The sequence below is a fragment of the Lycium barbarum genome, chromosome 1 (genome assembly GCF_019175385.1).
Source record: "Lycium barbarum isolate Lr01 chromosome 1, ASM1917538v2, whole genome shotgun sequence".
In the NCBI taxonomy this organism is placed as follows: domain Eukaryota; kingdom Viridiplantae; phylum Streptophyta; class Magnoliopsida; order Solanales; family Solanaceae; genus Lycium; species Lycium barbarum.
Genome location: NC_083337.1, coordinates 17,233,378 through 17,305,466, shown reverse-complemented (window position 1 = coordinate 17,305,466; position 72,089 = coordinate 17,233,378). Strand labels below are relative to the sequence as shown.

Here is a 72,089-nt window from a genome sequence, read left to right as displayed (position 1 = left end):
AAACTTTGGTGATTCTTTATTAGGAGTTGAACAAACTTTAAAAAACCCGGTGCCAGAACAAAAAATAGCAAGTTTTCAAGAAAAACTTGAACAGGAAGTTTGTAGATTAGGAATAATGATTTCTTGCTTAGATTATTAGAGTACATGTTAGAATTGATTTGGAAGGGCTTGGATCGACTTACCTTGATGTTTTGGATTGTTGCTAGGGCTTGGAATTGTGAATAATGAATCAAAATAACTGAAGGCCTGAATTTATACCGAATTGAGTCGGAAAATTATATGGTCATTTATACAGTCCGTATAATATGACCATATCTAATCATGGCACAAAACAGAATGTCATTCATGAAATACGGCCATTTTATATGGTCCATATAAAATTATATGGACCGTATAATTCGTCCGTATAATATGACCAGTGAGCGGACTACTCTGTAATCCTTCAGTAAAATGGCCATAACTTTTTGTATATATGTCTGCTTGACCTCCATAATATACCGTTGAAAAGGTATTTCAAAGGGTTACAACGTTTATCAAGGAAGTTTTCCAAAATTCCTAATTAATAAAGGGGTTATAGTCGCTGGAAGTTAGACCTTTGACAAACTCACTTGAAAACATGTCCCATAGAGTGGCTTCCAACTTGGTTTTGCCCAAAGATGCTTCTTATGACTTGATTAGTTTTCAACTTACTTCCTATAATCCTCATATTGGTTCAATTATATTATCATCTTATTAGTCAAACCTTAGCCAGAAGCTACGATGTGTTACAATATCTCCCCTTTGGGATCATTCGTTCTCGAATGATGGGTCATCGTTAATAATATAGCTGGACATGGCTTGACTACATGAACATGAAGGAAACATGACATGAAACATGGAGACTGAACTAACATGACATGGTTACATGGAAACATGAACACTGCGACATGGAACATAGGCACTAGATACATGATATGAGTGTGAAACATGAGACATGACATGACATGGGCTATGGAAAGTTACCTTAAGAGTTCTCTGCTTGCTCTTCAAACAAAAATGGGTACTTGGATTTCATATCCTCCTCGGCTTCCCATGTAGCTTCCTCAACTTTCTGACTTCTCCATAACACTTATACTGAGGCTACTTCTTTAGTTCTCAACTTGCGAACTTGATAATCAAGAATGGCTACAGGGATCTCCTCATAGGTCAAACCATCCTTAACTATTATAGTATCAGCAGGAACAACCAACGACGGGTCTCCTATACACTTCTTCAACATGGACACATCAAACACGGGATATACAGCAGCCAAATCATGTGGCAACTCAAGTTCATAAGCTACTAGACTGACCTTTCGCAGAATTCTATAAAGTCCAATATATCTGGGACTGAGCTTCTCTTTTTTTGCCAAATCTCGTAACACCTTTCATAGGTGAGACTTTAAGGAACACCCAATCATCAATTGAAAATTCTAAGTCTCTTCACCTCACATCTGTGTAAGACTTCTGGCGACTCTGAGCTATTTTCAAACATTCTTGAATCAACGTGACCTTCTCCATAGCCTGATAGACCAAATCTGGGCCTAAAAACTCTGCTTCACTAACTTCAAACCAACTAGTTAGTGACCTACACATTCGACCATACAGAGCTTCAAACGGTGCCATCCCAATGTTGGTATGATAACTGTTATTATATGAAAAATCAATGAGAAGTAAGTGATCATGCCAGTTACCCTAGAAATCTAGTACATATTCTCTCAACATGTCCTCAAGAGTCTGAATAGTACGCTCTGCCTGGCCATCTATCCGCGGATGAAAAGTCGTGCTGAGGTTCACCTTGGTACCCAATCCTTTCTGAAAAGATTTCTAGAATTTCGCTATGAACTGAGCACCACGATCTGAAATAATAGACACTGGGGTTCCATTCAATCTGACAATTTCATTTACATACAACTTAGCGTAATCTTCTGCTGAATCTATGGTCTTTACTGGCAAAAAGTACCCCGACTTAGTAAGCCAGTCAACGATCACCCAAATAGAGTCATGTCTCCTAACTGAACGAGGTAGACCTGATACAAAGTCCATATTGATCATTTCCCATTTCGAGACAGGAATATCAATATTCTAAGCCAAGCCACCAGGCCTCTGGTGTACGGTTTTCACTTGCGAACAATTCAGACACTTAGCTACAAAATCTGCCACATTCTTCTTCATATCGTTCCACCAATAAATCTCCTTAAGATCATGATACATCTTAGTGGAACCTGGGTGAATGAAATACCTGGAGTTGTGAGCTTCTGACATGATTCGCTCTCTGAGCCCATCTACATCTGGAACACACAATCTGCCTCAGTATCTCAAGGTACCATCATCTCCCCCTTGTTCGAAAGTCGTCGCCTTATGCTTGTGAATCCCCTCTCTCACTTGCAACAAGTAGGGATCACTAAACTGTTTCTCTTTGACTTTAACCACTAAGGAGGAAAGAGCTCTATTCTGAACAACCACGCCGCCATCCTCGGAGTCCAAAAGTCAAAATCCAAGACTAGACAAACGGTGAACTTCCTTGGTCATAGCTCCCTTATCTACATCAACATGGGCTAAACTCCCCATGGAACGCCGACTAAGAGCATCGGCTACAACATTCGCTTTCCCCGGATGATAGAGAATATCCACATCATAATCCTTAAGCAATTTGAGCCCTCTCCTCTGCCTGAGATTCAGCTCCCTTTGCTTGAAGATATACTGCAGGATTTTATGATCTATGAAAATATCAACATGTACTCCATAATGATGCCATATCTTAAGTGCAAAAACCACGACTGCCAACTCTAAATCATGAGTTGGATAGTTATTTTCGTGAACCTTGAGCTGGCGAGATGCATAAGCTATAACCTTACCATGCTGCATTACGATACCTATGAGACCAATACCTGAAGCATCACAATAAACCACGAACCCCTCAGTTCCCTCTGATAGAGTCAAAATTGGCGCAGAAGTCAATCTCATTTTCAGTTCCTCGAAACTGGGCTCACAGGCATCCGACCACTAAAATTTAACTTCTTTTTTCATCAACTTGGTCAATGGTTCTGAAATAGATGAAAACCCCGCTACGAAATGTCGGTAATAGCCTGCTAGACCTAAGAAACTGCGGATATCTGAAACTGATGTGGGTCTGAGCTAATTCTTAACAGCCTCAATCTTCTGAGAGTCAATCTGAACACCCTCACCAGAAATCACATGACCTAAGAAGGCTACTGAATTGACCCAGAACTCACACTTAGAGAATTTTGCATTTAAGTTACGGTCTTTGAGAATCTGAAAAACTATACGAAGGTGTTTTGCGTGCTCGGCCTCACTACAAGAGTAAATGAGGATATCATCTATGAAAATAATAATAAAAAGGTCGAGATATGGCTTGAAGACTCTATTCATAAGGTCCATAAAAGTTGTTGGGGCATTGGTCAAACCAAGGACATGACACAGAATTTGAAATGACCATATCTGGTTCTAAAGGCTGTCTTAGGAATATCTTGTCCCTTAACCTTAAGTTGATGGTAACCTGATCGAAGATCTATCTTGGAGTAGCATTGGGCATCCTAAAGCTCATCAAATAAGTCATTTATTCGTGAAAGAGGGTATTTGTTCCTGACCGTAACTTTATTGAGCTAGCGATAGTCAATGCACATACGCAAAGAACCATCTTTCTTGCGAACGAAAAGGACTGGGGCACCCCATGGAGATACACTGGGTCAAATAAAACCCTTGTCTAAAAGATCTTTGAGTTGAGCCTTAAGACCTCGTAATTCAGCTGGAGCCATCCTATAAGGTGGAATAGATATAGGTTTAGTACCTGAGAGTAGGTCAATTGAGAAATCAATTTCCCTATCAGGAGGAATTCCGGGAAGGTCCTCGGGAAAGACTTCTGGAAACTCGTTAACAACAGAGACTGACTGAAGAGTTAGGGTCTAGGAAGCTGAATCCCTAACCCGTACGAGATGATAGACATAACCCTTAGATATCATTTTTCTTTCTTTGAGGAACGAAATAAACCTACCCTTAGGACTTACTGAATCACCCTTCCACTCTAAGACTGGCTCACTAGAAGACTTGAAATTTACAGCTTTGGTTCTACAATCAACTGATGCATAACATGAATATAACCAGCCCATGATTACATCAAAATCTATCATTTCTAACTCACATAGGTTAGTTGGAACAACATGGTGATAGACTTTGATTGGACATCCTTTAGAGACATGTCGGGCTATGACTGACTCACTAACTGGAGTAGACACTTTAAAAGGTTCTTTTAGCTTTTCGGGTTCAATATCAAATTTCTTAGCAAAATAAGTGGTGACATATGATAAGGTGGATCCAGGGTCCATGAGAGCATAAACATCAAAACTGAAAACGGTGAGCATACCTGTGATAACACTAGTACGGACATCGATATCCTGATGCCCGGTAAAAGCATACGAACGATTTGGGCCACCGCTTATGTTGGCGGATCTAGCTGGTGCACGTCCTGTCTGAGTCTAGTTATTAAGAGGAACTGATGAATTTACTGACTGAGTCCGGTTACCCCCTATGGCCTGTATAACTGAAGGGCAATCTTGCTAAATATGGCCCGGATGGCCACACCCATAGCAAGCATTTAATCCAGAGTGGCACTCCCCAGGGTGCCTCTTCCCACACTTAGCACAAATTGGATTGGTGAAGTTACTCTGAGCCACACTAGCCTGAGACTGGGAGCCTGACGACCTAAAATTCTGCTAGCGGTTATCTTTCCTGAACTTGGAAACTCGAGCACTTGCTGTGGACGGAGCAGGTCCGGCTGACCTGTTCTTAAAGAACTTTCTATTTTCATTACCGCTAAAATGTCCGGTAGACTTGGCCCTCTTGTTGAACTCCTTGTCTTTCTCTTTCTGTAAGGCTTCCTCCTCCTTCAGTCTTGTCTCATTCCCTTGTACGAAAGCAACCACCTTAGAGACAGTCATCCCCCATTCATTGCGGCAATATTGGCCCCATCATATAAATGGGAATCAAGACCCCCAACAAACCTCCTCACTCTTGCCCTCATGTCCGGTACCAAATTTAGAGCATGCTTCGCCAAACTGAAAAATTCTAAATAGTAGTCCTGAACTGACCTGCCATTCTGCTTAAGCTTTAAGAATTGCTCAGCCTTAGCTTCCCTAACCTCTATTGGCATGAAGTGGTCCAGGAATGCACTTGCAAACTCATCCCATATAGCATCAGGTACATCCTCACCTCGGGACAATTCCTAAGATTCATACCAAGTGTTAGCAATGCCCTACAGCTGATGAGCTCCAAAAGTAGCTACTTCGATTTCTGTAACTGTCATAATCTTGAAGATTTTCTGAAGAACATCAATGTAGTCCTGAGGGTCCTCATATTTCTTTGTCCCCGTGAAGACTGGGGGATTCATCCTGAGAAAGTCCTTAGTCTTAGAAGACTCTCCATTACTTCCTGAACTTGACCCAGATTCTTGATGTTGGGCCTGAGCTGCTATCAGTTGTGTGAGCATGTTGATAGCATTCCTAACATCCCCATCCGAATCACTAGGAGGTGTAACTTTAGGAGCGGTTGGGGCTGCTGTCTGAGTCGAAACGGTCTTTTCGCAAGCTGTTTTCGCGGTAGCCCCCTGGCTGGTGGTTGTGGCCTTTCTAGTGTATTTTGTTTTGGCAGGCATTTCTCTGAAAATACGTACACACAAGAATTAGAAAGGCATCCTGAAAGTACTGCTCTAACTCCACGATCTAGAATATGAAAGAAGTGAGACAATCCTAAATGTCTTGGTGGTGAACTATTTATATGTATGGGGTCGTCACACATATAAAAGTGACCCCACTAGACACGGTTTCGTAGATTTTATAAAGATACCTGAACCTAGGCTCTGATACCAAGCTTTGTCACACACCGAACCATGGTCTGGGCGTAACACGGCACTCGGGACTTGCTTGCACGTGTCCAAGCTAACCTTATGGCTTGCTTGTCAACATGGGCATCAGAACAACATAACCTATATGATGCAATTTAAATAAATCATGAAAACATAATTGTGGAATAAAGTCTTGAAGTAATCTCATAGCATGAAGAATCATGAAAACGTAATACTCTGCAAACATAAAAGCACAACTGAACTCCGTGAACTAACATCTGTCTATGAAACCTCTAAAACGTGTCTGAATACTAACTACCAGGACATAGCCCTAGACTACCATAAGATGAATACTAGTGTAGACTCCATGCCAAACCCATAAGAGAAGTGGGGCTCACCAATAAGCTGATAACTGAGGTGATCCTACTATGTAGGTATATGCTCCTAAAAACTGGTATCTGCACCATGAAGTGCAGGCCCCAGGGAAAAAGGGATATTAGTACATAATGAATAGTACTAGTATGTAAAACATGCTGAAATGAAGAACATGGCACAATAGAGGTATAGGACATGAACTGAAACTGAATATAACCTGAAAATGAGCATGAAGTGTGAGCAAAGTCTGAAAATAGTAGTTCAATGAAAATACATGTATATATAATTTCTTGTAACGTGAGGAGTGCTATAGTATAACCGACATCATGATCTGGTACTTGCGTCCTACCAGCAGAACACTCACACCTTGCCAGGGATATGAGAGTTAAATAATAATAAGCATGTAAGGATCCAAACTTGCATAATGAAGGTGTTGCCTCCTTGCTGACAACCCTTATCCTACAGTAGCTATGCAGTTTCAGGCTTTACTGAGCCTTCTCGGTTAACTAAGAAAATCCCAAAACATGTGAATTATCATGATAGCTTGTGAGATCATGGTTTCATGAGATACTTGTCATAATCTTGCAAACATGTTTTTGATTCATGAATAATAATAATAATAATAATAATAATAATAATAATAATAATAATAATAATAATAATAATAAATACATATAGTCATCTTAAAACATGCTTGTGTCTTGCCAATAAAACCATAAAGTTTAATAAAAACATAATGGGAATGCACGAGGATAAATTCATGATTCACGGATTAAGCTTGGGTTCCTAATAACCGTAATGGAAAATTAGGAATACAATAATGGATATAGATACACAATTCATGATCATAATTACACAACTATGGGCTACCAATATATTGGATTTAATGCCCTAGGATTTGAACTTCATAGAATAGAAGAAAATAAAAATAAAGAAAATGAGGCATAGGGAAGAACGTAGAGATTCCCACATATAGATAGAAGTTCTACATACCTTGGTAAAGTTCCAAACTTGAGACAATTCCCTAGGGTTTAGACCTTGAGCCTTGAGTTTGGGCTTTTCTTGGAAACCCTAGATTAGGAACAATGATTTCTTGCTTAGATTATTAGAGTACATGTTAGAATTGATTTGGAAGGGCTTGGATTGATTAACTTGATGTTTTGGATTGTTGCTAAGGCTTGGAATTGTGAATAATGAAATAAAAGAACTGCAGGCCTGAATTTATACCGAATTGAGTCGAAAAATTATATGGTCATTTATACGGTCCGTATAATATGACCATATTTAATCGTGGTGCAAAACAGAATGTCGAGCCAAAGTTTAATGAAATACGGCCATTTTATACGGTCCGTATAAAATTATATGGACTATATAATTCATCCGTATAATATGACCAGTGAGCGGACTGCTCTGCAATCCTTAAGTAAAATGGACATAACTTTTTATACAGATGTCAGCTTGACCTCCACAATATACCGTTGGAAAGGTATTTCAAAGGGGCTACAATTTTTATCAAGGGAGTTTTCCAAAATTCCTAATTAATAAAGGGGTTATGATCGCTAGAAGTAAGACCTTCTACAAACTCACTGGAAAACATGTCCCATCGAGTGGCTTCCAACTTGGTTTTTCCCAAAGACGCTTCTTATGACTTGATTAGTTTTCAATATACTCCCTATAATCCTCATACTGGTTCTATTATATTATCATCTTACGAGTCAAACCATAGCCCGAAGCTACGAGGTGTTACAATATCTCCCCTTGGGATCATTCATCCTCAGCAATGGTGTTGGCAAAGTCCTCCAAAGTGGTTTCTATTGGTCTACTATTCACTAAGACGCCTACGACTTTATGAAAGTATGTGATTAATGTCAACGGCATGGAGGTATCTCTAGAAGGCATGAATTGCCTGTGACACCAATTCTTGAGGTGGAGTTGCTTGATGTATGGGGCATTGACTTCATGAGGCCGTTTGTGAGTTCCTACAACAACAAATATATCCTTGTGGCGGTGGACTATATGTCCAAATGGGTGGAGGCCATTGCGCTTCCCAATAATGAAGGTAAGAGTGTCACCGCATTCTTGAAAAAGCACATGTTCTCAAGGTTTAGAACTCCGAGGGCCATTATTAGTGATGGGGGTACTCACTTTTGCAACCGCTTATTGAAAGCGCTACTTGAGAAATATGGAGTCAAGCATAAAGTGGCCACCCCTTATCATCCCCAAACAAGTGGCCAAGTTGAGGTGTCGAATCGGGAAATCAAGAGCATCCTCTCCAAGACAGTTAATGCAAATAGGACCGATTGGTCGAAGAAGTTGGATGATGCTCTATGGGCATACCGAACTACATACAAAACACCCATTGGCATGTCTCCCTATCAATTGGTATTGGTGCAACTTGAACACAAGGCACTTTGGGCATTGAAAAAGTTGAATCTTGATTGGGGAGATGCTTCGCAACTAAGGATGGATCAACTAAATGAGCTGGATGAATTTCGATTTAGAGCCTATGTGAGCCATTCCATCTACAAAGACTGCATGAAGCATTTCCACGATAAAAAATCGTGCAAAGAGAGTTCAGTTCCGGGGACCGGATGTTATTGTTCAATTCAAGACTCCAGTTGTTTCCCGAAAAGTTGAAATCCAAATGGTCCAGCCTGTTTGAAATCACCCAAGTGTTCCCACATTGAGCTATTGAACTTGTGTGCCCAAGTGGCACTAAAATTAAGGTGAACGGGCAAAGGGTGAAACATTATTTGGGTTCCCCGAATGAAACAAATATCCTCAAGGTATTCTTCCTCAATAATCCATGAAAAGGTACCAACGTCATGCTGCAACGTAAAATCAAGCGCTTTTTGGGAGATAACCCAAGTTTTCATTTTCATGTGTATTTTGTTTTTACTTTCGTGATGTTTTTAATGTGTGTTTAAGTGTGTAGGAGTAAGTTGGGTTGCACAAATAAAGAAGAGTTGGGAAAATATCAACAGGCACGACATGTTTCAGCACATGCCACTCGTATGTCATGCCTGCTGCAGCATCTGCGTCTCCCAGGTGGTGCAAAGTAACAAGCCAAGAAGATCATTTTCTCTGTCAACAGGTGCGATGGATGTGCACCTCATGCGAATAACATGCGCAACATGCTACTCCACATGCAAGATGCATGTGGTGCAAGTAAGTGGATAACACGCGGGTCAGCTGACCCGACCGGACCCGACGAACTTTTAAATTCAAAAATAAAAGGGTGTGTAACTGATGTTTACATCAGTTACCACCTTTCCCTCTTCCTCTTCTTAATCGTTGCCCTTCCCTCCTATATAATTCCTTCACTCAATTTAATCAAATTCACACTACAATTCTTAACTAAGGTTCCTACAAAATCCAAAACATTTTGGCAAAGTTCTTTCCATTGTGCAAATCGTCATCAACTCTCAAGGTATGAATAATCTATTCCTCTTTTCACTAAGTGATGCCCAGGTAGTGTTTCAAACCATTAAGTTTCCATTCATCTTCATGTAATGTAATTAGTTAGTTTTTATGAAGAACTATCTTTTGAATAATGTGGGTTGTTTGAAATTGATGAAAAATGGGGAATTCTTGAGTACCCATGCTTGTGTGGTCACACTAGGTTGATGAAAAGTGATAGTTCATAAATAATGATGAGAAATCTGGGGAATTCTTGAGTACCCATAGTTGTGATAGTTGATTGTTGATGAATGCTCACAACGTGTTTAATGAAATGCCTGAATGACCATATGTGCTTAGATTTTGTGGAAATTAGAGAGTTTACTAAACTTAGGGAAATCTTGAGTACCCAAAGCATATTGGTCGTAGATTAGAATCCATGGTGCCCTCGGAATCTTGTAAATTTGATGTTTAATTATGAGGGGTATTCATTTAACATTGTCCTAAACGATTAAATAGCTTTTCCCAATGATGAACGGGTTGACAACCTTCTTAAGGGAAATAGTTACATGAGGATGTTCTTGTGTATGTGAACATGACTACCTGTGAATATGTGTGTGTATATCACTGTGCTTGTGTAAACAAAAACAAAAAAAAAGTTCTTCAGTGCTTCCCCTGCATGCAGCACTTGAAGTGGCATGTTGTACATGCGACTCGCACTTCCTGCAGCATGTGCTACCAGCAAAACATAAAGAAATGAAAGTTCGTGTGGTAGCACCTACGACACTACATGCGAGTGGCATGTCATGTGATGCCACCAGGCACTGTTGTATTTTCTGCTTTTTTTCTTTCGGGTTCCATTAGCTTTGCTTACTTCTTCTTACTTAACAGCACCATAAATAGTGGGTATTTTTTATGTGATTCGCAGGATGGCTCGAACAAACAAAGCAAAAGGTGGAGGTAAAAAGGCAACACGACAAGCCTTCGCCTCTAGGAGAAAAGAAAAAGCACCTGCGGATCCTGTCCTCCAGTTTGAAGAGGGAACACATGAGGCTTCCTCATTCGAGCCCGAGGATGCCATCACAAGAGGTGAAAAAAGGGAAGCTGTGGAGCAGAGGTTCACAGTGCCTGGGTCCAAGGAATTGTACAAGGCTTGAGGGCTATTAAACCCGATGGAAATCCATTCTTGGGTTCCATTGCAGAAAAAAAGGTCACCTTGAATGGTCTACAGGACCAATTCCCGGGCATCATCCATAAGCTTGAAGCATTGAGATGGACTTATTTCATGCAGCCGGCCGAATATTGCCCGGCCCTTGTTATGGAGTTCCATGCGGCCAAGTTGAATGCGAAAATATCGCGCCGCAAGCCTAAGAAGAATGTGAAAAACTTCTGTTGGATCTCGGTTCGAGAGAAGGATATTGATTGTACTGCCAATACCATAACTTCCATCATATATGAGCAGTGAAGAGAGACTGACCCTATTAAAGGTTGGCCTCCGGTGAACTCCGAATATAAACTAAAGATGGATAACCCAGAGGAGCAGCGTGAGTGGGTTGCTTCAGTGATTGCCTCAGCGACTCCGGCATGGCTGGATCCATCAGTTTCCATTGAGAATAACTCTTTGACCCGCGAAGCTAAGTTTTGGCTATCTCTAGTATCCTCGTGGGTGAATCCCTCCAGTAATAACACTGATATACCCATTACGAAGTGTATTTTCATTGCTTCACTCATGTTCGGATATCTCGTTAATGTGGGGGTAATTATCAGAGATGAGATCAAGAATAAGTCCGCTCAGAAAGTCACATCATTCATTTTTCCTTGCTTGATCACTGAATTATGCCGTAGAAAGAATGTTCATAATATTCCTATGGTGGACAGGATGGCAAAGGGTGACCAAACAATAGATTACACCAAATTGGAACCGGACAGTAAAAAGAGAAAACGGGCGAGTCCATAGCTGAGAGCCTTGGTGACAGTGCTTGATGCTCACATTCTTGATCCTGAGGACTTGGCTATTGATGATGATGCCACTGCTCCTAGTTCTGTGCCTCCCGCTCCGGGGCCCACCCCTCCGAGTTCTCCTTCCTCCACTACAGGCCCTTCTGCTCCTATTCCACCATCCACCACAGCAGCTAATGGGGTTTCTAGCGAGGGTATGCGAGTGCTTCGGGCAGTTGATGCCAAGGTTAATTGGCTTGTGGAGAAGCTTCCTAATTTTTTGAAAGAGGCTATTGGGACAGCGATGGCACCATATACACGGGCCGTCACAGAGACTCGAAATGAGCAGGATAAGATTAAGGAGCATGTACGCCAGATTGAACTTTGATTGTAGCGTATCGATGGTGGTAGTGATGGAGGACTTCCAGCCATTCGGCCAGACCTGGCAAAGGTCAGGGAGGATATTCGGGTGCTGAAAGTGCTAGACATTCAGCTTAGTGCACCTATTCTACCATCCGGTGCCTCTCCATTCTTTACTAGGCCCACAACACCCCTCATGCCTTCGAGAAAAAGAATTGAGGAGGTAACGGAGAAAGAAGAAGAAGAAGAAGAAGAAGAAGAAGAAGAGAGGAGGAGGAGGAAAGTGAGGAAGAGTCCAAAGAGAATCTTGAGGGTAACCTAGCTGCTGAGAGGGTGCAGCCGTCTCGAGTTGGTGAGGCAGAGTAGGAGGCCCGAGAGAGAGAGCGCCTCGAAGAGGCACGTACTTCAGTACGGGATGCCGGTATTCCTGAGGATGAGATTGACATATTTGTGGTTATGCAGCAATCATTTGAGGCGAGCAGGGGGTCAAGGGAGCACCCCAACCCCCGAGGGCAGGTGAGGCTAGTTCGTCCACCGCCTCTCAGCTGATATACCATTTCCACCGTCTATGGGCCTTGAGATAGTGACACTCGAGCCAGAGGCGATAGTGAGGAGGTGATACTAAGATGACCCCATTGATAGTGCCTCCATTAGAGTTCCTTCCTGCTGATCAGACACCATCGGACACCTGATGCGTCATTTGTGAGCTACTCATCTCTTGTACTACATTTGATGCATTAGGGATACTGCATATTCTTTTTGTTGGGAGTGGGATGGCATATTCTTTTTGTTGGGGGTGGGATGGCTCATGTTTCATGTTTTTTATATAGGATAGTTCATGTGTTTTTTTTCGTGTACTCTTAGTTTTTCGTTGCCAAGTATGATAGTGATAGTTGATCAGCTTATAGCATAAATGTTTTCATCTTGTTTTGTTTCCATCTTATTTTAATAATACTCTTCCCAATTTTTTTTAATTTGCATAAGTACTTAGAGAGAATGATGGGTTGAGAAGTAATTAGAAAATAGTCAAGTAATCCATGTGCCATGTGTTGTGAGATGTTATTATTCTATTCTTGTGCATAATTGTGATCTAGAACTTGCCCGGAAAGTGTCTCAAGGCGAAATCCTAAACTACACTTGTTTGAAAAAGGATATTAGGCTTTTTTTGGATCGTCACTAAACCTTAAAATGCCTACCCATTGATTATCTATCCTAGTCAACCCATTTTTTAGCCTTAACTTTTTTTTTCTCTTTTCTTTTATGACAACCTTGTTACAAGCCCTTTCCCTTTTGCCCTTGTTTACCCACCTTTTGGCACCCGATCTCCCTAAGTGATTCGAATATGCTATAAATTGGCAAAAACGCCTAAGTTTGGGGGTGGTGGTTGGCAAGAAATGGGGTGGTACGTGATGAAAAGTTAAAGGGCACACTCCAAAAAAAAAATGTATATTTGTATATATATGTATAGAAAGGTGTGCATATGTACATATAGATTGTATATGTAGTTGTTAACACGAGTGTGTAAATAATGGTTGTAACTTAAGGAAATAAATAGGGAAGCTAGGGAGGTAATAATGGTATTGGCTAAAGGAGCTAGTAATGGGTGGTAGATGCTTAAATGATGAAAAAAGGGACGAATTAGGTGAAGGGAGAGTGTTCGATAATGCTTAGGGAGATGTTAAGTCACTCTTATCCAAAATGCACCCTACCTTAACCTCGAACCTTCATTATAACTCGCAAGTCCTAGTTGATTTTGAGCAAAGTGTGTTTACATTAGAGGAGAAATATTAAAGGGCAAGCATATGGCATCGCATTTGTGTACTTGCATATCTTCTTTCTGAGCGAGAGTTGTTCTCTTCTTATTCGTCTGTTGTCCCATTTGTTATTTTTGAATATATGTGTTTTGGACTTTCTTTGGTCTTTTTGTGAGGGCATGGAGATTACAAAGCTTAATGAAAGAATTGATTCTTGGCTTGTCATTTGAAGTTGTTCCCTTAAAAGCCAAAATAACATTGTGTCACCAAGTAAAGCGATTGGTTAATGCTTAACCTTTGAGGAAATGCACCGTGTTTTGCAACGAGGGGGAGGGGTAATCATCTTGTAAATGTATGCTTGTAACTGATCACTATCATCACTGTATTACTTTAGCAATTGACATGTGTTGTAGTGTTGCTTTAATTGCTTGAGGACAAGCAAAAGTATAAGTTTAGGGGTGTTGATGTGTCGTGAAATTACGGCACATTCGATGCCAATTGCTTAATCTTTTGTGAATCCTCAAGTACTTTTGATGTCACTTTTCGTGTTTTTGTGTTGATTTGTAAAATAATAAGTGTTGGAAGCAACATGAGGCAAAATGAAGCAAATACCAGCCAAAGTGCACCAAAAAACCACCTGCGAGTTGTAGTTAGAGCTGTCAATATGGACTTGGCCCGCGAGGCCGGCCCAACCCAACTCTTTATTTAAGTAGGGTTGAGCTAAGATTTCTTTGGCCCATATAGAAGTGAGGCTCAAAAGCCTAGTCTCTCTTGGCCCGCCGGCCTCAAGAGTTGGGCTGAGGCTAGCCCTTGAGGCAAGAAAAGAATAATAAATTAATTAATTTTAAAAAAAATAAGTAAATTAAACAAAAAGATAAAAAGTAATGAGAAACGAGTAGTAATTAGAAGCTGGAGTAATACCTTTTAGTCTTAGAACTTATATTATGTTTAATTTCTTTTGAAAATGATCTGAATTAGTATTAAAAATAATAATTTATATTTGTTCACTTGGATCTTTTCTTCTGTGATATGGATTTGCGCAAAAATGAGTGGTAGAAGATTTTATTTCAAATTTCAAAAGTTTCATGTTCAAATTGTACCAAAAATCACTTAGAAAATGTTATTTTGGAAGACGAAAAAACTTAAAGGGCTGGCCCGTCCTACCCCGCGGCCCGCTTAGGGCTGGGTTGGGCTGCCATTTTGTAGGCCCTTCAATTAAAAGGGTCAGCCCGTCCTAGCCCATTTAATTCTTTGGCCCTTTAGGGCTGGGCTGGGTTGGGCCAGCCCATTTTGACACCTCTAGTCGCAGGTACTGCAGCATTTCATGACAGAGATGTCGAAGAATTGAAAATAGTGGTGCAGCACATGCGAGCACCATATGCGAGTCGCAGGTGGTGCATGTGAGCCGCACTTGCTGCAGCATATGCTGCACCACAGCTGCTGGCATCTGCAGCACCTGCGATGATCTTGGTGCAACCTGCGACTGGTAGGTTGCATATGCGACACCAGATGCGATTAGCATCAGACGCACAGTGGTATTTTTGTCCAGAATTTGTTCCCGTTTTGGCACTTTTATAAATAGAATTCTAGGGTTTTGGATTCATTAGTCTACACTTTTTAGAGTTGTCTTTTTGTAGAGCTCATTTATTATTGGTGGTTGTAGCTTTTTAAGAGATTCTCCACTTTTGTCATCTTCTCCACTTAAGACTTTTGTAAGCTTTATGAATACTCTTTATGCTTTTACTTTATTTGTAATGAATATTAGTGGCAAAACTCGTTAGCTAAGATTGTGGGACCAAATGTGTTTAATTATGTGATTAGGTTTCATATTCACACTTCATTTATCTGTCAAATGTGTTTTCTATTAACTCTTCATGCTTCAATGTCTTGTGATGGTATACAACATTACTTGTGCCTTATTACCATTACTTTGCTTGGAAAAGAAAGTATAGGTTAGAAAAAGAGTTAATAGCAATAATTTGGAGCATAACCCTCATCTAATAGCTTGAGCTAGGAATAGGAAAGCTAATTGAGACTAAATGGGTGTTCTCATATAAAACATTCTAAGGCTTGAAAAAGTTTAGAATGAATTTTGCTAATTTGGTTGGAAAACGTTTGGCAAGAGTTAAGTGACCCTTGGTCTACTACACTTACGTATAGAAATGAGTTGAAGTGATACCCAAGTGCATTACTTTCCATTGAAACCACAACCTTAGTTCGACCTCCAAGTAGTTAAATCTCATATCAACAAAGCGTAGACGTAATGGTCAAAGACCAAGATCAAACATTATTATATTCCTCTTCCCTCGAAATATAGATTAAGAGTCAAGCGTTATACTCAACTAGTATATTTCCTCATTGTATTCTCTATGGGATTTGACCCCAACCTCATTGGGTTTTATGTTTGACAACGACCGCTTACTCCTACTATTAAAGGTGTAATTTGAGCGTATCAATTACCAAATCACATTCTTGAAAATTCCTAATCTCAACATTGTCTCGAGTAATCATCCCAACTAATTTGTTAGCAATGCATTGCCGAAATCTCCATAAGTTGACCTGTAATAACACTTTCATTAAAAGCTTGAACAATGCATATATAAGAATCATACAATTCCAGGAAACATATCTTACTTGATTTCTTTTGCAGAAATGATCGGTTATTGCTCTAAAACTGAAAATCACTCTTGCAAATAAGATTGAAAAGGAAGAACTTGGAAGAGAAAACTAGCGAGGCCTAAAGATTTCGGTTTTTTATCCTTTAAGAGATTTGTTAAATAAAATATACATGGTTTTCAGAATAATTGGTACTCAATTCTAATAAATGGGCAACCACACGGGTTCTTCAAAAATACAAGAGGGGTGAAGCAGGGGGATCCACTATCCCCCACTTTGTTTATACTGGCTGCTGAATGTTTAACTAGAGCACTAAATTCACTACATACTAAAGAGAGGTTTAAAGAATTTGGGATGCCAAAGTGGAGCCCATATGTCAACCATTTGGCATATGCTGATGATACAATTATTTTCACCTCTACAGATGAATACTCACTTAGGCTGGTTATGGAGACTTTGGGAGATTATGAAAAGGTTAGTGGGCAAAAGATTAAGAAACAAAAGAGTGTTGTTTATATGCATCATTCAGTGACACAAAACATTAATGATCCGGTGACTAATGTGACTCATATGCCAAGGAAAGATTTCCCATTTATCTATCTATGAGTTCCTGTGTTCTATGGTAGAAGACAGTATGTAAACTTTCAGGAGTTGGTTGAAAAAGTGCAAAATTGGCTCAGTTCTTGGACAGGAAAAAAATTACTATCTGTTGGAGGGAGAACCATTTTGATAAAGCATGTGTGACAGAGCATGCCCATACATCTTTTATCAGCTTGTGATCCACCTGCTGGAGTATTTGCTCAAATTCATAGACTGTTTGCCAAGTTGTTTTGGAGCAACTCAGTGGGGAATTCCAGCAAACACTGGAGTACATGGACAACTTTGTGTCATCCACAAGAAGAAAGGGGGATGGGTTTTAAAAGCATGTAGGATGTATCAAAGGCCTTATTTGCAAATTTGTGGTGGAATATGAGAACCAAGCAATCATTGTGGAGGACCTTTATGAGTAATAAATACCTACAGAAGTTTCATGTAGTAGCAACACCATTGAAGAACACTGGCACATATGTGTGGAAAAAGATACTCAAAGTTAGAGAGGAAATTGAACATGAGATTTGGTGGAAGGTGCAACAAGGAAATTCGTATATCTGGATGGATAACTGGACGGGATTGGGTGCTCTTTGCCACATTATTCCAGCAGATTTTGAGTGGGACTAAACTGTATCATTAGTCAAAGATGTAGCAGAGGAGGGTCAGTGGAATGAAGGCATGATCAGGGAGATTTTACCTAAGGATCTAGCTAAGCATAGCTTGGAGAATATTGCACCTCCAGATGAACATAAAGAGGTTGACAAAGCTTACTGGAAAATGAAAGCTAAGGGAAATTTCAGTGTGGGATTAGCTTTCGAATTGCTCAGACAATGAAAGGAGACTAGCAGACTTTACAAACAGATGTGGATCAAGGGTCTGCCTATCAAAATATCTTTTTTTATGTGGAGGTTCTGGAAGTTCAAGCTACCTTTGGATGACAAACTAAAAAAATGGGGACATCAATTCCCATCTAGATGTTTTTGTTGTCAAAACCCAGATACTGAAGACATATCTCATGTTTTTTTACATGCTCCTGATGCTCAAGTCATCTAGAAACATTTTTGCAGGCCAGTTGGGATAGATATTCAGAACTTGCACATTACTCAGTTAATTAACAAAGGGTGGGATTTGCCAGTCAAACCTGAGGTCAGATACATTTACCAGGCCATGCCTGCAATTATAATTTGGAAGATATGGAAAAGAAGGAACACTCAAAGGCATGAAGGGAAAATGACAAGTATGAAGCCGATCTATTAGGTAATGCATACTTTGATATTATTCATGAAGATAAGGAGGAAAAACTTCAAGTATGCCCCTTACAAGTGGAGTGTTGTAGTGGAAGCCTTAAATAGATATTCACAACCATTTAAAGTTACTACTGTGCTTTGGGAAATGCCAGATAGAGGATGCATTAAAGCTAATACTGATGGCGCTTCTAGAGGAAATCCTGGAAGGAGTTCTTGGGGGTTTTGTGTGAGAAATGAAAAAGGTGATGTGTTGCATGCACAAGCTCAAGAAATGGAAGATCCATTGAGTACTAACACTCAAGCAGAAACTAAGGCAATTCTTCAAGCTCTTAGATATTTAGTTAACAATCAGATTGACAGAATTGTGATTAAAACAGATTCACTTCTATTAAAGAATATTATCCAAAGAGTGTGGGAAATGCCTAGGCAAATTATCAGCATGATGGAGGAAATATAGAAGATCATTGAAGGGAAAACAGTAGTGTCTACTCATATATATAGGGAAGGGAATAAGGTAGTTGACCACTTAGCTAATCTGGCTCTTGACAGGGGGAATTTTGTAGCCAACTGTTTCATGGAGATGGATAGTCAAGGCAGGAAACTAGTAAACAGCGACAAATTGGAGATACCTTACATGAGAATTAGAAAATGCAACAGAACTTGAGTGCAAGGGGAAATGGAGGAAAAGAAGGAGATCCTAATATTCAAATTTTTACGGAGAATATGGAGGATCAGTTTAGTACTAACAGTTTGTTCATTGATGCAAGTACAATAACACAGTCATTACTAAGGAAATGGTGCAAGAACAGGCTAACATTTAGAATCAAGGAGAAGACACAATCAAGAGGAACAATGCAACACCCCAAAAGGAGAATTGCTAGACTTACAAAAGACCTGGGCTTTATTGTAACCTTACTGATTTTTGCACAATGTGTGGTATTAGTACCTTTTGGCACTCAATCTATTGAACAAAAATTAGTGGGGTTTGGGAGGGGACAAATACTAAATCTGCAAGAAATTCTCTGGGCAACAGCCACACAACATCAACAAGAGAATCAGTTCTGAAAAGATAGTATAAAAACAGTCATTCCACTTTGTGATTCTTATTACCATTTGTTAAACAGTTTACAAAGCCATTAATCAATATAAAAACAGGTATTCATCATGTGTATCTCAATAAGAATTATCAAAACCGATTATAAAGTCTTTTGTCAAGTTACAACTTTCAATTATGCCTTTCAAATTGATCATGATTGTTAACAATAGTTCCATGAGAAAATAAGAATATCACACATGCCAATACATGCCCAAGAATCAATCACATCGAAGGGATGACCGTAGGGTTCCCTTGTCACAGCGCACGACACCGGAATATGAAATTCTCGGTGGCTATCCTTCTCCCGAATAGCTAGGCATTAACCACACTCAGGGTAGCGAACCCGGTAGTGGCCACTCTTCCTTCCGAATGGCTAGTCAATTACCACACTAGGATCCATAGTGACTACCCTTCCTCCCTAGTAGCTAGGCATAAAGACACCGGAATATGAAATCCTCGGTGACCACTCATCCTCCCGAATGGCTAGGCAACATCACATCAACAGAGTTCATAGCATAAAAGCCAAATTACAATTCATCTCAAGGTAGTCACATCACCATTTACCATTAAGGTTCATTATGCCATATCATAAAGATAAATCATTTCAAAGAATGTTTTGAAAACGTATAACTTCTTTACGAAAGGTTTCATGTCATAATTCATCAATGAGAATATCATTACCAACCCTTAACCATCATTATTAAGCATCTCTTATAGAGGAAAACATTCATAATATCACATACATATATAGGGTTTGTTACAATCTAGGTTTAATGTGGGTTTGTCCCCTCACACACATTAACCACCATTTAGACATGAATTAGAGTTCAAGAAACATGAAAATATTACTTTTCCTCCCATTCATTAAAGAATCTTGAATAAAATTTATACTTCCAACAATAGTTTCAAAAAGTGATTTTAAGTTTTTAAAAGAGAGACATACAAATCACCTTATAGTCAACAATGATTTTAAAAGAGACATACAAATAACTTTTATAGTCAACAATGATTTTAAAAGAGACATACAAATCACCTTTATAGTCAACAATGATTTTAAAAGAGACATACCTTAATATGTTAAACAAAGTTTAACAATTCACTTTTCTAATGAAGAACACCCAAACCCTAGCTTGAATCACTTTGGGAAGAATTATGTTGCAAACCCTAGGTTTTGGTCACAAGAATCATGTTAAGAATCATGGGTTTGATGTTAGAATCGATTAGTAATGTTAGGGATGTTCTTACCTTTGATTTAGAGACTTGGAGGAATGATTTTTGTCCTTAGTTTTGTTTAGAAAGTGGAGGAATAAACAAAACAAGTGTCTTATTTATACTTTTCTGGTGAAAACGGGTCAAAGGACGCCCCCGAAGGACGGACCGTTCTTCGTGTTACGGACCGTTCTTTGGACCGTCCTTTAGTGGATATTTCCAGAGAGTTCTTGTGATTTTTGAGGCGTTACGGTTCCATGTAACGGCCCGTAACACGTGTTACGGTCCGTAACGTCTCACAGTAACACAGGCCAAATTTCCAGTGAAGACAGACTTCAGTAAAACGGGCATAACCTTTTGTACAAAACTTTGCTTGGGCTGGGCAACCTGCCGTTGGAAAGCTATTTCAAAGATCTACAACTTTCATCCAGGAAGTTTTGCTAAATTCGCAATATAGTTTTATGAAAATTGCCCAGAAGACAGACCTACTAAAACTTAGGCGAATTTAAGAGCCTTTAAGAACTTCAATTGTTGGTTTGACTTCAAAACGACCATCTTCCACCCGAATTCATCAAGAATGGATTCATATAGATAAAATATCATCTTAACACTAGATTTTTACTCATTCACACGTAGTTCAAGTTTACGCAGTGTTACACCAGCTCAAGTTATTAGATGGGTTTTAAAGCCCCAGATTCTTGTTAATTAATCTTTCCCAACCTCAATCTTCCTCTCTCAAGCTTAAATCAAAGTAAATGGTAGGGTTAGTTAATCCCTTAAGAAACATTAAAAAAACAAGATTAATTAAAACAACAAAGACCCACTTCAATAGAGTGTGATATTAAGCACAATCAATGTAATCTCAAGTAACTTTCCTATCTCTAGCTTAAGTTATTAGATGGGCTTTAAAGCCCTAAATTCTTGTTAATTAATCTTTCTCAACCTCAATATTCCTCTCTCAAGCTTAAATCGAAGTAAATGGGCGGATCTTAGGGTTAGCTAATCCCTTAAGAAACATTAAAGAACAAGATTAATTAAAACAACAAAGACCCACTTTAATAGAAATTAAAATCATTCAATACATAAGCATAACAAGAGATTTCATCCAAATTTGCAAATGAATATTTTCATAAACAAGATTAAAGTGATGGAATAAAATTCTACACACTTAGATATACAATACAAAGCAAGAAATTGAAGAAAGCGTTAAGAAATTTATCATTAAAGTGCTCCAATCTTCTCCTCCAATGATGTGGTTGATGAACCCTAGCTCTCCAAGACTTGTATGAACTGGACAAACATGATGATATTTTCCTTCAAGTCTTCCTTTTATAGTTGCACAATTTTCCAATCAAAAATATGTCCAAAATAGCCACTGATTTTCGGAATTACAAATCTGTCCGTTTTTGCAATTTTAGCCATTTTTCTCATTTTCTTCAATTTGGCCTCTTTTGACTTGTTTTCATTTGGTTTCTTTTCGATCACTTCTAAATCACATAAACCTGTAAAATAGGAGTAAACGACATTAAATGCACTATTTTCTCAATCAAACATTGCAAAAGTCTAAGCTTAAAGAAGAAATAAGTTGGTAAAATACCAACTTATCAACAAACAAACCAAGTTAAAAACACATCACAGAGTCACTTATAAGTCACAAAACACAACATAAAACACACTCCAATTTATTTAGGTCCGCTCATGCCTAACCTCGGAAGAGTACTAGCAAGGGTAGAATGTTCAACGCACACATAATGACCAAGCGGGTCGTTACACCACTGGAGGGGATAACCCTTCTATATGGGCCTCTGTAATTAATGTATGTTGGCAACATTTTTTTGCAGGGATTGTCCTTCTTTTGGGGTGGTCTTTAATTTTTGTCCTTCGCTTAAAAGGTTGGCCGAAAATACCTCGAGGTTCTGGGTTCGAACCCCCGGTTAGTCAAAAAAAAAAAGCGCAAGGCAAGGCTTTGGGAAAAGTCTGCCTTATGCGGCATAGGTTGCCTTAAGGCATAACTAAAAGTCTGCCTTATAAGGCAACGTCTGTCGGATCCGGCAGAACTTTAATTAGTTATGCCTTAAGGCAACCTATGTCGCATAAGGCAGACTTTTCCAGAAGCCTTGCCCTGTGATTTTTATTTTATTTTTATGCTTGAGCTGGAGTTCGAACCCAGAACCTCATGATATTCTAGGCGAAGGGAAAAATTAAAGACCAGCAATTTGAGGGGTAAAACTTAAAGACCAGCAATTTGAGGGACAAAAATTAAAGACCAGCAATTTAAGGGGCAAAAATTAAAGACCACACCGAATAAGAGGCATTCCTACGAATTGCCCTATTGGCAATATAGTATTTTTTTTGTTGAAATCTTTTCTTGTCCTTTATTTTCTCCAGTTTATATTATATGGTTTTTTTTTTTTTTTTATATTTAATTCGAGTAAATATTTTTTATATAATCAAGAACATATTAATAACTTTTTTATTATTATGAGAAAATTTATGTATTATTTTATGCGGGATTTAGTTATTCATGTATTAGTTATTCAACCTATATATCCTGCATAAAGTAATACATAGATTCCCTCATAACTTATATATGTATTAATTATATGGATTTCTATATTGCAAATTAAACACTGTATTAAGTTTATACTTGAATAACTTACCTCCTAACCAGCTACTAAGCGTGGTATTACTTATGCAATATTTAATGCCTGCATAACTCACCTTCAAACTAGCTATCAAATGACCCCTTAAGGTAATAGTGACAACGCTTCTTACTTTCTAGGGGAAAGTGATTTCTTAAGGGATGTGCCCAAACTAAAAACAATAAAATATGGACTGAAAGGAGTATTAAATTACCCTTTACATTATTTATCATTATACTTTTTAGGCTTAATACCTAGATGGACCCTTAAACTTGGCATGTTTTGTAAGATAGACATATAAACTTATAAGGTGACCAGATAGACACTTAAACTTACTCAAAGTGTATTTTTCAAGTTTTTCAGTTGTTTTGAAAACAAAAACTATATTTTTCAAACACTCACAATTTTCATGGCCAAACAAGCCCTAAATATATCACAATTTTTTTTTTAAAATGCAAAAATAAGGCAAACGCATATACATGAGACTATAAATGTGCACTTAAACCAATAAATACTCGCTAATCGCAATTTTGCAGCTTTCAATTAACTCGGATTTTTTTTTACACTTGAATAATTAAAAAACAATAACTTTAACCAATAAAAATCCTTAAAAAAAGAAATTTCAAATTAAGAAATTTCTAAGTTCAGTATTTCAAGTGTAAAAGAAATTTCAAATTAAGAAAACTGTAAAGCCGAGAAGAAAATCCTTAAAAAAAAAAAAATTCTTAATTTGAAATTTCTTTTTTTAAGGATTTTTATTGGTTAAAGTTATTGTTTTTTAATTATTCAAGTGTAAAAAAAAACCGAGTTAATTGAAAGCTGCAAAATTGCGATTAGCGAGTATTTATTGGTTTAAGTGCACATTTATAGTCTCATGTATATGCGTTTGCCTTATTTTTACATTTTAAAAAAAATATTTTGTGATATATTTAGGGCTTGTTTGGCCATGAAAATTGTGAGTGTTTGAAAAATATAGTTTTTGTTTTCAAAACAACTGAAAAACTTGAAAAATACACTTTGAGTAAGTTTAAGTGTCTATCTGGTCACCTTATAAGTTTATATGTCTATCTTACAAAACATGTCAAGTTTAAGGGTCCATCTGGGTATTAAGCCTACTTTTTAGCTAAATTTAGGCAACTTTTTCGTGCGCCACAATTTTTTGTTTCCCACTGAAGCATTTACTAGATCCTATTAATTACTCTCTCCCCCACCCCCTCCCCCCTCTGCCACACCCTCCCCTATGTGAATTTATGTGTCACTTTTCATTTTGCGAGAGTCCGTTTGAATAAACTTTGAAGCTGAATTAAATCAGATCAACTTAATATTTTAAATTAAATTTAGATACTCCCTCTGTTTCAATTTGTATGTTTTGTTTTGACTTGACATGAAAGTAAAGAATACTTTTGAATCTTATAGTATTAAACTAAAGATATGTAGAATGTACCAAAATGTCTTTTAATCTTGTGGTTTTAAACATGCCACGTGGAAAGTTGAAACTAAAGAGTTGTCAAAAAAGGAAAGAGACATTCTTTTTTAAACGGACTAAAAAGGACAGTAATTGAAACAGAGGGAGCGCTGAATATCTATACGAAAAGTATTATAAATTGCAATTTTAACTTAGAATTAATATTTTTAAGTATAAAATATATATATATGAAGAACTAAATTGATCTTGAAATTCATTTAATGAATTTAGTTTTTTTCCCTTAGTTTAGTCTAAACTAAGTTTAAATGGTCACATTTAACTAGCATAAACTCTTGCTACATGAAATATTATAAGTGAAATTAAAACATAATAAATATAAAAAAATCTATTTCTATCTGTAAATATAGAAACTATTGATAAAAATGCTATATTTTTGTTTCGTCCAGTTGTATATAATTTAAATCATGTTATTTTACATAATGTTGAGTCAATTGTGTCCCTTTGATATTTAATAATTTGTCTGCCAAACTTTCTTCCCCGTAAATAGTTTTTTGTTTAAAAAATATCTAACTAGGTGACTAGAAAACTTTAATAATAACGAATACTTCTTTAATTAAAATATTATTATTTTTATCTGTTGAGTTTGGACCGGGGACTTAGCACGGACCTCATGTAACTAGTATATATATATATATATATATATATATATATATATATAGTGGTACAGGGAGAACTTATATGTTGTGCCGTGTTGGCAGTATAGTTACAAACAGAACAAGTAATAAGCGAGTCACTGCAGGGGATTTATAGGGGAAATACTAGCAACACGTAGTATATCACATTTGGCCAGCTTCCAACACAAAAAACCGGTAGTTGTTTAAAGACCCGGATATACTCAGTTGTTTGCAGTTTTCACTAAGAACAAATATAAAGAAAGAGAACTCATAAAAAATGTTAGGGAATTCAACATTTATTATAGTCTATATAAAATAAAAATAATCTTAACCTTCTATATATAGTGTAATTTTTCACCGAATGGGGTTCATTCGAATCCCGTTAATTCCACCCACTTGGCTCCAACCCTAAGTATAGCCAAACTTTGTCAACGCATCTGCGACCGTAATTTACTCCCTGTGCACATGTGTGGGCAGTGGTTGAACTTATATGTAAAATTTGGGGCACGTGAATCCATTGTTTCTTCGTAAAACTCGACATTTATGTATATATTTTCTGAAGTTGGTATAATATTATTTGCTGACACTCATATAATAAAAAGGCCATGAAAGAGTGCCCGTAATATCAGCACCCTAAAAAAAAAAATGTAATATCAGCACCCTCAATCAAGCAAAAAATCTTTTTTCAAAAGTTAGATAAACAAGTTAATCAAAATTCAAACATCAAATGCATACAAAATATACTTCTTTTGAATTTTCCTAATCGTGACAATATATAATTATATGTCTGTCATTCCTTTCCCACGTCGTTTTCTAACATCATTTTGTAATATAATATCAAACTATGATCTAGTTGATATAATCGATGGCAAAAAATGTTTTCTAGATTTCTTTTTTCTATTTTCTTGATTAGAAAATATGAGCACTCTCCATAATTGGAGTTCTTTTGGTATAAAATAATATAAAGGTTTAGCAAACATCATAACCAAACAAAATATTCCTCATTCGACACTTCCCATTCATGTCAATATAAATACAATTATGCATGTCGTTTTTTGTTCCAGTTTTCATGCGTGACTTTTTTGGTTTAGTCAACAACAACATCATACCCCTTTGTGTCAATTGTAATATTATTTTTGCATGTCGTTTTCGTTCCAGTTTTTCATGCGTGAATTTTTTATTTTATTTTTTGTTTGGTTTAGTCAACAACAACCTTTTTGGTTTAGTCGTTTCTTGAAAAATATTTATAGTTATAAGAAATTATGACTTAGAATACTTTCCAAGTAATTTCCATTTAATTTAAAGTTACACAAAGGAATATGTGTTTTCAAATTATTCGAGAAAATTGAATTCTTTGACCCTCATACGTTGATTCAAATCTTTTTTTCAATTAGAGAGAAAGTAAATTATGACATGTTTTTAGACAAAAAAAAAAGTTTCAAAAACGTTCATCCATGCACGGAGTCTACATGAACTAAGTGGATACAAGACATACATATCAGTTTTTAAAAGGCGGGGCGTAAGACGGGGCGTTTTATATACGCCTCGACGAGGCGTAAGCCTCGAGGCAGGGGCGTAAGCCCCATGGGTATTTAATTTTTAATATTTTATAAAATAATATAATTACAATAAATATTTTTAAATAGGTAAAATTACATAAAAAAATAAAAGAAAATTGTAAATAAATGAAATATATATACACACACTTGATCCTCACAAAAAACTAATCAAAGCAATCCATTATACGCCACTTACAACTTGTAATTATATATAACATAATTTTACAGGTATAAATAATACAATGAAATAAAAACTATTATGAAATGCAAATCAACTCTAACATCTTAAATTTCAAACACTGAAACCACAGTTTCTTAAATCACTATTAGTATCATACTATTCATTTTATCTCCCTATAAGCAAATAATCAATACAATTTATCAATATTACAATTATAACGTAACTTCTTCATGAACAAAAAATAATATTATATGATAAGTGACATTTTGATACATTTTACATATCAAAAATCTTTTTTTAATTTTTTAAACTTCATGTCAAGGCAAAATCAGACAAATAAAATGAAACTTAGGGAGTATATCTTAGGATCAAAGTTCCTAACACCACTAGCACTATATATATGCCTTGCAGCTCTGCCTATCTTCCTCCAGAAAAGCACACCGAACAGAGGGTTGTGTACAAAAGGACAAACGAAAAAGGGCCAAATATACCTCTGTACTATCGGAAAAGGGTCAAATATACCCTTCGTTATATTTTAGGTTTGAATATACCCCTACCGTTATATTATTGGTTCAAATATACCCCTCATCCGTTAAAGTTGTCCAAGGTGGATAGTGAATCCTACGTGACACTAACATTTAGTGAGGTGGATGCCACATGGCATACCACCTCAGCGCCCCTAACACATTTTATCCCTCCTCTTTATTTGTTCGTCCACCATTAAAATTTCCTTCCCTCAGAATCATAAAATGCCCATGTTCCTAACTTCCTATACATACACATATGCATGGACTCCAAGAAAAAAATCCCAAAATTTTAAATAAAATAATCAGTTAATTAGCTCAAAAAAACAGTATTGAATGAAGTTTCAGTGTGCAATGTGAACCCATTTGCTTTGCAAAGGGGAAAAATCGGTTCTTCTGTAGACCCACTTCATAGAATTCAAGAACTAGCTAGTAGTCCTCGATGGTTTTACCGTGATTGATCGGAAAGAATGGAGGGTGTAAATATTTTCTGTGTGAACCCATTTGGTGAACACTGCATTGTAAAAGAAAAAAGAGGAAAAGATTGATTTTGTTGGAGACCCATTTCATAGGATTCAAGAACACTACTAGTCCTTGATGATTTTACTGTGTTTGATTGGAAAAAAAATAATCAGTTTCTTTGTAGACCCATCGGATAGAATTGAGTCTCACTTCTCTTTCCTCTCTCACCATAATTTGTTCTTACCGATGGTGGCGGTAATGGTTGTGGAGGGAAAAAAAATTTAGTGGTGGAAGAACAAATAAAGGAGAGGGATAAAAGGTGTTAGGGGCGTGGCATGCCACCTCACTAAATGTCAGTGCCACGTAGGATTGACTATCCATCTTGGACAACTTTAATGGATGAGGGATATATTTGAATCAATAGTATAACGGTAGAGGTATATTTGAACTCAAAGTATAACGAAGGGTATATTTGACCCTTTTCCGATAGTACAGGGGTATATTTGGCCCTTTACCGAAGGACAAAAGAATGGCAGAAGAGTCCCTAAACAACCATCCAATAAGAAAGTAAGTCTTCTGCCTTGCCCTCAAAATCTTTCTTTCTCTTTTCAGTAGTTAAGCTCTTTGTTACTCTCCCCGTATCAATTTAAGTGGCACCTTTCAGATTTCGAGATTCAAACAAGTCTTTTTTTAACGTAATTGTTTTTATATATCTTTTAAATATTTTAAATTGTCAATTATTATACTAGTAATAAAGTTTTTTCTCATTCAGTGAGAAATTTATGTTATAAAACGTGCTTTTTTCATCTCATTCCCACCGACAAGCTCATTAGGCAAACTCATGGTGTGAAACAGGTTTAATTGAAACACTGGGAAACTTGCTAGTTTTTTCCTGTGAAAACACTACTATTTAGGTTTTTCTTCCCAACATTCAGTGGCTATTTCCACTGAACATTTTTCAGTGAGAAAATAGTGATTTTTTAGTAATGTTTATTTCAAAAAACTAAAAGATTTCATGCCTGAATTCATGATCAAGCTTGAACTATTTGACTTCTGAATTCGAACTGTGCCACATAAATTGATACAGAAAAAATAATTAATATTAATTTCTCTCTCTCTTTTTCTTTTTCAGGAATGCAGTTGTTACAGGGGGAAACGAAGGTATAGGGTATGAAATAGGCAGGCAGCTAATGGAAAAAGGAGTAATGGTAATTTTAACAGCTAGGGATGAAAAAAGAGGCAAAGAAGCTGTTGAAAAGCTATTGAGAGAAGAGTCTTGTTATTATCATCAAATGAATCTTGTTGTGTTTCATCAAGTTGATGTTGTGGATCCACAAAGTTTTTCCTCTTTGGTTGACTTCATCAAATCTAAATATGGAAAGCTTGATATTTTGGTAAGTCATCTACAACTACTCCTTTTTCCAATGAAAATATAGCTTGATATTTTGGTAAGTCATCTACAACTACTCCTTTTTCCAACGAAAATATAGCAACAGACACATGTTCTCAAATAGGAATTACATAATTTCATACATCACTTGCCTCAATATTATCATAGAAATGAGTTTATATTTTTAGATTTTACCATATTTAGCATATTTTGTACTATAATTTGGGTTATTTAGGGAAACGACAATAATTTTTTAATTTGTGATGATTTTCATTTTTTGATGCATAGAAAATTAATTGAGAGTGATATTCATGTTTATCATCACAAATTTAAACATTGTTAGGTGAATTAAAGTGAAAAAACTAAAATTCCATTATTGAAATTTTTAAAAGCTTGAACACTCACAAATGAATTTCATGATTTGTTAAAAATTTTGACAAATTGGTGATTGGGGTGAAGATGTCATTTTGAAGCTATTAGGTGAAGATTTGAGCTATTTGGTGCTGTTTTTGATGCATTTCGATGGAGTTCGTAGATGAAATCCAATTGTATTACAAGTTTGTATAATTTTATATAGGCATAATACATTAACAGGCACTCAAACTTGGTTTCAGCTAGCAAGTATGCCCATCAACTTTTGGTGTGCACAAGTAGATACTTCAATTTGTCTTCACTTTGTCAGTTGAACACTCCAACTTACAAAATGATCATCTAGATACCTCCAAAATTTATTTGTCACGTCAGCATTTGTGTTTACGTGTTCAACTTTATACAAGTTGAGGTGCCTACTTAAGCACACCTAAAGTTGGAGGGCATACTTGCTTGCAGAGGCCAAGTTTGAGGGTATATTTATGTATTATGTCTTTTGTATAATAGTGTAAAAGTATGTATAACACCTCTAGTACACTAGTATACACTTTTATGAAAGATTGATACATTATTTACAATATATATAATATTTTATATTTGGTGTATAAACACAGTTGCTAAAACAATTAGTTATGCGGACATAAGCTAAAAATATAACTAGATGGGTGCAACATGTTGTGTTGGACATGTACAGTTTTGGAAGAATTCCCTTTTTTCTTGTTCAACCTTATGAAATCTATATCTATATATAATATAAAGTTAGGCATAGATAATTCTATGTGGCACCTCTCTATGGTCTCCATTGGCATTTATCTTTTTTCTCTTTTTTTTGACTTTTTCTCTCATTTTTTAAAATTATTTCATTTTAAATAATTATCTCCTATAGTCACATTTCATAACTTCTACTTTTAATTATTAATTAATTATATTCATAACCCTAAAGCTTCGTAACCCCCAAAAGAATTATTGTGCAAGTTTATGCGCACTTTGTGTCGTCTAACCAGCTAAAATATTGCTTAATGTCTTCTAACCTTTCTTTGTTGTAGAAAGTTCAGATTCTTTTTTCTTCTTCTTCTTCTTCTTCTTTTCCTGTTTTTTAAATTAAAGAGATTCACACTCTTAACTCATGAAAAAATAAAAATACACACTATCTATCTATTAAATACTTGGCCCTTTGCTTTCTCAAAGAAAACCAAAATTGAGCCATTTGCTACGGTGTTCATGGATCAGTTACAATTTTTATTTTTATTTTTTTGATTGGTGTCCTTCAAATTAATTACAAACCATTCACGTCCATATCCTGTATATTTTAATAGCCTGATAGGCTTCAAACATGGCTAAGCCCCACCTTCAAGTATTCGTGCCATTAACTAGATTCTTCTTCTCAAAAATGCATCTATGCCAAAAGTATTCATGATTGAAAGGATCAATGTTGTTCAAATTATAAACTGATTATCTACTTGTGTGTTTCAAACGCAAATGATTTCCCCTACTTCCTGTTGAATTTTGCTTGAACAAGGGATCCGGTTCATATAATCGATGCTGAAAAATAATTCAATAGCGTTTTTGGTGAATGCATTTATGTATTTTGGAGGCTAAGTATTTGGATGAATAAAGTCTTTCATAAATTGGTTGAAACTCTTTCTTAAGTTGTGAATCATTGTTGGTAATTCCTCTCATCTTCCTGAGTTGCTACAAGTAATTACAAGTCGTACAGACGTCAGAGAGTCGGTCTTGTGTTTTATTTGCCCTATTGCTCCTTTTGTTTCTCCATATTTATAAGGATGTACTCATATATATTGTATATAGCAATTTGCTTAGTTTTTCTTTGGTCCGTGATAGTGATTATTAAATTACTGTTTTTTAGGTTAAATATTGGAATTTTCATATTACGTTCATGTTAGATTAAAAATTAGTCTTGTATTTTAGTGTCTCATTACATTGTTAATGCAAATATGATATTCCCGTTGGATTGCTTTATTTTTTGTTGATCTGATTTCTCAATACATACTAAATATGATTTTCACCAAAAAAAAAAAAAAAGGCTTTTATTGTTTTACATATAATATGCCCTATAAAGATATATAAGCTTTGAGACAAGTGATTTTTGAATATGGCTTAAACGAAGTTGTATATTCTTGCCCTAGGAATATCAGTATTGTTTTGTGTATGTTAAGAATCGTGAAAGTGAGAGGGCTGGATTATGTTTTATTCAATCATAATGCTTATCTATTTATTTTTATCCTTTCATCTTATTTTTCCAGTTTACATCATCTAAAATATTAGCTCATGTTTTTAGTTACTTATAATTTCTTTTTGAAAAAAAAATGAACGTTTAAAAAAGAAAACTCTGAAAAAGAACAAAATACGAAATAAAGAAGATAAAAGGTGAAAGAAAGGAAAGAAGGAAATGAACTATAAAGACAACAATTGAGTAAAATAAAATTAGTTTGCTTTTGTGAATTTGGGGTCCACGGTTCGCCCTTGCTCTTCTTTGTTTTTCCTTTTGAAAGAAAAACAAAGCACCAAAGAAAAGTAGAGCACTAGCTCGAAATCAAGCAATGAATGAAAAACTAGAAAATAATATATATATATATATATATATATATATATATATATATATATATATATATATATATATATATATATATATATATATATATATATTGTAAAATTTAACTACATAATGAGAGTGTATATCACTAGCTCGAAATCAAGCAATGAATGAAACACTAGAAAATAATATATATAAATATTGTAAAATTTAACTACATAATGAGAGTGTATATCACACACACATATAGATATATATGCACAGATGTAGATCAATTTTATTGAAATTCTTTTTCCTTCTTTACACGTTTTTAGAGAAACCACCTACTATTTAATTATATAAAAATTAACTATATTTAAAATACAAAAAATTAAGTTGTGGATTACAAGTTGAATTGAATGTATTCGGATTTGAAGCTAAGAATATTTTCTAAAATATTTTTAATATCCAAATACTGTGGAAAAGATTATTTTATAAATTTAATGATGTTTTATTATTTGCGCGTAGCGTGAATGAGTTCACTAGTATAATATAAATCTAGGCATATACAAGATGATGTGACACCTCTCTATGGCCTATAATACTATTATCTTTTTTTCTCCATTTTTTGAGCCTTTATCTAATTATAAAATGAAAAATTCTAATTATCTCTTAATTATTATGCTCAATAATGGACAATTTATGGCTACGCATTAATTAGCATTCGAATACATAATGGTGGTTCATTGGAATGGAAGAAATGGGCACGATTCCCATACCTTAAGCAAATTAATGCTCTTAATATATCCTTGTATGTAATGATAGTGGATGATTAATTCTTTGCCTCATCTCTACAAGACCAAGAAATGTATTTATCTTTTTTCTTTTTTTTTTAATCTTTTTTATTGTTTTTAAGATTTTTTTCTTTTATGATTTGAAAGAAATATTTATAAAGACTACGACCATTAATGTTATCCAATTAAATTGACAATTTATACATGTTAATGTCTATTCCATATTTGTCCCTTTTTTGCTCATTTCTTGTTCATGTGCTATCATTTTAATCTCTATTTAAAGTGAATAATTAGTACGTATTAATTTTCATGCTTTTTTATCTTCTTCTATAGCCGTTGTATATATATCCTCAAAATTTTCATTCATTTGTCACTACAATGCTTCAGTCTAACAGTTTTTTTCTTTTGGCCTAAACGTCTAACTTCTACAATTTTTTTGTTTGTTTGCTCTCTTTGTGTATTTGTATGGTCAAGTATTAATTGTTTAAATAGATTATCTTATTTGTATTAAATTATCCTGTTTCACTTTCATTTCAAAAGTGAATATATAAATCATGATTCAAAGTAACTTTTCCGAACTTGTACTCTTGATGCTGTGAAAATTATGATTATGACTCCTTTATATATATATATATATATATATATATATATATATATATAGTCGCCGGATGTGTTTGTTTGTTATATATTTAAATTCTTTATTTGTAAATTATTAGCTTCATCAATTATTTTAGTTAGATCACCTTATTCATAATCTACTTTCTGGAGCAAGTACAAAATCATTCTTTGCATCCTAGGAATGAATTAAGGAAAGTTTATAAAAGAGCAGAGATATATAACAAAAATAACAAAAAGGTGATATGACTCTTTGATCTTTAGCCAAATTTTCTCATTTTTGACCTTTTTTCTTATTACTTTAAATAACAATGTCTAAATATAAATTTCTCGTGATGTTTCAGTTACAAATGCTTCATTATAAGCTCAAAAAGGTGAAAGCAACTTTAATCATCTCCTCTTAATATCAAGGTAAAAACTTTCTTTATTTCACCATTTTCTTGACTTTTTTGTATATTTATTTTAGTATTTATTTGGGGGATTACAGTGGGTATGTTGTTGTTGTTAATTTGCTTATTTAGTTACTTCTGTGAAGCTTTTCTTGGCCAATATTTATATTTAGAAATATTAGTTCATCCTAAATGATTACGTATTCTAATAATTGATCTGTAAAATTTGATTTGGATTGAAAAGATTAGTTTAACCCGAGAAGAGAATTTTAAAATTATTTTTCTTTGAACCACATTTCTTTATTTAACATTTTTTTTTAATCTTTCTTTAATTTCTCATCATATATATTACAGTAAAAATTTAATACTTTTAGATGCAAATATTTTATATATCACTTAGTTTTTTATTATTTTATGTGAATTTCCTCTTATTATGAAGTTTTCTTCTCCACTAAAATAATGTTTGATTTTTATATATGGTTTTTTATTTTTATATATGGTTTTCTTATTCAAATTTACATATATCAATTTAGATTGATTTTTTCTTATTTAATATACCATGTTTGCCATAAATTCTTTCGTCAAATAATGTATACATAAGTTTATGATTTCGATCATATTTAAAAAAAATTACGACACCGCACGAAGTGCGGACAAGTACACTAGTATAATAGTTAATTTCATAGTTCACCATCCATATCTTTCAGCCGCGGACAAAATTTGAAGTTTCTAGATTCGGGCTTTTTGCTTGCAAGTTACTCCCTTCGGATCAAAAAGAGTGTCCGCTTAGTCATTTACACACGCTTTAAGAAAATATTAATTCCTAGACAAAAATAGGTAATTTGACTAACCTATTCCTAATTAAATAAATATTGAGATTTGATCACTTAACACTTAAGAAGGACAATTTTGGAAGAATAAGGTTAATTCTTTCTTGATCTGGTAAGTGGACACTCTTTTTGAATTAAAAAAAAAAGTGGACACTCTTTTTTATCCAAAAAAGATTCTAAATTTATATTTTGTACATATTAATAAGAAGAAGTAAAACAAATACAAAATTGGGACAAAATGACTAAGTTTCGTCGAGTTTGTACCGTAAACTAGGGGTGTACATGGATCGGGTTGGTTCGGATTTTTTAAACACCAAATCAAACCAATAAAATTTGGGTTTTTCAACCTCGGATTTCTCGGGTTATTCGATTTTCTCGGTTTTTTTTTTTGGGGGGAATAGTCTTAATACAAAACATATAACTTTATTTCTTTAGTCTTAGTAAGATACAACTATATAATTAAGTTGTTTCATAAGAAAATAACAAAAAATGTGAGAAGAGTGATGACATTGTATTAAAATATTCAACAAAAGATAATAAAATAGGTTAAAATAAATATTGCTAATTAATAAGCCATAAAGAAAATGATCATAATCCAAAAATACTAAGTCATGCTAAATAAGTATGGCTAATAAGTATTAATTACATGACAAGAAAAAAAAAACTTAAGTTATGTATTTTCACTCTCTAAACCAATTATGCAAAACTAAATAATAGATATCCAACATCATTGACATTCCTAGTAGTAAATTGAATCTCAATTTCTTTTGTTAGTATTAGGGTTGAGTTGGTTTTGGTTTAGACTTTATATGAGTTACTAATATCCATAGGATATAAAACCTATTGACATTCAAAATTTTAAGTTCAAGCTTGAATAATATGAACTACGAAAAAATTTAAGAAATGTTTATAAATTACATTACAAATAAATATTTTTATGTATAAAATATTTTAAAAATTGAATACATGTAATGTCGGGTTGGTTTGGTTCGGTTTGACTTTTGTTAGCTAAAACCAAATCAAACCAATTATGGTCGGTTTTTTTTTTTAACACCAAACTAAGTCAAATCAAACCACTAATTGGATTTTTTTTCTCGGTTTATCGATTTGGTGCGACTTGTCGATTTACTTTGTACACCCCTACTGTAAACAATCTACTCCTGATATCTTTATAAGTACTATTTTAGTAATTTGTAAAAAGCTTTTCTTTTTTTACCTGATATCATTTATCCGATAAAAAAATATTATCCGGTAATTAAGGGAAGGGGACACTTTTATACGGCAAAAAAACAATGTATCGAGTTTTAGGACGTTATATGTCAAAATAATCTAGACATTTTCTCTGATTTGGCGTGTCAAATTTGGCATTCGGGAATTCCGCTAATGATTTTTTTTTTTTTTTGAGCATTTTAATCTTCTAAGCAACGTAGTAAGATGTAGTTATATTTAAGTGAGAAAAAAAAAACTTTTTGACTTTATTGCAAAAAGTCGTAAGTTCAGTTGACCATTCATGAAACTAATCCAATTTATCCTTGAGTTTGTCTAATAGCTTTTGTAATTAAATTAATTAATATCCTTTAATCCAAGATTCATTGAAAATAAACAGATTAGAATATACCATTATCTCCTTTTTTTTTTTTGGTTCGTCGATCTTATCTTTTTTTTTTTTTTTTTGGTCGATCGGTTTCTTGTCAAGTTATTATAAAATAGTCTCATATGGAGTTTAGTGGACGATATTTTCTAGTTAGGAAACGAACGAGCGATGGAGACGTAGAAAGTATCATAAGTGGACCCAATACGGTCACATATTCTTGGGTTGTGTACAGTGGCGGAGCCAGAATTTTCATCCAGGGGGTTCAAAAATTCTAAAAGGTAAATATACGAAGAAGTCAGGGGGTTCAACATCTATTATATATACATAATAAAATAATTTTAACTTTGAAAATACACTGTAATTTTTCGCCGAGGGGGTTCGGATGAACCCCCTAGACATACGCTGGCTCCGCCCCTGGTTGTGTACCAGTATTTGTTTTTTGGGACTTGGTTGAATTTTTTTAAGTTCATTCACTCGGGACACAAGTTCAAGCAGTAACGTCTGAAATTTTGTTACCTTTTGACATTTCCGTCTGATGTGTGGCCTTGTGAAAGCCAAACAAGGCCAAACATCATACATTTCTACCAAAAGTTTGGTATGGGCTAAGACAAAGTTCGGTCATTTTCTACGGCATGCATGTAAACATTGACAAAATTTTATGTTTTGAATTTTTCGTGTATGCCTGAACTTCAATCGTACGTAACTGAAGTGTATGTAAATATTGGCTAAAATTTCGATCATGTGTGTCTGAATATTTTTGCCATAAAAAAAAATATTCTTCAAATTTCTACCAATCAACACACGATTTAACACCCAAATCTATTCCAAATAAACTCAAAATTTGGAACAAAAGTTTCATATATTATAAAGAACAAATCACAATCATCAATTTGTTGAATCAACAACAAATCTAACAAATACATTTAGCACCCTTTAAATTTTTCATATATGTCTGCATTTCAGTCAGACATGACTGAACTGTAATGAAACCAACAATTCAATATGAAAATTTCCAATGTAATGGACATTACTAGCAATTGAAAGCATTGATACTTCGTATTTAATAAGTATTATTGGGATAATTTGATTACATTTTGAGACTTGATTTGCAACACTATGTAATATTATCTTAAAATATTTATAATAGCATTTTTAGGTTAGAATTTAGATTAAAAATTATAAGAATATGTCTTAGAAAAGGTGGCCGACACAGCTCAACCCACGGCCCACGCAGGGCTAGACTGACCATTTTAAGGTCTGTCGCCATGGTAAGTCTATCTAGGCAGGGGCAGATTTACCTTAGGCCGAGGGGTGTCACGTGACATTGCTTTGTCGAAAAATTTTACTAAATATTTCTACTACTTAGAAGAGTGAGTTTTGCTCACTCTTCGTCATCCGTTGTGGGGCCCCCCATAAAAAAAATAATTTTTGCCCCCCCCCCCCCCCCATAAAAAATAATTAAAAAAAAAAATCCCCCCCCTCCCCCAATATTAAACAGGTCCACAAAAATAAAAAATAAAAAAGTGTATTTGGACGTTATCATTGTGCGCACAATCTCAAACCCATGAGTGGAGCATATGTGATAGATATGGTGGTCAAAATGGCCATTGGGCTAATTGTGCTTATGTGTCCTTCCCTTCCCCGAACCTCCACTATGACGATTCTACTTTTTGTTGTGACAATGATAGGGAAATGGAAGTGGAAGAAGTTGAGAAGGGACAAAATGGAGAGTTCAAGCTCATGATAGAATGCCTACTTGAAGGAGGAAATGAAAAGCAAAAAGCCTTGGAGGAGTACTTGGAAACTAGTCTCCAAAATGGCTTGATGAATGAATACAAAAATCTTCCGTGGGCATTTGAATAAAATCAAGAAGAATTCTCAAATGCTCAATATGAGGAGAGAATGCCCATGTTGGAGGCCAATCATGAAAAGGAGGAATCAAGAATTAAAAATCCTCCAAACGAATCCATTTTCATTAGAGACGCCAAAGAAGAAAAGAAATTAGAGTCAACCGTTGTCTTGAGAAAAATGGTGGAAGTTGACTCTAGTTTGGGGGAAAATGAGAATGTCAAAATCCGAAAAAAATTGCAAATTGGGAGGTTGAAGTCTCACTCCAAGCATTTTTCAACATTGGATTTGTATGGTGATATGGGAAATTGAGCCACATACATCCATGTTGGATGGTGAAGAAGAAAGACAACTGCCTTACATCTTGCAATTCGAAAGAGTAAGAAGGCAAAATGACATTCCTCATTTGAAAGCCAAGAAGTGCAAAATGAAGAAATTAACGTTTGACTTGTTCATCTACTTACCACCCCCCACCGCTCGTGGTCACAAACTTGAGTCCAAGTTGGGTGCCCAATTCATAAGCTCCAAATGGCGAGAAAAGTGATGAAGGTAACCGTCGTGCCGCGACGTTAAATCAAGCGCTTGGTGAGAGGTAACCCATCGTTTTAAAAGTTTTAAATCGTTTTTGAAATTTTATTTTTTAGAATAATTTAGTTTACGGTTTTTGACTAATCTGCAAAGTTTCAGAATTTTTGGAGTTGTTTTGAGCATGTCGGATTCCGGACAGCCCCCCAAAACCAGTAAAAGCTGCAAAAAAATATTTTCTGGTGTCATAACATGCAAATCGCATGTCGCGTCGCATGTGGTGACAGAGAGTAAAAAAAAAAAAAAAAACGGGTGACATCACATGCGACTCGCATGTCGCGTCGCATGTGGTGACATAGAGTAAAAAAAAAAGTTTTTTTTTCTTTCTATTTTTATGTTTTGTTTTGATTATGTGCAGCGAGGACACTGCAATGTTTATAGTTGGGGGTGGCACGTGGTAGCGCATTATATTTTGAAACTTGCTCAAAATTTTTGAAAATTTTGTTCTTTTGACATGTTGTGGATTAGTCACTCTTATTATTTTATTTTCTTTGAGGAAAAATGTGAAAACTCTTGGCTTGTTTGGTACTAATATAGTTAGTCTCTTGCATGTGAAATTGAAATGCGAATACCCCTCCAAATTGTGTTGTGAATGTTAAAAAGCAAGGTGCATATGAAAGAATGATCTTTGTGACAACTTTGTGGCTCATTTGGTGACTCTTTACCTACTAGTTGTGTTTACTTTGGATTATGAGATATTGCACTAGTTGTTCTTGCTTGGGAAGTGAAATTGATCCATCTTGACTAGTTCATATGCCATGTGTGTGAGTGTTTGTTGAATAATTCTTGTGTTTACTTTTATCATCTAGAACTTGCCCGGTTAGTCGTTCAATGCTAATTTTGATTATGTTGGTTGGAGAGATGACCTTGGGCTATCTTTGTGATTTTTGAAAAAGCCTCTTTAGCCTCTAGCCTACCATTGCATAAATAATATCACTAGTAACCCCATTTGAGCTTATGACATTTTCTTTGATTGCCACATTACAAGCTTTTACCCTTTTTGATGAAAAGTCTCTCTTTTGAACCTTTCCCTCCTTGAACATGAAATTGTGAATTTGAGGCCAAAAGCCTAAGTTGGGGTGTTAGTGTTGGTTGAGAGTGGTGAAGGTTGGTGTTGTGGAGAATTCAAAAGAAAGGAAGAAAATTTAAAAAAAAATACAAAAAGGTTGCAAACTTTTTGTGCAAATAAAAAAAAATAAAAAAAAAGGTTTGAATAACTGGGGAAACTAGTATGCAAAGGAATGAGCGATGTTTTGAAATGAAGAGGAAAGTTTGTGTAGTGTTCAAGGAGGGCGTAGTCACTTGTATCTCAAATACTTATCCTACCCTTCCCTAAGCCTACATTACGAGCTTAAAAAGTCGTTATGTGATCTCCAACTGAATGTTCTTGAGTTAGTGATGATTGAAAATAAGAGCAAGCTTATGGTGTGATATTTGTAAGCACTAGAAATTTCTTTGTTGAGTGTAAGTGACTTTGTGTATTTGTCCCTTGCGTTATTGTTGTGAATATAGTGATTTTGGGACTTTCTTTCTTGTGAGGGCATATGGATTACAATAGAGTGGTGATGTTCAAAAATTTCAAGTTGAGTCAATTGAGCATATCTAGTAAACTAGTGGTTTTGAGTCGCTTATTGAGACTTGAGTGTTGTTGCTTGATAGTTTTAAATCTCTATTGCATTCTTGAAATTGTATTTTGAAATGAGGGAGTTATTTGGTTGAAGCTTCACATGCTTGTAGCCTAATTGTTGGTACCAACCAAAGTCATGTTTTTGTGCTTAAAGTGGATCCTCATTGAGATTTTTGTTTTGATTTGCTTGAGGACAAGCAAAGACTTTAAGTTGGGGGTGTTGATGAGTCGTGAAATTACGCGATATTCGATGCTAATTCCTTAAGTTTTTGTGACTCTTTAAGCACTTTTGTTGTTACTTTTTGTGTTTTTATGTTGTTTTGTAGGAAAAGATGCCAGGAGAGCATAACGGAGCAAAACGGACCAAATTAGAGCAAAAATAGAACAAATCAACGTTTCTGGCACCACATGTTAATAACATGTGGTGCAGCATGTTGAACATGCTAGCAGCATGTGGTGCAGCATCTGCTGTCAGTGAAAATGGCACCATAAGCGAGTAGCATATGGTGCAGCATGTGCAACATGCGAGCAACATGTGGTGATAGAGAAATTGTCACCACATGCTACGGTTTGGCACAACATGCGATTAGCATGTTGAACATGCGAATAGCATGTTGAACATGCGAATAACATGTTGTGCAGCATGTTGTGCAAGAGGGTATTTTGGTCCAAATTTTGTTCCCGTTTTTTGGAATGATATAAATACTCTTTTAGGGTTTGTAATATTTATCTTTGGCAGTTTTTCATCAAGTTTGGAGACTAGATTTCTACACCACACTTTGGGGTTGAAGATTTGAAGATTTGGTTGAGTATTTCTTAAACCTTTAATTCATTTCTTCAATTCCTTGCTTTGTATTGTATATCTAAGTGTGTAGCTTTCTATTCCATAACTTGAATCTCGTTTATGAAAGTATTCTTGATTAAAGTTTGGTTTGAAACTCTTGTTATGCTTATGTATTGAATGATTTCTTGTTGCTATTGAAGTGGGTCTTTGTTGATTTAATTAATCTCGTTCTTGAATGTTTCCAAAGGGATTAGCTAACCCTAGGACTCACCCATTTACTTAGATTGAGCTCGGAAGAGGAAATCTAGGTTGGGAAAGATTAATTAACAAGAATTTGGGTCATTAAACTCATCTAATAACTTGAGCTCGGAAGAGGATAGTTACTTGAGGTTAAATTGATTGTGCCTAATATCACACTCTAAGGCTTGGAAAAGTTTAGAGTGAAATTCATTGATTTGGTTGGAAGACTTTCAATGAGATTTTAGATATCATTATCTATCAACACAAACCCGCTCTTAGTTGTAAAATCGTAAAATACGTTGGATCGTTACTTGAGTGTAATCTCCTATTATCCATGCTTGTGGCCATTGATCATTTTACTCGCTTTCTAGGTTAGTTCACATTTCCGCATTAGTTATAATTCTCTCAAAAACCCAAAATATTATTCATCGTTTGGCTTTAGCGTAGTTGGTGAAAGTTCCTTACTTTCTTAATCGCCTATTGTTCCCTGTGGGATCGACCCCGACTCATAGTTGGGTAAATATATTGCATACGACCGTGTACACTTTCTCTTTGAGGAGTGTATTTGGACGTTATCAATAAAAAATCAATTTCTACAACAAGTCTTCTCTTTTAAAAAATATTAATAAATTTGCCGATTTTGTATTCGTAGCAAACATTAATATAATAAAATTTTAGATACGGAGCACAAATTACAATGTTATATTAATCATGTTTTAAACATAACATATACTCTCTCTCTCTCTCTCTCTCTCTCTGTATATATATATATATATATATATATATATATATATATATATATATAATCACTATTCAAAGACAACTACATATACATAAATATACATAAATGCACTATAATCTAAAGTGTTGGGCCCGTGCGCAGCACGGGCATAAGCCGTCTAGAAAAGAGATTAATGTCATAAAAGAAAAAATAATATTAAATGGAGATCAAATAATTAATAAGCTAAATTAGTGAAATTATAATTCTAATTGACATTTCCTTAAAACCGTGTAAAAAACAACATGACAAGTAAAATGAGTTAAACAAAAAATATTTACTAAAAATTAAAAAATAGAAGTTCTTCATGGCCCCATATTAAACACCAACCAGTATTAAAAAAAAAAAAGTGGAACCCATCACATCCAAACTCTTGGGGAAAAAAATGTGGGCCCCATATATATTAAACAACAACTAATATTAAAAAAAATGAATCCCATATTAAAAAAACAAACAATGTTAAAAAAAAGTTCTTAGAAAATCAAACAATTAAATCAATAATGATGGATTCATTGCCACATGCGTATCAACCCATTAGTGGGAGCACATGAAATTATTGTACATCAACATACTTAAAATACTTATATATTAAAATAAGATAGAATTTAATTACTTTTTCATTTTTTCCTTACTCTAATAAATATGAAAAAAGATTAATGTCATAAAAGAAAAAATAATATTAAATAGAGATCAAATAATTAATAAGGTAAATTAGTGAAATTATAATTCTAATTGACGTTTTCTTAAAAAAACACGTAAAAAACAACATGACAAGTAAAATGAGTTAAAACAAAAAATATTTACTAAAAATTAAAAAAATAGAAGTTCTTCATTGAAATAGAAAATCAAATTTCTACTTCATTTCATCTTAAACATATAAAACTAATATAATAATTTGAATTAGAATTATCCAAATCAAATTTTGATAAAAAAATTATATGTATTACTTTACTATTACTACTATATAGAAGTGCCAGTTTATAGAGGCAACATCGTCGTCCGTGTTCGGTCCTATTTTTTTATTTAAGAGTAAAAAATATCCTTTGTGGTCCCGCCCACTTTTTTATTTAAGGCAAAAAAAAAATGACGTTTTATACTTTATATTACCAACTCTTCTAAAAAGTAGATAGAAATACTTTATTATATTTCTATTTTTCTACTATATAGAAGCATCTGTTTACCCATGCTTCGTCGACAGTCACTCTTAAAAAAAAATAACTGGACCCCATCCTCCCCAAACTCATGAAAAAAAAGTGGACCGCACCCTCTTCAAACTCATGAAAAAAAATAGACCCCATATTAAAAAAAAAAAAAAAAGGCAAAGTCAAAAAAAAAACGTGCATCCCATATACTAAAAAATCAAACAATATTCATATAATTCCCAAAGTATCCCCGTCAAGTCAATAATAGTGGATTCATTGTCACATGCATATTAACCCATTAGTGAGAGCAAATGAAATTATTGCACATCAAAAAACATGGACCTCATATTATTACTTTTCTTCAAAATATTTAAATGCTGTATTTTCTATTCCGCCATGTCATTTATTTATTATGTTTACTAAAATAAATATACTTAAAATATATATATTTAAAAATAACATACAATTTAATTACTTTTTTATTTTTATTCTTACTCTAATAAATGTGAAAAGAGATTAATATCAAATGAAGATCAAATAATGAATAAGATAAATTAGTCAAATTATAATTCTAATTCGCGTTTCCTTAAAAAACCATGCAAAAGATAACATGACAAGTAAAATGAGTTAAACCGAGAATATTTACCAAAAATTAAAAAATAGCATTTCTTCGTTTAAATAGAAAATTAATTTCTACTTTGTTTCGTTTCAAACATGTAAAATTAATTTAATAATTTGAATTAGAATTATCCAAATCAAAATTTGATAAAAAATAATAAGTATTTTACACTTTTAAATTAATCGAATTAAAATTGAAAGTATCAACTGATGCTTAAATATTGCTATTATTTTATCTCAAAAAGAAGAAAATAGTTTTCTTTTAAACAAATCTTCTCTTTTAAAATGCATTAATAAATTTTCGTAGCAAACACGAATAAAATAAAGTTTTAGATACGGAGCATAAACTACAATGTTATATTAATCGTATTTTGAACATAGTATATATATATATATATATATATATATATATATATATATTATCATTATCTAAACACAACTACATATACATAGATACACTATAATCCGAAATGTTGGGCCCGTGCGCAGCACGGGCATAAGCCATCTAGTTTATGGATAATTGGAAGCTGGAAAGAAAAACGAAATAAATACAATAAAATGATGCTGCTTGGCATAGATAGCCGTGCAGCTTACTTGGTCAGGCGCCTCTATTTTCTTTTAAAAGTCTTGAGTTCAAAACTCAACACCTTCATTTTGTTCATTTGTTGTTGTAATTTTTTTTTTTTTTTTTGCCTCAATGATACTTGTCCAGTTTCAACCCGTGGACCTCTCACAAGTTAACAAAAGCTTGAACCAGTTGGTTCACAGTAGCTCCTTAAGGACTTGCGACAAAAAAATATTTGATAAGTAAGAATGTTGTTGCTTTCCTGATTAGTGATTGTGCTATTTTTTTTTCCCTTTCATCTTCTTTCTCGTCGATGAAATTGATTAAGATTGATTCGCGGAATCAATTGAATGATAAGCTTTATCGTCTGTGTTACACCTCGAAAAATTTCATGTCATTGCACAGTAAATAGACTAACGCGGGGTAAGAAGTATATAATGTTCCTACGAGTAAGAAGTAGTACTTAACGGTTCTAATTAAGATTCCAAAGACGTTTGAGGCAAGAGAAGAAAATTCGTTGAAGAATGTCAAGCTAAAGTTGTGTCTTGGAAAAGGGTTTGTAAAGCACCGAGCTATTGTTGATTTAATAATGTCTTGGGGAGAAGTTATAACACCCCTTAGATTGCTAATGAAGTGTTAAACAAGTGTTAAGAATGTTCCATAAGGATTGGAGATCAAACGAAGCGACGAGAATAAGTTCGGAGAAAAAGTGGATTATACGACCATTTATACGGTCCGTATAATGGTCTGTATAATCGTTACAGTGAAGGTCCATCACTGATGGAGTTATACGGTCAATTATACAGACCGTATAATGGTCCGTATAACTCCCGACGGACAGTTTTAATTTTTATAAAAAGAGGACTCCAAGTCTCATTTCTCATTTCTTATTTCCACCACTTCTCTCTAAACCTCTAGAACATTCCACATACTTCATTTACATGAATCCAAGGAAAAGCAAAGATCAAATACCAAAAACTAGTAGAATCAAATGCAAGAATGCTAGCTAGGGTTGATGGTAGCAAGAAATCTCTTTGGAATTGAAGTTAGGGTTTTCTCCAAGTGAGGCATTTCCATCCAAAACCCATTCCTACACAATCAAAAGTAAGTTTATGATCATTTCATGTTATTTAGAATATTGAATGGTTGGGAGACTCGGATTATGGAAGAAAGTAGAATATGAAGCTCATATGTGAAACAATGGTGTTGTTGAATAGTAGTGTGATATAAACCATAATTCTTGAGATAGTATGAGTATAATTTTGTTATAAATGCTATTAAGAATATTAGAGAAAAATTATATGAGGAAGAATGTGGTATTATATTATGGACCATGGCTATGGACGACCTTGAAAGGAAAATTTTAGAATTGAATAATGTCAAACTCGTCGACGCTATTGACTATGGTATCATGAATGTTGTATTTGATGTTTGGGAGTTGTTATATTATTTGGAGGAAGTCGTATAAACAAAGGAGATGTTGCTCAATTTTTATTAGTTCTAGCTTAAGCCTGAGTATATTATCGATTATCTAATCTTAGCACGAATTCTCTTGAATATAGAATCGTCGGCTTCGAAGGGAACCATTTAGTCGATATCTTTAAGAAGACAAAGAGGTATGTAAGGCTAACCCTTCTTTCTAAAGGCATGTTTTTCCTCATTTTGCGTTTCCTATTCTTATAAAGGTTGCAAGCTCATGACCCTCGAGATTTTCTTGATATTGTTGACAATGTTTCTTGTGATGATAATGATAACGATTATGATGATGAGTTAAATTTGATGATGAGTTCAATTTTAGAGATGCCATCCAAGATATCCAAAACGCCCAAATCTTAAGGACACTAGAAGCTCATAACTCACAATATTATTAAGATACTTTGGCAAAAGCTCCTAATAGTGATAATGGTAATGATGACGATGATAATGATAATAGTGAGGACGATAAATATGCTAGGATTCAATAATAGAAATCGGGAGTTCATAGACTTTGTGTCACCCCGATAGTATTGAAATGTTTCTCTCGAATACATATGTATGTTATAAATGTATGAATGCTATGTTGTGACACCGAGCTTATATGGCCGGCTACGATATCTATTGCCCGCACACCACTGCAGTCGGGTACGTATAACACTGAGCCTTGGTAGGGCCAGGTACGGATAACACTGAGCCTTGGTAGGGCCAGGTACGGATAACACCAAGCTTTATTATGGCTGGGTATGTAAGACACCCAACCTCTATGGTTGGGTATGCTACTACTATGTGTCCAAATGTATGAAATGGAAGTTTCCCAGTAGAAAGAGGATAAGTAAGTTTACTGAACATTGCTAGAGGTATACCTAACTCTTTCATTTCATAACTCGTCCATACTATGTTATTTCATATGCTTACATTATGCTATTGATTATGCTTTACATACTCAGTACATTACCCGTACTGACGTCCCTTTGCCTGAGGGCGCTGTGTTTCATGCCACACAGCCCCATATTGCTTTGCAGGAAAGTTGTCCGAGAGTTTGACTATAGGATGTTCCAAAAGCTGGATTGGTAGACTCCATTCGGTTCGGAGTGATACCGCGTCGGAGTATGTCCTTATGAGCTGAATCATGCACATTATGGCTATGTTGGGGTCCTGTCCCAACTTAGGTTTTGATATCATATCTTATGTTAGAGACTTTTGCAGACAGAGTCATGTATACAGTACATTAGCCTTGTAAGCAGCTATGCAAGCCGATGTAGCATTATGCATTACTTTATGGATTCATATTATTACAGATTTTTACTTGAGTTAAGAAAGACGAAAATAATGTTTTGAAAAGCTTTCATTATGCATATTATTTCATAATTAAGAGTCCAGTAAGATTATGAGTATAACGCGAACCAGCGGGTTCGCTTGGCTCTAAGTGAGGGTCGGGTGCCCATCATGCCCTATCAGAATTGGGGTGTGACAGTCTGATGCCTTATATAAAAAGAATATTTTAGTATTATTTATAATAAGATTATTTTGAAAATATTTCAACAAATGAAAATTCATCGAGAAGAGTTCGAGTAATATACGAGAGTTTTGTTTTATTTATATTGTGTTATTTTTTTTAATATGACGTTAATAGTATTATATTTATTTGTTCTCATATTAAAATGTGACACTGCTTATGAAAAATCATGCGTACATCACTGTACCTAGGCTGGCCCGTTAAATTTTAAAGCTCGCGTAGGCTAATCTCAATAGGGCTGAGCCAGCTCATATTGACAGTTTCCACCAATGATGTAAACATTATATTAGTTCCAATAAAAAAAATTGAATTTTTAAATTATTAATTCTACTTTTATGAATAGCTAAGCGCGCACGCGTGCACACACATATATATTTTTTATTATAGAAATTTCATTACACCGTAAGTGCATATATATAATGAACTTTAAAATTTTGGATATATCTGTATAAGCATATGAAACACACAAAACACACTTACCTTTATTTTAAATAGCTTATATATATATATATATATATATATATATATATATATACACACACACACACTAAACCCAGGGCAGTTAATTTGCAAAATGCCTTGAATTCACATGTGAGGCTTAAATTTGCGAGGCTTACTCCTCAAGTACTAGACTATGTGCTCTAAACACGGCTATCACTCGACGTTTAGAACTCGCTTAACAGTTCCTACTAAAATCATGTGTCAAATTTCTTAATTGGCACTGTTGGCCCTCAAATTCTTTAACAAATGAATAATAAAAGTTAAATATATTTATAGAAAAATGAAGATTGAGAGTAACTCAAATAACAAGTCATAATATTACATAGTTACTAATTAAGAACATCAAGTGGATAAATATCATTTGAATATTCTTATGAAGTTAGTTAGGTGACTGAAAATTTGTATCTTCATTTCCTATTAGTCTTCATGTCTTAGTTCTATGTTTATTTCTCAAAATTATCAGACCTTTGCAATCTTACTATTTGAAAGTAATTTTATATTTATTCATCAAAGAATAATATTTAAATTGTAGCACTGACAATATCTAGTGATTATCTTATTTTGGGGAGGTAATATGTGTAGCTTGATAATATTTTTTTGAGAAAGGGTAAAGGGTCAAATTGAGAAAGGGTAAAGGGTCAAGTTTGCCTCTGAACTATGCATATTTTCCCTTCGTTAATGGTTGGGGTCAAATATGCTCTCACCGTTACTAGTTGGGTCAAATATGCTCTCACCGTTACTGGTTGGGTCAAATTTTCCCTAAGCTATGCGAAATGGAATAAATTTGTCCTTATTTTTAAAGGTGGAAGCTTAACACTTGGTGATGACATGTGTCACGCAATTAAGAATTAATTATTTTCAACGGTGGGTAAATTTGAACCTTTTGTATAGTTCAGGAGCAAATTTATCCTTCCCCTTAATTTTGTGTTTTTAAAATTTTTTTGTTCCTCCTTTCTCTCTTCATGCCACTACCTCCACCAATCATCCTTTCTTCCTTCTTCCTCCTTGTCTCTTGTCACGCCCCAACTCTGGAGAGGCATAGCCGGCACCTGGTGCCATACTCGGTCCGAGCGTACCATTGTGTAGCTATGACTCTGGAGGGGTAACCCTTAACTTAGTCGACGAGGCCTACCTGCAAATAGATAATACCAACCAAGGTGACAAAGCTGTATCCTGAATCATCTTAACATAACATCAATCTCGTATGAAGGGTAAGCACACCCAAAATTTATATGTATAAAAATGTGTAGGCCGACGAGACTGCCACACTGACATCCACAACATACAAGATACGTCTACAAGCCTCTAAAGAGTAATGACTGTACTATGGCCAGGACAGGGCCCCGACCTACCATCATCTGTATAAACACAAAACATTGAACTGGGTAACTCCAAATGACATGGAGCTTACCACTCTAGCTGGTACTCGGCAATCTACTGAGGCAGTCTCTCCAGCTGCCTATCTGAACGTGCGAACAAGCACATAGAGTCCCCAGGCAAAGGGACATCAGTACGGAATAATGTATCGATTATATAAGGCAATTGACCCCTAAAATATAAGATAACTGAACATCAATTGAAGAGTCAATAAATAATCTGGTTGTACTTACCTGCCTCTGTCATCTATTAACTAATAATGCGATATCAAACTACTTAGCCGCATATAAGGCTTCTAGACATGCATGACTAGCCCCGTAAGCACTCAATGTAGCCCTGAAGGCAGTCTGTATGTATAATCATAGCCCCGAAGACAAGCGTGTGTCTGTATAGCTCCGAAGGCATCTGGATGGTCAATAGCCCCATAGGCAAGCATTATAGCCCCAAAGGCAAATGTCATAGCCCTGAAGGCAAACATCATAGCTCCAAAGGCAAACATTATAGCCCCGAAGGCAAGTATCATAGCCCCAAAGGCAAACATCATAGCCCCGAAGGCAAGCATTATAGCCCCGAAGGCAAGTATCATAACCCCGAAAGCAAACATCATAGCCCCGAAGGCAAGCGCGCTTCTATATAGCCCCGAAAGCATCTGTATGGCCAATAGTCCCGTAGGCCGGCATCACAGCCCCGAAGGCAAATATCATAGCCCTGAAGGAAAACATCATAGCCCCGAAGGCAAATATATACTTCTTTAGACTCTACAGTCTTACTTTTATCTACTAGCTACATAAGCAACAATGCTAACTAAAAGGGAACTGCCGATGAGGGAAACTACTATATGAATATCATGAAACAACATAGACATGGAGTCTCTGTGAGTAGAACCTTTTTGTGCACTTTGTTGGGACTCGCTTGATAAGGAATCATGCCAAACAAAGAAAGAAGGATAGCCTTTACATACCTCGATCTCCTTGTCTCTTTAATACTTTCATAGCATCCCACAATACAACTCAATCTACATTAATGCAATAAGATTCATGATTAATGCCAAGAAGGAACTAAGTTCGTAGCTCTAAGCTAGTAGCTTGTCTAAATAAATTTGGGCAGCATCTCCCTTATGAATTTGACTTCCTCCAACTCCACACATCATTAACAACAACCAGAGCAACACAACAAGATAAAAGATATCATTAACAAGTCATCAACATATCACGACGAGCTGTAAGCTCAGATTAGAACCCATATAACCCTTGACACCCCTTATGAATTTCTTACTGTAACTCAACAATATCTATAACATGATGAAAAGTATATTCATCCAGTTTTCCAGCCTCATATTTCACAAAATAACAAGAAAACAGTCCATAAAGTTCAACAATCTTAAAACCGATTTTTCAGACTACTAAAACACGTTTCTCACTTCTAGTGGTTATTTAACGTGTTCTTCATCCATCTAACCTTACGTAGACTTAAAATAACTCTTATACACGAGAAAGGGAAGAGTATTACCTTACATAACACGAACAACCCCTATATTGGGCTTACTTCACCTTGAAGCAACCTCCAACTCAAGCAACAACACAACTATAACTTTAAACCCTTTCTTACTTCCATAACTTGTTAACAACAGAAACCACAACATACTCAATTCATTCCAAGAGCCAAAAAATACATAATGGGATCTTCGAAACAGTTCAACAAACAATGATAATAAAACTACAATTTTCGCCCTTTATCTTACGGGTTTTCAACCGTGCAAGCTAGTCAAAAGTTATATAACCTCAAATACAAGGAGGAGGATAAAAATATTACCTTAAGATCCATAAAACAACTCTCCACAATAACTTGAACCCCTCCAAAATCAGCAACCACAAGAAGAACAAGAAACTCACTAGCACCATGGGATTCCCGGCGTTTGATTTGCGTTGTTTACCTTTGGTTTTCTCTTAGATCATGTAGAAACGCTTTACAGAGTATTTTGGGGTATTTACCATCTGTTGGTGAATGAGATCTTATAAGCAAGCCACCGACTTATACATTAAAAGAAATTTCCCACCACCTACGTGAGTCCCAACAGGGGCTGCCCTTGCAGTCTTACAAAAATGCGAATATCTCTTTATTCTAACGTCTTATGAACAAGCGGTTTAATGCACTGGAAACTACATTCGTAGACCTTCAATTTGGTGGGTAGCTAGACCCGTAACTCCAAGTAGATTGGGAGAAAAGCTCAGTGACATCTGGCCCAAGTTTCTGGTAACTTATAAACATAATTTGTTTTACAACTAACTTGACTTCAAAACTTAACACACGACTATCATAAAACTAAAATACCTCATAAAATTCCCTTCTTAGCACGTTAAGCACTCCTAGTCTTCCCCAAAAGTACGGGTTATAACATTCCCAACTTGCCAACTTTCGACGAAACTTATCTTCTTTGACTCATTTAACTTCTAACCCTTTTGGTACTTTGATCTTAAACCTTTGTAACCTCCAAGGTAACATGATTAACTGTCATGACCCAAATTACCGATGGTGAGGGCACCTACCTTATTATTAGTAGTAGGCGAGCCCTTACCCGTTAACCCATTAATTACTAGCCAATTTCAACTTCTTTAATCATTTATACTCTAACAATCAATAAATAAGTGAATGAATAAATAGTCTGACCAAGTCATAAATAATAAATAATATAAGTGCAGAAGTCTTAACTATTACACCCCGAAAATTTGAAAGTTATCGTATAAGGACTCTAACCAACAATATATATGTCAAATATAATAATAAATAATGTCTGAAATTTAAAGTAGACATTTGGAAAGAGAGATCTTCAGGTGGCATGTCATGGGTAGAAGCTCACCCTCAGATCTGATTGAGCAAACTAGCTTCAAGCTAGAGATGTAGTCTAGATGAAATCTCTGGAACACAATCTGCACTCAAAAAGGGTGCAACAAGGTAGTATCAGTACAAACACTATATACTGATGAGTCGTGAAATTACGCGATATTCGACGCTAATTCCTTAAGCTTTTGTGACTCCTTAAGCACTTTTGTTGTTACTTTTTGTGTTTTTATGTTGTTTTGTAGGAAAAGATGCCCGGAGAGCATAAAAGAGCAAAATGGATCAAAATGGACCAAAATGGAACAAAATAGAGCAAAACAAGTCAAGTAGCTGAAATGAGTGATCGGAAGAAACCAAGTGAAAAGAAAGTCAAAAAGAGACCAAACTGGACCATTTTGCAAAACTGTCAAAACTGGACAGTTTTGCAAAAACGGGACAGATTTGCAAAACTGTCAAAAGTGGACAGTTTTGCAAAAACGGGCAGAATTGCAAAAACAGAAATATGGGGGCAGATTTTGACATTTTTTGGACTTGGAAAAATAGAGGGCAGCTACAAAAGAGAGATTTGGGGCATATCATTTTCATCTTTGGTCATTTTGCAAGTTTTGGAGGCTAGGGTTTTTCTACAATATTGGAGGAGAAGATTGGAAGCACTTCAATGAGATATTTCTTAATCCTTTCTTCAATTCCTTGTTTTGTATTGCATATCTAAGTGTGTAGTATTTATTCCATTACTTGAATCTTGATTGTGAAACTATTCTTGATTAAAGTTTGGATTGAAACTCTTGTTTTGCTTATGTATTGAATGATTTCTATTGCTATTGAAGTGGGTCTTTGTTAATTTAATTAATCTCATTCTTGAATGTTTCCAAAGGGAGTAGCTAACCCTAGGACTCACCCATTTACTTAGATTGAGCTTGGAAGAGGAAATCTAGGTTGGGAAAGATTAATTAACAAGAATTTGGGTCATTAAACTCATCTAATAACTTGAGCTCGGAAGAGGATAGTTACTTGAGGTTAAATTGATTGTACCTAATATCACACTCTAAGGCTTGGAAAAGCTTAGAGTGAAATTCATTGATTTGGTTGGAAGACTTTCAATGAGATTTTAGATATCATTATCTATCAACACAAATCCGTTCTTAGTTGTAAAATCATAAAATACGTTGGATCGTTACTTGAGTGTAATTTCCTATTATCCAAACTTGTGGCCATTGATCATTTTACTTGCTTTCTAGGTTAGTTTACATTTCCGCATTAGTCATAATTTTCTCAAAAACCAAAATATTACCTATCGTTTGGCTTTAGCGTAGTTGGTGAAAGTTCCTTACTTTCTTAATCGCTTAGCATATTGTTCCCTGTGGGATCGACCCCGACTCATAGTTGGGTAAATATATTGCATACGACCGTGTACACTTTCTCTTTGAGGAGTGTATTTGGACGTTATCAAAAATGGCGCCGTTGCCGGGGAACAATTTGGCGTATTTGAGTTAGTTTGGGATTTAAGCTAACTTGCTTTGGTTCAAACTTTCATTGCTTTATTTTATCTAAAAAAAAAAAAAAATAAAAAATAAAAAAAAAACTGACCAGTTTTGCAGAATTGCAAAACTGTCCAGTTCTGAAAAACTGACCAGTTTTGCAGAATTGCAAAACTGTCCAGTTTTTTTATTTTTGCAGAAACTGTCCAGTTCTAAAAAAAAAAAAAAAAAAAAAAAACTCTCCAGTTTTTGCTTCTGCAAAACTGTTCAGTTTTAAAAAAAAAAAAATGGCATCATATAATGATAATTGGTCGGATGGTAGTTATGCATACTTTGATGACCCTTGTCTTTATTGCGAAGGACCACACTCATGGCAAAATTGTTTGAATTCTTCCGGGGGCGGGTTGTGCGCGCAATCCCAAACCTATGAGTGGAGTATATGTGATAGATGTGGTGGTCAAAATGGTCATTGGGACAATTGTGATTATTTGTCCTTCCCTTCCCCGAACCCTCACTATGACTATTCTAGTTTTGATTTTGATGATAGTAGGGATATGGAAATGGAAGAAGCCTCAAATGCTCAAAATGAGAGGATAATGCTCATGTTAGAGACCATTCTTGAAAAAGTTGAAAAACAGGACTTAGCGGTTAAAGACTTGAGGCAACCACTTGATGACTTGAGGCAAGCAATTAATTGCAATGACAAAGCTATTCACATCTTGGAGGATCAAATGAAATCATTGGTTCATACTTATAATTCTCAACAACTTGAGGGTGTTGAAAGTAGGCAAGAAAGTGACCAAAACATGAATGTCTCCAAGAGTGAATTTCTACAAGCTTTGAATGACTCTCAACTTGAAGAAAGCCTTGACAAAGTGGAAATAGTGAGCCAAGATTGGCTTATGTCTCAAGCTCAACAACTTAGAGCCTATGGGGATCATCGAGAAGACATTTCGAGGATGGTGGAAGAATTTGTAAAAATCCATGTTGAGCAAAGGCAAGAGTTGAAGGAACTTGAAATTGCTATCCGTGACTTGAAAGCCGAATTGAATGCAAAAGTTGAGGTATGCAATACTCAACATCAAATAGTCATGAATAGTAGTTTTAAGTTAGTTTCCAATGAAAAAGTGGTCAACATTGATTTTCAAGAGCTAATGATGAATTGCCAGCCGACCAATCCAAATATAATGCAAGATGCCGAGATTGAAGAAATGATACTAGAGTTGCATAAAAAAGTTCATGCAATGGTTTTTGAAGACTCTAGTTCATTTTTGGGTGAGGATGTCAAAAATGAAGTGAATTTGAAAATGGAGCGCCTTAGACCACATTCCAACCATTTTTCAACATTGTGCTTGGTTGATGATATGGAAGTTGAACTAACCGAGCCTATGGAGAATTGTGGAAATGAAGAAGAAAGCGTTTTCATTTTGAAGTTTGCTATGCCAAGAAGACAAAATGGCATGCCTCACTTAAGGGCCAAGAAGTGCAAAATGCGACACCCGAGAGTTGGCCTCCTTGTTTTTCTACCACCGCCCCATGAGCGTCATCATGACCTTGATTCAAAGTTGGGGCGCAAATTCATATCTTCCAAATGGAAGGAAAAGTGGTAAAGGTAACCGTCGTGCTGCGACGTTAAATCAAGCGCTTGGTGGGAGGTAACCCATCGTTTTAAAAGTTTTAAATCGTTTTTGAAATTTTATTTTTTTAGAATAGTTTTAGTTTATGGTTTTTGACTAATCCGCAAAGTTTCAGAATTGTTGGAGTTGTTTTGAGCATATCGAATTTCCGGACAGCCTCCAAACCAGTAAAAGTTGCTAAATTTTTTTTTTCAGTTGTCACAACCTGCGAATCGCAGGTCTAACCTGCGAGTCGCAGGTCTAATCGCACATGGTGACAGACACAAAAAAAAAAAAAAAAATTCGGTGACATCACCTGCGACTCGCAGGTCATACCTGCGATTCGCAGGTGGGGTCGCAGGTCATGACAGTGAGTGTAAAAAAAAAAAATTTTTTTTTTTCTTTCTCTCTGTTTTGTTTTGATTATGTGCAGCGAGGACACTACAATGTTTATAGTTGGGGGTGGCACGTAGTAGCGCATTATATTTTGAAACTTGCTCAAAATTTTTTAAAATTTTGTTCTTTTGACATGTTGTGGATTAGTCACTCTTATTATTTTATTTTCTTTCTTAGCTTCTTTCATTAGTCTTGTAAGTTTAGGTGTAGGTTCTCCTTTGAGGAAAAATGTGAAAACTCTTGGCTTGTTTGGTACTAATAGAGTTAGTCTCTTGCATGTGAAATTGAAATGTGAATACCTCTCCAAATTGTTGTGAAAGTTAAAAAGCAAGGTGCATAGGAAAGAATGATCTTTGTGACAACTTTTTGGCTCATTTTGTGACTCTTTACCTACTAGTGTGTTGACTTTGGATTATGAGATATTGCACTGGTTGTTCTTGCTTGGAAAGTGAAATTGATCCATCTTGATTAGTTCATATGCCATGTGTGTGAGTGTTTGTTGAATAAATCTTGTGTTTACTTTTATCATCTAGAACTTGCCCGGTTAGTCGTTCAATGCTAATTTTGATTATGTTGGTTGGAGAGATGACCTTGGGCTATCTTTGTGAAAAAGCCTCTTTAGCCTTTCTAGCCTACCATTGCATAAATAATATCACTAGTAACCCCATTTGAGCTTATGACCTTTTCTTTGATTGCCACATTACAAGCCTTTACCATGTTTGATGAAAAGTCTCTCTTTTGAACCTTTCCCTCCTTGAACATGAAATTGTGAATTTGAAGCCAAAAGCCTAAGTTGGGGGTGTTAGTGTTGCTTGAGAGCGGTGAAGGTTGGTGTTGTGAAAAAGTCAAAAGAAAGGAAGAAAATTTGAAAAATACAAAAAGGTTGCAAACTTTTTGTGCAAAAAAAAAAAATGCCTATTTGTAAAAAAAAAAAAAAAAAAAAAAAAAATGCAGGTGACACCACCTGCGACTCGCAGGTCAGACCTGCGATTCGCATGTGTCGTCGCAGGTGGTGCCAGCAAAAAAAAAAAAAAAAAATTTTTTTTTCTTCCTTTTCTATTTTTATGTTTTGTTTTGATTATGTGCAGCGAGGACACTGCAACATTTATAGTTGGGGGTGGCATGTGCTAGCACATTATATTTTGGAACTTTATAAAGGAAGTTGGAATAAGTGGGGAAACTAGTATGCAAAGGAAGGAGTGTTGTTTTGAAATGAAGAGGAAAGTAGACAAAAGGTTTTGTGTAGTGTTCAAGGAGGGCGCAGTCACTTGTATCCCAAATACTTATTCTACCCATCCCTAAGCCTACATTACAAGCTTAAAAAACGCCTATGTGATCTCCAACCGAATGTTCTTGAGTTAGTGATAAACGAAAATAAGGGCAAGCTTATGGTGTGATATTTGTTAGCACCAGAATTTCTTTGTTGAGTGTGAGCGACTTTTGTGTATTTGTCCCTTGTGTCGTAGCTGTGAATATTGTGATTTTGGGACTTTCTTTCTTGTGAGGGCATATGAATTACGATAGAGTAGTGATGTTCAAAAATTCCAAGTTGAGTCAATTGAGCATATCTAGTAAACTAGTGGTTTTGAGTCACTTATTGAGACTTGAGTGTTGTTGCTTGATAGTTTTAAAAATCTATTGCATTCTTGAAATTGTATTTTGAAATGAGGGAGTTATTTGGTTGAAGCTTCACATGCTTGTAGCCTAATTGTTGGTACCAACCAAAGTCATGTTTTTGTGCTTAAAATGGATCCTCATTGAGATTTTTGTTTTAGTTTGCTTGAGGACAAGCAAAGGCTTTAAGTTGGGGGTGTTGATGAGTCGTGAAATTACGCGATATTCGACGCTAATTCCTTAAGCTTTTGTGACTCCTTAAGCACTTTTGTTGTTACTTTTTGTGTTTTTATGTTGTTTTGTAGGAAAAGATGCCCGGAGAGCATAAAAGAGCAAAATGGATCAAAATGGACCAAAATGGAACAAAATAGAGCAAAACAAGTCAAGTAGCTGAAATGAGTGATCGGAAGAAACCAAGTGAAAAGAAAGTCAAAAAGAGACCAAACTGGACCATTTTGCAAAACTGTCAAAACTGGACAGGTTTGCAAAAACGGGACAGATTTGCAAAACTGTCAAAAGTGGACAGTTTTGCAAAAAACGGGCAGAATTGCAAAAACAGAAATATGGGGGCAGATTTTGACATTTTTTGGACTTGGAAAAATAGAGGGCAGCTACAAAAGAGAGATTTGGGGCATATCATTTTCATCTTTGGTCATTTTGCAAGTTTTGGAGGCTAGGGTTTTTCTACAATATTGGAGGAGAAGATTGGAAGCACTTCAATGAGATATTTCTTAATCCTTTCTTCAATTCCTTGTTTTGTATTGCATATCTAAGTGTGTAGTATTTATTTCATTACTTGAATCTTGATTGTGAAACTATTCTTGATTAAAGTTTGGATTGAAACTCTTGTTTTGCTTATGTATTGAATGATTTCTATTGCTATTGAAGTGGGTCTTTGTTAATTTAATTAATCTCATTCTTGAATGTTTCCAAAGGGAGTAGCTAACCCTAGGACTCACCCATTTACTTAGATTGAGCTTGGAAGAGGAAATCTAGGTTGGGAAAGATTAATTAACAAGAATTTGGGTCATTAAACTCATCTAATAACTTGAGCTCGGAAGATGATAGTTACTTGAGGTTAAATTGATTGTACCTAATATCACACTCTAAGGCTTGGAAAAGCTTAGAGTGAAATTCATTGATTTGGTTGGAAGACTTTCAATGAGATTTTAGATATCATTATCTATCAACACAAATCCGTTCTTAGTTGTAAAATCATAAAATACGTTGGATCGTTACTTGAGTGTAATTTCCTATTATCCAAACTTGTGGCCATTGATCATTTTACTTGCTTTCTAGGTTAGTTTACATTTCCGCATTAGTCATAATTTTCTCAAAAACCAAAATATTACCTATCGTTTGGCTTTAGCGTAGTTGGTGAAAGTTCCTTACTTTCTTAATCGCTTAGCATATTGTTCCCTGTGGGATCGACCCCGACTCATAGTTGGGTAAATATATTGCATACGACCGTGTACACTTTCTCTTTGAGGAGTGTATTTGGACGTTATCATATACCGGTGAGCATCATAGGCCGACTAAGATTAGTTCACATATATAAACATAAAATCAACAAGATAAATAGATAGGCACTTAATACTCAAATCCAAGTCACAGAATATCCATAATAGAGTCATAGCCTAAGATGAAGCTTTTAAACCACAATTCTGTCAAGTCTCAATAATCTCACCTGATAATCACAAGTCCAAGTTCCGTCCCTAGGTAGAGTCAGTAATCCACAATTTAAATCAGTCAATGGTCATATTTATATCATAATAGGCATTCAACATCCATACCAAAATCAAAACCAAAAGAGCATATAATAATGCAAAATAAAATGTAATGACGTGCAATGCAAAATATGATGATGTGCAATGCAATGCAATGCACTGGCCAACCACTCGAACTGTATATACATGCTAATTGGTGTCTTTGCCCAATAGCTATGACCTGCAGGGGACCATGGTGTCCATGTACCACTCGTTCCGGATCTTTGCCCAAGGGTAACGAGTCTCCGGATCTTTGCCCATGGAGGATCTTTATCAAATCATATCATATAACATCACATCACCCGGAACCATTTCCCATCGGGCATTTAAAACATTTTCTCTTATAGATACCATAAGTCTTTCATTAATCAGTTCCAAACCATTTCCATCATGTATGAATGTATGAATGCATAAATGTTATATCAATGCAATAAATGCCAATGAATATGTTATGGAAGTCACAACACTATAAGCCCTATCAAGACTTTTATAAATCAACTTTACAGTAAGCATGATCAATCAATGATGTCAAGTGCAAATAAAGGTGCAAGTCACAAGGCTATAAACCATCCCATTACTTTCAATAAATCATCTCAACTATGGAATGAATCATACAAACTATCTCTGTCAACATAAATAGTCTATGTCCCTCTTTACTTCCAAATATAGCGAGTACACTTCACAACTAACTATTGTATTACCAAGGTGCTCCATTTTCTCATATATTATCATCAATACCAAGTCATAATTCAATATCAATATATTTATGAATTGAGAATGCATGCTAAGTATGATCTCATCATCAACAGTAAATCATACATCAAGTTTTCATCTGGGTACTATCATAAGTATATAAATCACGATTCAGGTCTAAACTCATTATCCTTCCTTTCTTCGATGATATATGTCACAATAAGAGAGAATTTAGTACAACCCGTAGCACAACACAACAATTTAGGTAATAAGTCTAATCACAATAACAAGGCAACAAGCCACCATCAACCAAACTAATAGAAATCCATCCCGAATCGCCACAGTATGAATACAACTACACCTTCATAATGCGTAAATAACGGCGACAAGCCCACATAATCAATCAATCAATACCAACCTAGGAATATCCAACCCAAACTCTATGTCCGAAGACCTATTCATGCTTTCTCTCATCAATTCTACACAATATATACGTTTCGCTAATCAAAGTCTAACAAAAGTAAGCCATAACCTACCTCGAATGCAGAACAGGAGCTAAGAACTACTCCACACGAGCCTTCTGTTTCCGAAGCACCTCAGAACGGTCAAAGTCTAAAAATATGATGCTAAGTAAGCAACAAACCATGTATTTAAACAAGAACAACAATTTGGGGAAGAAGGCCCACTCACTTATACCTTTTTCAATGGATGAAACTATCCTTTAATGGTGAATTTATCATAACTTGTATCTCTACAATCATTAACCTTCAATTCATGCGTTTCTAATCAATTTTACCCCTTCAAACAAATTTTAGGACAAAGTTTCCATTTTTATTAGAACCTTAAGTCTCAACATGCAATTTCAACCATAAAAAATCAAATTCCCTTCCTAGAAATGATAATCTATACTCCTAGATGATTAATCAATAACAAAATCAACAACCCATCAAGTATTTAAGGGTTTACTAATTCTAGGGTTCTAGGATTTTCACCCACCATTGATGGACCTTAAACTAATCATGGAACTTGAAGAAGAAAGGAAAAGGAGCAAATAAAGGTGGGGACTTACCCTCCAAGATGCTTTCACCAATGAATGGAATGAAGTTTGCCTCTTTCTCTCTTGAAAACTGACTTTGGGGTCTTGTGGGTAATGGTTTGGAGTTGGAATATAAAAATAGGATTTTCTACCCCTGTCGGTCGCTACATCGGTCACCATGTCTTCTGCGGCAGTCCCACTACAATGGCCTTGAGTCCGCTACAGTGGACCTGCTGGAACGGTCCTCACAAAAATAGTCATAACTCTCTCATAGGAGGAGAAACACGACGATTCTTTTTGCTATAGCTTCGTAATTACGATACTGATCTAATGGTTCAATCCTCACACAAAACAAAGGTCGTTTAATCAATATGGATCCCTTTCTAGCCAAAGACCTACGGCGAAAATATCGAATACGAGCGCGACAAAACCCAAACCCATCTGAAACTCTTCGGAACCTTACCAAAACTTTTGGACAAGTTCAAAATCATCATATTAACTTGTTGGAACTTTCAAAATATTGACACGGAGTCATCCTAACCCGACTTTAACCGTGGTCAACTCTAACTCGTTAACTTAACTGGCTTCTCTATCAATGGCTCAATTTACACTCGAACCTTGCGGGAACCAAAAAAATGACTTCATTAAGTAATAGATCATACTAACAGGACTTGGGGAAGGTTCAACAAGGGTAAATGGGTCAAAAACACTATAACGACCAGACAGGTCATTACATTAACTTACTTTGTATAATCTTAAGGATGATCTCATTTTCGAGATTACATCAATTGACTTACGACATACTTGACGTATGAAAATACGAGATGTAACATCTCTCCTCGCCACCAATTTCATCACCACCTCTGCCACCTTTTTCTCTTCCCCTAACATTTTTCTTTCCCTCTTCCTGTTACCCCACCTCACCTACACCTCTGGGAGGGAATGGGATAAATGACTTGAACATGTAATATAAAATACTATTTAAATGAATGTGTATAGCCACATAGAGATCAAAGGAGGAAAAAAGGGTGATTGACGATAGTTTCAATGACGCGAGGAGAGAAAAGACTGATAAACAAATGTATAGCTGCATAGGGGTCACATTTTGTTCCTCTTTTCTCTTTCCGTGCACTACATCTACCACCAATAACCCTTTATTCTTCCTTTGACCCTATGCAGCTATAAACCTATATTAGTATTCTATATTGCATGTTTAAGTCATTTAGCGCATTTCCACCTGGTGGTAGAGGTGGTGGTTGGGTGACAGGATGACAGAAAGAGAAAGAAAATGAAAAGAGAAGATGGTGGTGGAGGTGATGGCAACAATGGTGGTGGGAAGAGAGACAAGGAGAAAGGAGGAAGGAGGAAGAAAGGGTGATTTGTGGTAGAGGTAGTGGCGGAAAGAGAGAAAGGAGGAACAAAAAATAAATAAATAAATAAATAGAAAACTCAAAATTAGGAGAAAGGATCAAATTTGTCCTTGAACTATGCGAAAGGATCTAAATTTTTCCTTCGTTTAAAAAGATTAATTCTTAATTGCATGACACATGTCATTACTGGGTGCTAAGCTTGCACTTAAAATAAGGGCAGATTTGTTCTATTTCACAAAGTTCAGGGGCAAATTTGATATCAACTATTAATGAAGGGCAATTATGTTCCATTTCGCATAATTCAGGAGCAAATTTAACTTTTTATCCTGTAAGAAATTGGGATTTTTCAATTATTTGGATGCTAAGACAAATAGTTAATTTATATCTCATGATGACTTTAATGCTATTGCATTGATTGTACCTATGAATATATGCTAGATATTTTATTTTCTGGGAGTTCTTTAGTTTTCTTAAACGTTTATTGTACTTTCTACATTTTTTATGTTATTATGCTATTTTATTAAAGTATAAGTTTTCAAAAATTAAAAATTCATGGAACTTACAATTTATGTCTCGACCCGTACGAAGTAAAATGCGCCGCCTCACGCTCCCTCTTTTTAAAACGCATTATCGACATATATGTGCAAGGAAATATGTGGTTAATGGAACTCTAAAAACCAGAAGGTTGATTTTTCTTATTACACACGAGACAAGTTTACTTACATTTAACTCTACTATAAGTAGGAGTAATTGAAAAGGTTATTCTTCTGTGTTAGTTAATTAACTTTAGGAACTAATAATAAACCACCTTAAAATTATTTGAATGAGTGAGTTATACTTCAAATTTATTACTTAACACTCAGTTTATTTTTATTTTTCCATGATAAGGAATTGTGAAATTGGATAATTGCAGGTAAATAATGCAGGAGTTAATGGATTAATGGTAGAGGGAGACGTTTCAATCCTTCCGGAGATGATAGAAAGACAAGCTACTCGAGGTTTATGCAACACAACTGAGGTTAGTGCTTTATTTCTCGCTACATTTTCCAATGCCTCTACATTCGTAAAAAATGTTTTTCGGTGTTGGATTATAACAACAACAAAAACCCAGTATAATCTTATAAGTGGGGTCTGGGAAGAATAATGTGTGCAGACCTTACTCTTACCTAGTGAAGGTGGAGCGGTTGTTTTCGATAGACCTTCGGTTCAAGGAAAACAATTCAAAATAGTTTAGCAAAAATAAAATACGGAAGTGAAGAATCCATGACAAATAATAAGAAAAGCAAGACATAGCATTCTAAGAGAAAGAACAACTAAATAATGCGATAAGCGAAGTACAAAAAACAATAGATAGTAACAGAAAATCGAAGAACAAGGAACTACGAGGATAATACTACTACAACTGGTATGAAAGGAGAAGCAGATACAATGCTCCAAACTATACCAAGCCTATCCGAGAAAAGTGAGACAATGCGCAACTACCTACTAGCTAACTGTCTACCTTAATCAGCGACCTTTGTATCCCCCTATCTAGGGTCATGTCCTTAGTAAGCAAAAGATGCATCATGTCCTGTCTAATCACTTCTCTCTAATACTTCTTTGCCCTGCCTATACCTCTTCTTAAACCTATCATCGTCAACCTCTCACACCTTCTCAGTGGGGCATCTGCATGTCTCCTCTTCACATGTACCCTTGCTTCCTATAAAGAAATGGATTTAGGACCTAACTCAACCCCAAAAACTAGCTCATGAGGGGAGGATTGCCAACTCCGTATAAGGAGATACTGTATCCTTTAATCCACTGATGTGAGACTCTTAATACCACACCTCATGCCCAGGGCTGGACATTCGGTGCGTGGGCAATTTTATTATGCGGGCACAACATCGGTAATAATGAATTGGCCGCGCGGGCCTGACTATGATACCATGTAAGAAATGGATCTTGGGCCTAACTCTACCCCAAAAGCTAGCTCATGATGGGTGAATTGCCCATGTCCATACAAGGAGACCATGTACCCGTTAACCCACCAATGTGGGACTCTTTACATTCCCTCATCTGCCACTGGGCCACTCCCACCTTTTCTGGAATATCTTCATTTTTTATCCTATCTCTCCTACTATGCCCACATCTATATCTTCATTTTCGCAACTTTCATCTTTTGAACATGGGGGTTCTTGAGTAGCCAACATTCTACTCCATACAACATAGTTAGATTGAATAGGTCAAAATACTTTCTGGAGAAATATTTATTAAAGATTAACAAAATGTCAACAAATTAGATAATGTTACAATGAAGTTTTTGAATGTAATCAAAAGTTGGTATTAATGTATCAGTGTTGGTTAATTAGATTATTGATATGAAGGTACGAAAGATGGTTATGAAGAGAATGATTTTCGCCCAAAGTAAGGCAAAATTATCTTCCTACATTTGATGGAAACCGAAAAAAAAAAAAAACAATATCAACAACTAACCAAGAAAAAATAATTTTTGTTGTAAACAATTCTCGGGAAAAAGTTTTCGTTATACCAAGATGCTTAATATACCACTATCCTTTTTCTCATTTGCGAATACTCGATAGCACTGTAACCATTAGTCTAAAGCTTGATCATTTATGTTGATATAACCACCTATTTCAAAGTATTTTTAACCATTAAGTTCCAATTGTTGTGGATTTACGCTGAGTATGTTATTGTTGTTGTTACTGTTTTTGTTAAGGTTCAAATTGTGTCAACTCTTATCTACCATTCTCTCCCTTGTAAAATATACAATACCATAAAAAATACAATTGTGAGTAAAATAAACTCATTGATAGTAATTGAATTTTGTATTAAATATGGTTAACTCTGAAATATACTAATGCAAGAGGATGAAGTTCCAATCAAGTCAACTGGAAAATTGATAGAGAATTTTGAATGGGCAGAAGAATGTATAAACACTAATTATTATGGAGCAAAAAGAATGATTGATGGCTTTATTCCACTACTCCTCTTGTCTCCTTCACCAAGGGTTGTTAATGTTTCTTCTTTGCTTGGAAAGATAAAGGTAAGATTGTATTTTTTCCATTTACTAATAACGACTTGCTAAATTGCAAATTTGTTTCCACTTAGAGCCCGTTTGGATTGACTTATAAGTTGCTTATAAGCTGTTTTCAGCTTTTTTGAGTGTTTGGCTGGTCAGCTTAAAGTCATTTTGTGCTTAAAATAAGCTCAAAAAAATAATTGGGCTCATTTGACTTAGCTTATCTAAAACAACTTATAAGCCAAAAAAAAAAAAGTTAGACTACCCCAACTTATTTTTTGTAGCTTATAAGCTGTTTGCAGCTTATAAGCATAAGCCCATCCAAACAGGCTCTTAATGTCATTAGAGAAAAGTTATTTATTTTTTCTTTGCGAGAATTTTGTCAATTCTTGATATAATATGAAAAGAAGTTTCGGAAAAACCATTTCACCTGCTTTTGAACAAATGCTTAGGGTCGTAATTCTAAGAGGGTGTTTGGCTAAGTTTATAAGTTGGACAAACTAATTTATAAGCATTTTTTTCCGCTTATTTACGCGTTCGGTAAGCATCAAAAGTGCTTATAAATCAAGTACTTTGAGCCTAGAGTTACAAGTTGGTCACCCTTATCTTGTGATTTTCTCGCTTATAAGCACTTTCAATTTGACCAAAATTTTTACTATTTTATCCTTAATATCTTTTAATTCTAAAAGTGTTCAAAACAAAATTGCTAATTTCCTCTGCATTCTATATTTGTCATTCATCCTTTTCCTAGCAAAGATACTTTTAAATTAATATTTTTATTAAAAAAATTAATATATATATATATATATATATAATTAAGGGCATTTGATTTTTTAATAATGAAACAGCTTATCAACACTCTTTTACCAAACACATTATTTTCTTGTTACTAATTTTGACACTTTTATCCAAATACGTAATAACTTACTTACAAAATTAATTTCAACACTTAAAAGCGCGTAATACTTATCATCTATTTACATTCAGCTAATCTGAACGGGCTCTAAAAGAGACAGTTTCAGCTCACAATACTATTTTCTCTTGCCTTTTTATCATCTTTTTTGTTTTCTTATACTGCACTTTTTTTTTTTTTTTTAAATACATGTTCAGCTGGTATCAAATCAGTGGGCCATAAAGACTTTAAGTGATGGAGCAGGCCTTACAACAGAAAAAGTGGATGAAGTACTCAATGAGTTTCTTATGGACTTCAAGGAGGGCCTATTAAAGGAAAAGGGCTGGCTCACTGATATGGCCGCTTATACAGTCTCAAAAGCAGTCATGAATGCATACACAAGAATTGTGGCCCAAAAGTATTCTTCCATATGTGTCAACTGCATTTGCCCAGGCTTTACCAAGACAGACATTACTCGTAATACTGGGCCTTTGACTCCACAAGATGCTGCTGAAGGCCCAATACTTCTGGCCCTTTTGCCTGAAGGTGGGCCTACTGGCCAGTTCTTTCATCGGAAGAACGTTCCGATAACATTCTGAAAAGAAAAAAGTCCAATTTAAGCGTTGCATGAAACATCAAATGAACTTGTAATATTATATTTTAAAGAATAGAATTCTTCTATTTCCCCTGAAAAAATCGGATGTTCATTTGGCATGAGCAGTGTACGAGCCCTTTCTTGATGTCTCTAACTTCCCCATAGCTGGTGAATCATTTGAATCATAAGAATGAAATCAGTAGACATCAGGCTTAGAAACTATTGTTTGAAATAAATGGCGGATAGGCTTGATAAAATTTATAAAAAAAAATGCAACAATAATATTTGTCGTTCTATATAGGCAAAATAATAAATCTAATTCACTGTTATGGAGATTCTTATTCCATTATCTAAGAAATATTTTTCAATTGTATCCTTTCTATATTTTCAAGTTTTTATTTTAATATCTCAAGTTACAATTAATTTTAATTATTCAGCAAAAGCCTTTTTATAACCACTAGGAAATTACTATACGTATAAAGTTACAATTATAATTAATATGAGAAAAGTTCATTATTTTCTTAAATGGTCATGGCATTAGGAATGTAATAAATTTTCTGTTTTTAATTAAATGACAATAGAACTCTATTTGATATTCTAGAGCTTTGAATGAAATTATTTAACTCTTGATATCTACCAATAAAAATTTTGACAACAAGAACCAAGCTATTGTATTCAAACAAATGCCTAACATCTTATTAACTTGAAAGAACCTTTCCCAAGTTATATAATAAGACATGTGACTTTTTACATACAGGGTTATAAACTATAAACACATACTAATAACTAGTTATTTAATAATAGCAAAGATTTTGGGGGCCTTTAACTGTTGGATGCCTAAACAGATGTTTTAGTGACCTATCCTTGAGCAATCTATGCTTGAAACACAATTTCTTACCGGTGATAATCAATACATGACGATAAAATTTGTTTTGCAGGTCAAATTCTCGAGTTGAATGAACTTGTAGTAATTAAATTGGTTGAGTGTCATGGTATTTAGTTATCTTAGTAATAATCAAGCATTCAATTTTTCTTAGGATACTTGGAAACATGTCTCTTTCAATAACTTTCCTCCCGTGCTTTAATTACAGTTGAGGCGACACGATTTTTCAAGGGGTACTGTGACTAAGGTCTTTAATTATTCCTTATGTATGATTAATGTATGTAATTTATTTCTAAGATGATTTTGTAGGTGTAGGTAATTGTCATTTCCCCCCATCTTTACTTAAATAACATATTTTTTGTAATAAGTGAATCTTCTTTTTATTGATTAAATAGATAAATGATAGATGCCCCTACTACTCAATTTTGATAGAGATAATGGCAAGTATTTATCTAAGGAGGCAGATTGAGGGATCCACAATCTCCATGAACTTCACGGGTTGACTATTTTCTATTTACTTGTCACTTAGGACACACGATCTAACATCTTGGCGTGTGTGCTTCTTTTATTTTAGTGTCAGGTTAGTCGTATCATTAAATGATATGTAGTATGTTGCAATGATGAATTTTTCTAGTTTTCTCTAATGTTTTTTCTTTTGTTGTCCCTCTTTGATTGGTAAGATTAACTATTTGCTTATTACTTTTTAGGTTTATATTTGTTAACGAATCCCTCTTTGATTGGTAAGATTAACTATTTGCTTATTACTTTTTAGGTTTATATTTGTTAACGAATTTGTTGAAGAAGCAAATCAAAAAATGGCTTTAGAAGGACAGTTTGGTGGTGAAGAAGTGGTATGCGAATTACTTATCTTCAAATTATATTTATGTATCATTCTTTTTGGGTTGTCATATGCAACTTCGTTGGATGCAATCAGAGGCGGAGCTAGGATTCGAGGTTTGTGGGTTCGGAAAGTTGACACATGACAACGACCTCAAGCTAACATATAATAACCACCAAACTAATTAACTAGTGTTGATATTCAATATATATTTAAAAAGTAACGAACCACTTAAAACACTAAAATAGACAAACAAATGATTCTTCATTTTTTATTTTTTATAAAAAAAATGGATTTATCTGAATCAAAACATGATTTTTTTTTTTAGTATTAAAAAGAGGAGGAAGAGAGGAGAAAGAGAATATTGTACATATCAGTCACCGGTCGGCAGGACGTTTTCCGCGGTTCGATAGACGGCAGTGGTGGTCAGCAGCAAAAGTTAGAACCCTAAATTTTTTTGAAAATCTAATATTGGGTTTGAGCATATATTTGATTTTGTGAAAGGAACTGAACTATCTTTTGTTTAGAGAGGAAGATGCTTTTTCCTTTTTTTTTTTTTAGTTGTTTATTTTATGTTTTCTTTTATTAAAAAAAGTTTAATAAAGAAATTTCTCCATATAGCAAAAACAGGAAAACTGATGCAAAGTCTATTATATTGTGCCTTTGAAAGTTTATTTTATTGTTCCTTTTAAAAAGAGAATCAGCGCAAATAGCCCAAAAGAGTAAAAGCTAAAAATGAAAATTGCATGAGACGAGATTTTGAACCCACATCGCGTGGAAAGTAGGGCATTGCAAGCCTCTTCATTACCATTGAATCATCTACTTGTTTTGATGTGGGTTTGCACATTAGTATTCATGTATATTGACTCGAATTTCTAATACAAATACAGGCTCGACTCAAAAGCTACTGAGTTCGTCCGAACCCTCATGCCACACTGTAGCTCCGCCCCTAAATGCAAAAGGTGGTAATTCTTATGTTCTAATATATATATATATATATATATATATATATATATATATATATATATATATATATATACACTCAGTCAAAGTAACAGAAAAATATTTTATGCGATGTGTATGAGAAGGACCTATCTATACATCTCTTGGTCTTGGTGAGTGTGTTCTTTAATTTAGTCCATTTTATTTATGATATTATGGTAGAGTTAAATTGCATTAACATTAATTACAGCAAGACTGTAGGACAAGTGAAATAAAATAAAAAAGCTAGACACATGGATTAACCCTGTCACTACAGCCACCCCTACCGGTTTATACCAAGCATGAAGCTAATGGTTTTGTTCCATTCACATTTTTAACAACAAAAAATGAATAAATGAAGAAGTTTATTCAATTTGTTTATTTCTTAACTATGGCACATGTCTATCGTCTAAGAAGAAATTTGGGGAAATGAAGAGAACGAGAAATGGAAATAAGCCCCATCCGATGTACCAAGGACATTGAGAGACTAGCCTATCAATAAGAAAAACAAAGACTAGTCTATCAATAAGAAAAGCTCCTCTCAATAATTCTAGGCAAGGATATTTATTAAGTACTCCTTATTTACTCTATCTATATCGGCTACAAGAAAAATGAACTTAATTACATATTCTTTAGTTTAAGAAATTACTACTCCAATTGATAAAATAAAACCTTTGAGAATACATGAAACTACTATCATTCGTTGCCTTGATGGGTTTAACCATTGTTTTGATGCCCAGCAAATTTGGTCTAGCATTCAAATTGGTGAAAAATATTACAAACTCTGAACTCACCTTCCTGGGAACAATCATATGGCGGTTTCTGTAGCTTATCTCAAAATGCATAAAAAAAAGGTTTAGAAGTATGTTAGATAGCTATTATACCATCCCATCACCAGAATCAGAACGGAGAACGATCCTCTACGGCTCCATGACCCGAAGGCCACATGAACTGTTAATTACGCTCTGGTCTAATGAAGAGAATGAGAAATGGAAATAAGCCCCATCCGAGGTGCCAACCACATCGAGAGACTAGCCTATCAATAAGAAAAACAAAGACTAGTCTATCAATAAGAATTCTAGGCAAGTATATTTATTAAGTACTCCTTATTTACTCTATCTATATGGGCTAAAAAAAAAAAAAGTGAACTTAATTACATATTCTTTAGTTTAAGAAATTACTACTCCCTATTGATAAAATAAAACCTTGAAAATACATGAAAGTACTGTCATTCGTTGCTCCTCGGTGGTTGTAACCATTGTTTTGGTGCCCAACAAAGTTGGTAGCATTCAAATTGGTGAAAATTACAATTTCTGATCTCAGCAGCCATGGAAAGGCTTAGCTTATCTTCAATAACATAACTGCCAAAAAGTCAGAGAGTGTCTGTTAGATAGCCATTAGAGCATCCCAGTACCGTAGTCGGAGCTGAGAGCATCCCAGTACCCTAGTCGGAGCTGAGAATGATCCTCTACGATTCCACGACCCGAAGGTCACAGTGACCCGTTAATCACGCTCTGGTCTAACTTAAGGATAGTGATATCAGCCTATAGAACAGACCCAAAAATACAGTGATATGAGCCTATAAAACGGATCCTGTTCAAGTGAGGCAGCGACCTATAGTCCTGCTGCTCGACATTAAATATACTTTCTCAGTACAATACTTGCTCGATGTGGGACAATGCAAAGCACAGCTTCTTCTCTTTTAATAAAAGATTTAAGAATTAATGTGGGCCCGTGGAGAAGAGATGACGGTAGGAAAGTCTTTGGTCAGCACCTTGTTCTTTTTCGCTTTTGTGTTTTCTTTCTTTTCAAATGGTTCAAAGATGAAACCCAACTGTTTTTTCTATAGAGATTTCTATGAAATTATGGAAAAGGGAAGATTGGTATTGAAAGAACAATTATTCTTTTGAAGTTGGAAGTTTACCTTTCGGCATTGAGATTAATATACGTTGCCAGTTTTTGTTGTTACTTCCACTCTGTACCACTCAGCCATGACAATTGATGCACCCATTAATTAGAATAGCGTAGCAATTGCTGTACTTGCACCCGATTTTTACACCAAGCTAATCGATGCATAACATGTGTTTGTATAGAATCTTTTAGTACTTAATCATGGTTAATTAACATGTATTCTCACCTCTTTAAATCACTTAACTATAGTAAATTTATTCAGTTAGGTATAAACACCCGTTGCAAGCAAGTATAATCAAAGAATTTTACAATTGGGTGAGTTTCCATATGTATTGGGCTAAATTCGTGAAGCACAGCTGGACCTATATCGTTAGGCCACGTGGCTTAAGGGATAAGTCAAAGATGAGTCAGCATTGAGTGCCACTGGAGGAAATGCCATTGCACCGGAAGAACCACTTGGACCGGAATACTATTGGAATAGCTCCGGAATAGAGCTCAACGGGCTGCCATTACAGATTGAGTTGAACGTCATCTACTGGTGTTATTAGGCTTAATGGTCCTCTTTATTTCTCATTATTAATATCCAATTAATACTCATTATGGGCAAGGGCGTAATACATGGAATATGTGCCCCTAACTCTTAGTATAAATAGAGATTATCA

General features: G+C 35.1%; 1 protein-coding gene across 1 annotated transcript; it reads left to right on the top strand.

Annotated features, from left to right (window-relative positions):
• The first annotated feature begins 29,066 nt into the window (after positions 1-29,066).
• On the top strand, positions 29,067-66,959 carry LOC132632725 ((+)-neomenthol dehydrogenase-like). The gene is made up of 4 exons (XM_060348779.1): positions 29,067-29,324; positions 63,222-63,327; positions 65,173-65,351; positions 66,438-66,959. Exons 1-4 carry the CDS (start codon positions 29,121-29,123, stop codon positions 66,816-66,818), a joined length of 870 nt encoding a protein of 289 aa, XP_060204762.1. The 5' UTR covers positions 29,067-29,120; the 3' UTR covers positions 66,819-66,959.
• Positions 66,960-72,089: the final 5,130 nt, after the last annotated feature.

What these genes read in the sequence shown, in the direction of transcription:
- LOC132632725 (XM_060348779.1), top strand. Translation starts at nt 29,121, where the DNA reads ATGGAAAAAGGAGTAATGGTAATTTTAACAGCTAGGGATGAAAAAAGA. An exon ending in ATGGAAAGCTTGATATTTTG is followed by an intron (nt 29,325 to 63,221) that starts GTAAGTCATCTA and finishes GGATAATTGCAG; the next exon opens with GTAAATAATGCAGGAGTTAA. An exon ending in CTTTGCTTGGAAAGATAAAG is followed by an intron (nt 65,352 to 66,437) that starts GTAAGATTGTAT and finishes ATACATGTTCAG; the next exon opens with CTGGTATCAAATCAGTGGGC.